Below are 72,089 nucleotides of genomic sequence, written 5' to 3'. Positions count from 1 at the left end.
CGACCCAATTCGCCCATAAATAAAATTGTTCTCCTCTTCTTTTAGCACACCCCTGCTGGGGCCCCTTGGTTACTAAAGTCACCCTATAAGTCATAAGGTCCATAGGTCACGGGTTAAATTCCCGCTTAGGTTATTTTACGTCTTTATTTACTTTTGCTACTTCCGCTACTCTAAAAATTTCATAAAAATATCCTAAAATTCTAGAAAAATAATAGAATATTTCTAAAATTAATTTGAGAATTCTCGGGCGTTACATCCTCCTTTGACTTTGGTTGTTTTCTTCCCCTTTGGGCATTGGCTTCGATAATGTCCATTTTGGTTGCACAAGAAACACACAATGTGTTCTTTGCTCTTCTTTGTTATGGGGATTGTCTCCTTGGGCTTCTCCTTGTCCTTGGGTACTACTTGGCTCTTCTTCTTAGCCAATTTGAGACACTTGCTCTTATAGTGCCCGTGCTCCCTACACTCAAAGCAAATGATATGGTTTTTGTTATTTACAATTGAAGTTTCTATACCTTTGCTTGTAGGGATGATACTTGATTCTCTATTTGATTTATCTTGCATTGTGGAGGTTGCATCATCTTTTTCTTCTTCTCCCCTTGAGGAGGTGGGTGCTTCCACCTCTTCAACTCTTAAGGATGTGGATACTTCCACCTCTTCCTCTCTTGAAGATGTAGAAGATCTCTTATCTTCTTCTTTCTCCTCCTCTTCCTTCTTCTCCTCGAATGTTGACCTTATGTCAACATCAGATTGATCCTTCTCTTCTTGGACAAATGAGCTCTTCTCCTTAGGCTCCTTTACTCCTTGGAATTGTGATGGGTCTTCATGATAGGTAATGATCTTTTTCTAAAGATCACATGCACTTGTGCATTCACCTACACTCAAAATTATGTTAGAGGGTAATAGATTTAACAAAATTTTTGTTACCTCCTTATCCGCCTCCGCTTGCTCCCTTTGTTCCTCGGTCCAATGTCGATGTCGGAGGCGCTTACCCTTCTTGTCCGTTGGAGTTTCAAATGGGTCCTCATAAATAACCCATTGGTTCCAATCCATTTGGAGCCATGTCTCCAACCGAGTTCTCCAAAAATTGAAGTCCTCTTTGTCATACGGTGGTGGAATCCGGATGTCCCATCCGAGCGGTCCTTCGGACTCCATCTTCTTCTTCCTCTAGCTTCTTGCTCTTTTGGCGGTTAGTCCGTAGAAGAGTGACCTCACTCTGATACTAATTGTTGGGACCGATGTGCCCGCTAGAGGGGGGTGAATAGCGTCTCGTCGTGCACTCGTTAGTTGCGTCTTGATAATGATATGCAGCGGAAGTAAAATACAAGACTCACACAACGCTAACAGGTAGATTTACTTGGTATCCACCTCAAGAAGAAGTGACTAATCCAAGGACCCACACACGACACGCTTCTCCACTATGAAAACCCTCCTTCTCGATCGCAGCCGAAGGTGGAGAAGCCTTGTACAAATCCTCACACACACAAACAACTCACACAAGAAGAAGAAATACAAATATAAGTAAAAACACTCTCTTCTTGCTTACTTGTTGCTTGTTGTTGCCTCTTGAACTTTGAGAGAACACTCTCAAGAGCCTTCAAGAACTGGCGTGAATGCTGGAAAAATCATCGTGAGGATAGGAGAAAAATCGCAGGAAAAAGCTCGCAAAGAACTGGCGAAGAAAACGCTCCACCCAGGCTTTAAACAGTGCTCCCAATTGATCAAATTCATCCCCAATCGATTGTCACGTCAGCACCGCTCCATCGCAGCCGTCCATCACCTGCATCCTGCGCAATGGTCACTTCCCAATCGATCGACCGATCGATGGGGACTGCCTGAATCGATCGCCTGATCGATTCAGCGCCTTTCTGTGCTCTCGCGTCCGCGTAAGAGCTTCTGCTGCCCAATCGATTGACCGATCGATTGGCAGCTCCCAATCGATCGCCCGATCGATTGGGAAAGTCTATGTGCTCGCGATTTCATATCCCAATCGATCAGTCGATCGATTGGACCTTCCCACAATCGTAGCACAGTCCAAATCGATCGACTGATCGATTTGGACCCTGTTCAATCGATTGCCCGATCGATTGAACACTCTGAACTTGAATCAAACTCAAGTCCAAAGTCCCAAACCCAACTTCCGGTCAATCGTGACATGTTGGGTCTCCATGCCTAGCATTTGGCCATACCCGACCAACCTCGAACTAGCTTTCTAGCCTCCTCCATCAGCCTTGCATCCCTCGGATATCTCCCCATCTTTCACGTCTTGCCTTCAGGAGCTTCCTTCGGCCTCATCCTAGTTGTCGGGTCTTCCTTGCCAAGTCATACCAGGACTTACCTTGCCAAGACCAAATGCTTGGACTTTCTAATTGCCTGGCTCCTCACCAGGATTTCTCCTTTGCCAAGATCACACTTGGACTTTCCAACTGTCTGGCTCCTCACCAGGACTTTCTCCTGCCTAGCTCCTCACTAGGACTTTCCCGTTGCCTGGCTCCGCCTGGCTCCTCACTAGGACTTTCCAAATGTCTAACATCCAGTTAGGACTTTCCCAGTCAAGTCTCCTGTCAACCTTGACCTACTTGACTTGTATTCTCATCAACCTGGTCAACCCTTTGACCATCTCCATAATCGGACGATTGCTCTAGTAATCTCCTTATATTGTCAAACATCAAAACTCAAATCCTGACTCAAGCTTGACTCAACTCAAGTTTAGTCAAACTAGTCAAACTTGACATAGGGAAATTGCCCCAACTTTGGTCTGGGCACCCGAACCATGAAAATTATCCAGATCACATCAAACGCGATCCATTACGATGGGGATAAAATTTTATCCCCCTCCAGGTGCTTGGATCCCTTCCAAACGCCTCGATTATGGCTATAAATACAACTCTAGTCCCAGAAGCTTAGACAGAACACTTGTAAATAATTTCCTTTGTCTAGCTTTGCATTTTGAGTACTGTAACTGCTATAAGAGGTTTCTCTGCCTAAAGGAGACTTTGATAATGAGCTTCAACTTTCTTGGATTAACAACTTCCTCGGTTGCAACTAAGTAAACCTCGTTGTGCCTCTTCTTTCTAGTTCTTATTTAATTTATGCAAGTGTTAGTTTAATTAAGCTATAACATTCAAGGAAGGTTTGTGTTATTTTGTAGGACTATTCACCCCTTCTAGTCGGTCGCCAAGGGTCTTATAATTGGTATCAGAGTGAGGTTCACTTCAGGAGGACTAACCACCAAACAAAGCACATGAGGTAGCTGGACCGAGTATCAACCCACCGAAGTTCGAGGGGAAATTATCGAGTTGGAAGAAAAAGGTAGAGATATTTTTTTAAAACAAATTTTGAATTATTAATAATTATGAAATATGATTTAATAACCCCGAAAGACAAAGAAAAATATCAGTGGATGAAAAAGGAGTAAGTCGATTTCATGGCAAACCACAAAGCAGAGTTTCATCTGCTTAGCATTTTACCACCTCAAGAAGTCAACCATATCGGAGCCTACGAGTTAGCCAAGGAGCTCTGAGAGAAATTTCTAGAACTACATGAAGGGACCTCAGAGGCAAAACTAGCGAGACGAGACCTGCTCCGGAACCAGATCAGCAAGCTCCGGTTAGAAGAAGGCGAAGCCGTCATACACCTCCACTCAAGAATCAAGGAACTCATCACCGAACTCACGAATCTCGGAGAAAAGATAAGCAACCGAGATTCGCTAAGGTACACGCTTAACGTATTTCCTAGAATTACTGAATAGACATCATTAGTGTTGGTGCGGTTAGCACTAACGGTCTAACTCAGGTTTTGATGAATGACAAATTAGGTTAAGTTAGGTTTGTCGTTATCTAACACTCTGACCGAGTGTGCAGGCGAAGTCCAAACAGGTCTACGGGCTGACCGGATGTCTGGCACGAAGTCCAAGCGGGTCGACGGGCTGATCGGACGCTTGGCATGAAGTCCAAATGGGTCGACGGGCTGACCAGACATTTGGCACGAAGTCCAAGCGGGGTGACGGGCTGACCGGACGCTTGGCACGAAGTCCAGCTAGGTCGATAGGCTGACCGGATAGCTGGCGAGAAGTCCAGACGGGTCGAAGGGCTGACTGGACGTCTGACAGGTGAGTAAAGGTAAGTCACTGGAAGGGAGTGACTGTGAGGACGTGTTCCCGGGAAGGGAACATTAGGCGTCGATCCGGCTTAGATCCATTTCGGATATCTAAGTTGAGATCGTGACTAGATTCCGGTCTCGGAAAGACGGAATCTAAGTCATACTCTTTATGTTGAACTTATAAACTATGCTAACACTTTATTTTGCAGGTTATACATTATATGTTTGCCTCGGGCTAACCTTGTCTTGCAGGAGAAGGACTTTCTGGAGAAAGGAGGTCCAAGCGCCCGAAAGGGATCCGGGCGCCCGGAGGCAAATATTATCCAGGACGCGACGTCGACACGTGGAGCTCACTGGTTGGGACTACCACGTCACACCAGGGCGCCCAGAAGGGATCTGGGGCGCCCCAAGCCTCCTATATAAGGAGGGTCAAAGGCGGAGCTCAATACAACAACTCTAAATTGACGATCTGCTCTCCTACGCTCCTGTGACGTTGCGACGTTACTCCGACAAAGCTCAGTTCCTTTCTTATTATTTCATAATTGTCGGTATTTCTTTTACTAATATTTCCTGTACTTTCATTGTAACTCTGATTTCGAATAATTAGTAATTGCCCAACGAAAGCACCCTTGTGTGCGGGCCTTGGAGTAGGAGTCGACACAGGCTCTGAACCAAGTAAATTGACTGTGTTAGCTGTGTCCTGTTGGATTGAGACGCGCTAGAGGGGGGGGGGTGAATAGCGCTCGTGGCTAAATTTTACGTTTATCGGAATCGTGAAAATATCGGAGTTAAAACACGCAGCGGAAAGTAAACAAACACACAAAGAGACAAGCTTTTTACTTCGTTCGGAGCCTAATGCGACTCCTACTCGAAGGCCCGCGATCCTTGATCGCTTCCGGTGGGCAACAACTATAATCACGATAGAAATTACAAATTACACTGAAAGAATTGAAGTAAACTTGTACCGACAACTTAAGAAAGAAGAAGATTGAAGCTCCGGGTCGTCGGAATGTCGCAGCAGCACTTCGGAATGACTTTGTTAGCACGTTGAAGAAGGAAAGCTCAGAACTTAATTGCTTGAGATGCTGGTCGAAACCCCCTTATAAAGGGTGTTCAAGGCGCCTTGAAGGCTGTTCAAGGCGCCTCCATGCTGCCTAGTCTTCCGCGTGGATCAGATCTGAACTGGTCGAACTTCATCCCTTGGAGGCACCTTATACCCTGCTCAAGGCGCCTTCCAAGGCGCCTTATACTCCCTTCAAGGCGCCTTCGATGAACTTTCGCAGCCAGCTCAGCTTTTGCACCCGAGGCACCTCCAAGCTCCATGGAGGCGCCTCGGACACTGTTCATCCGAGGCTTTAGGTTGCTCCTTTGCACCTACAAGATACGTTAGTCCCAAATCATATCCTGCAACACAAAGTTAGCACAATAAACATGATAAATGAAGTACAGACAGTCTCCGGACTGTCCGAGTCTGACTTCGGGTTTCCCACCGGAAACCCTAGGTCGACCCGACGCCTACTGTTCCCTCTACGGGGAACGCGTCCTCACCTACTCCACTCAGGAGATTTACCTGTTGCCAGTCGATCCTCCAGATCGACTGGACTTTTGCTCAGCACTCGATGCTTCCGGACTTTCCGCTGGACATCCGCTTTCCCGGCTAGTCCAGTCTTTCACCTGTTTCGCGACACCAGGACTTTCCACCTAGGGTTACCACCCCCTAGGACTTTTTCCTGAAGACATCGACCTACCAAGACTTTCCGCATAGGGTTACCACCCCCTATGACCTAGGGTTACCACTCCTTAGGGTTTTACCTTTTGCTTAACCGCAGCTAGGACTTTCCTGAAATTCTTAAGTAGACTTGTTAGACTACAAAACATCTTAACTTTGAATTCTTTGCCATTATCAAAACACGAGTTCGATCGTCGGATGTTTCCCGCACCAACATGTCCTCTTTTCTTATTCTTTTTCCGCTGCGTTTACTCGATGAATTTTCATAATCGATATTCACCCCCCCTCTATCGAACGATCACGATCCAACAATTAGTAGATGTTTATTATATATCTAAGGATCTAGAATCAAGTACTTTAGAATAAATATTTTCAACTTTTGAAGTCCATGAAACGAGATGTGCAGATCTGAAGAAGGAGCCAAAGCACAATATTGCCTTAAAGACAAAGATGGGCGAACGAGATTCTGAATCTTCTCTCGAGGACGATGAAATGACATTCATGGTAAGTAGATTTAAAAAATTATTTAAATCTAAAAGATTTAATCAAGTGCAGGGTATAAAAAGGAAAAGAAAGGTAAAGTGCTACCACTACAATGAAGAAAGGCACGTGAAAGATAACTGTCCAAAATTGAAAAACAATGACAAGGACAACAAAAAGAACAAGAAGGTAGCCCAGAACAAGTATAAAACTCTAAAGGCAACATGGGACGAAATGTAGTCCGAATCAGAGATCAAAGTAATCGCTAGACTTTTGCTAGTTGAAGGGGGAGCGACATCGGAAGTAAGCAACACTTCAAGGGGGAACTTTAGATTGTGGGATCGACAAAGCAAGTTAGGTACAGTCTCTTCCTCCTGACAAGTCATTTCAGTTTATAAAACACTTATCGAAAAATTACTGTAAATTAAAAAAAAAAGAAAATAAAGAGTTAAAATCAACCTTAGTTATATCTTGTCGATTAGAAGATCTCGATAAGATTAAAACTGAAAATGAAAAATTTTAAATTGAGAATGAAAATTTAAAGGATCAAATAAAAAACTTAAAAAATTCTGCATGTTTAAATTTGTCTGCTTCAACTTTCAGGAACTATAAAGGATTAAATTGACAATTTAGATATTACAAGAGAAAAATTAGAAAATTATCTAGAAAATATATTTCTCAGAAATTTTTAATTAACCCGGTAAGAAGGAATCTATATTGGGTCCAAAAACATACTTAAGTTAATTATTTTTTGGGGCTTTTAGAAAGAAAATTAAATATTTAATTTCTTTAAAAGGCTTTATCTAGAAAGTGATTGTTACCCCAATATCTAAGAAGATCTAATACCTCACCACAGTTTAGAAGTTAATTACTAAATAAAATGTTTAATTGACTAATTGTGAAACATTTAATCAATTTAACTTATCTTTAAATAGTTTATCAAAATTTCTGTTAGAAAAATTCTACTCGTTACAATTTATTTAACACAAATCGTATTTGTTAGAATTATTTTAGCAATTTTTTTTACTTTATCCAAACAATCCATTAGAAAATTTTCTATGAATTAGTTATCCAAATACAAAACTTTTAAAAATCTGTTTTAAATTCAACTTTTTGTGAAAATTTTTCTGATTTGTTTCCTTAGATTTTAAGTTTAGATCTTCCAAAGTTATCTTAAAAGTACCCTATTTAATGTGATCAAAGGAGGAGAAGGAAATGTTAAGTCTAGGGGAGGGTAAATTTATTTTTTTGCACACTATTGAGTTATAAATTTATTACCTTATTATTATTTCTTTATTTTTGTTTACCCTAACTTAACTTGAGTTGTTCACATCAAAAATGGGAAGATTGTTAGCACCCCAAGGTTGTTTTGGTATGATCAACCAAGTCAGGTTAGGTCCTGTTGGTTTTTAATCCCTGTGTCTAAGTGTGCAGGAATTTAGGAGCACAGGAAGTCGAGCGAAAGACGTAGCTAGCCAGAAGGACGACACGGGAGAGAGCCGACGGGCTTAGTGCGTCTGAGGGACGAGATGTTGCGAAAGAATATGCTAGCGAACGAGAAGGAGGCGTGCGACGTTTTTCGAGGAACGAGAAGCCGGAGCGGAAGACTGCTCGAAGGCCAGAAATAGGTTTGGGTGAGCCCTATTCCAGATGATCGAAATCACCCAAGCAAGTGAAATCGAAGCTGGAGCGGAAGACTCAGTTGTAACCAAGTAAACCTCGTTATGCCTCTTCTTTCTAGTTTCTTATTTAATTTATGCAAGTATTAGTTTAATTAAGTTACAACGTTCGAGGAAGGTTTGTGTTATTTTTGCAAGGCTATTCACCCCCCTCTAGCTTGCCGCTAAGGATCCTATAATATGTATGTTCTTGCATGTAGTGAGGCTACATTCATGCTTTAGTACGCATATGTAAGCTAAATACTTTACTATGAATAAAGATTTAGTTAAGTTAGGATTCCCCACTAGGACACATGGATATAGGAACTAATTAATGCATAGTATGATTTTGAATGTGCTACGTTTCTTGACTCAACTATTTCAGGTAATGAGACGAATGAGACAGGAGGCATTGATGGTTGAGCAAGCTCGGGACAATGACAGTATAACCTGAAAACCTTTCAATTTAGTTTCCACATTAGTTAAATATTTCTCTTTGAAGAATAAATTCTAAAACTGTATGACTAGTACCCAAGGTTGCTAGTAGTTAATGTTTTAAGAGTTATTTATGTACCTTAGTTAAATTGAGAATTTGTTATGGATGTATGTGCAATTGAGATCCGGGGTGTGTGTATATATTATATGTGGTGGTGTCGGGGAAAAGAAGCAATCATTGGAGAGCAGGGGCGGTCCTGAGAAAAACTAGGCACGGGGCAAAATTATAGATTTGGCCATTTGGGCCCTATCTCTTGCATTAACTTGAAAAATCAAATATATATTAAAAAAATTAATTATATATCATAATCAAAGTAAGCTCAAATATGTAATTGAAGAAATTATATATTAGAGAACATTTTACATGATTTCTCAAAATAATTTATTCAACCATCAATATTATTTAAAATGTACTATTCTTGTGTTTTTTGAAGCAAAGTCATCAATTATATTGTGATATGAGATATTGTCCAATCAGTAAAATTTGATAAGCAACCATGACCATAGGGAAAATATCCATTTTCAATGCAAACTCTAAAATTTTAATGGTTGTCTAAGATTTATTTGTGTCATATGCTTCCAGAGTAGCATCTCTTGCAACATTCGTAATTCTAAAAGTAGATCATATGTATTAATATCAGATAGATCATCCTTTTTTAAAGTAGATTCAAGATTCACACAACATTTTCTCAAATCATCTTCATCTAATGCCATTAACGGTTCTCCATCAAATAAGAATCCAAACATCTCTTCAAAAGTATTCAATTGTTCAAACCTACTCCTCAACTCCATAAGAGCAATATCTACCACAACAAGAAAATAATTAGTCCTAAAGCATTCTTCAACTTTTTATGGTTCTCTTTTAGTATTAGAAATTTCATCAAATTATCTTTTTCTAGAAGTTTGCCATCGCTCAGGAAATACAGGATCAACTCTTATATTGGAAGCAATTTTTTTAGCAAAATTTATGGCTAATGCAAATCCTTTTTCCTTATAATTCTCAAAAAAAGAAACAAGCCCTTTCAATTGTTTCACCGCAACATTAATTTATATCATTTCAGAATGTAAGGATTTACTGACTGAGTATATGTTGTAGAGAACATCATACCAAATTACCAAGCTTAACAAAAATTCAAAACTGCTAAGTTCATGTGTTGCTAACAATCTAGCATTCCTTATAATCTTACATCATTAGTTAAATCAGCTACCTTAAGTAAAGCTTCTCTAATTTGCCCAACTTGTGATTTAATAGCTTTGACACTTTTGATATGACTTTCCCACCTCGTGGTGCACAATGACTTATGTGTCAAATTATCCAAACAATCAAGTAAAATACTCCAACGTTTTGTAGAATTGGAGAGCATTGTATACATGCATTGACATGCTCCAAAAAAAAATTTTGCTTTAACACAAGATTTTTCCATATCACAATCACCAAATTAAGACAATGACTACCACATGGCATGTAAAAGGCTCTCAGATTTATATCAAACATCTTTTCTGAACGCTTTGGTATTTTCCTTTCATATTAGAGTCATTATCATAACCTTGTCCTATAATATTATCAATATCAAGGCCAAGAGAGTGTAATGCATCACACAATTCATTGAAAAGACTCAATCCACTCGTGTTTCCAACATTCAAAAATTTTATAAAGTATTCCTCAATTTTTACAAGAATACATGACACATCAACACACCATAATATTAAAGGCATTTGTTCCTTGTGGTTTGCATCAGAAGTACAATCAAATATCACTGAATAATACTTTACTTTCTTGACCTTTTCAATGATTACACTTTTCACTTTTAATGATATGTTTGTTATCAACTCATTTTGAATTTTATGACTGACGTGATGATGATGAATTTCTTTTCCTTTAATGAGCCGAAGATGTTCTTGCATTATAGGATCAAACTCGGCAATCATCTCAATCAAGCTCAAGAAATTACCTTTTGAATCATCTTCTAAGTTTTCATTCTTTCCACGGAATGTCAGGATATTTTTAGCCAAACATTTTACCACTACTACAATTCTTGTCAAAACCCCTCTCCAACGGTATGTTTCATTTTTAATATGTTCCTGCAGTTCTTTGTCAATTGTTTTATTTTTCCTCAATCTCATCTGTAACTCCACCATGGATCTTAAATTAGCAAGATGTTCACAACATTGTTCGTGTTCTCTAAGTTTCTCACTTAGATGTTTCCAATCTCTAGATCCCTCTTTTGCGAATTGACTTCGTGATTGCAGTGTTTTGAAAGCTTACAATAGAAACAAAATACGTTATCCAACTCTTTTGAATAAACTAGTCATTTTCTTCCATGATTTGTTTTGTTTGAAAGCACTCTATTATAATGCTCTGAGAAAAAATGTCTACCAAATTCATTATAAGGGTATTCAAAATTAACCTCTCTAATTGGGCCTTTTTCAACGAGTAAATCCCTCATTTTTTTTTATCAAGGTCATCTCAAACTCTTGGATTAATTAAATATATTTAGAGAATGATCTATGTTTCCATTTTCCTCATTATTATTTTTATCTTGTGTATCTTCTATTTGTTTTTCAGAATGATTTTCTTGTGTGCTCTGATTATTTAAATCGTCAATCAAATTTTCTTGCTCTGTTTTTATTTCCTTCAAAATAAATTTATCCATAGAACCTTTCATTGATTGAGTCATCTTCTCTTATGTTGCTTTTTTTCCTTTTAGCACTTCCGAAGGAGTATTTTCTAGGTATTATTTTTCTTTAAGTTCTGCTACACCAAGTACAAACACAATTAGATAAAAATGATAATTTAATTTTCGATATAACACAGAAATAAAAAATTAAAACAAATCATGTTTTGCTAAGGAATTTTAACACAGATAAAACTTAAAAGCAAGAATAATCATGCAATTTCTAAAAATAACTAACAAAAAAACATGAACGAAGCTATAATATAGATCATTATTCATAGAGAATTGAAATTTGCAACACAAACAATACAATCCGATCGAAAATAATAGGATGGTGTTATCTGTCAATATAACACAGATTTAAAACAACAAAAAAAATAATAGTAACCGTGCAACATATATTGATGATAACAAACAGAAAGGCTATTAGAGATGAAGGATAAGACAACAAAATCTACTATACCTTGTTACATATCCCTTGACAATTTCAATCCAGTTGTTCTTTTTCGACCAAGATGATCCTATCCTAAATACTTTTAGGTCGAATTTTACCTAAACCAATAGCCAAATCAAATAAACAGGAAATGACGATGATCAAAGCAAGCAATACAACTTCAAAGATTGCAACTTCCCTAATCACTTCAGATAGTTCGGTCACAACAACTAAATTTTCAACAAATAAGCAACACTCACCTTGAGATTTGTAAGGGAGATACCCTCCGAAGGCACGACTAAAAAGAAGTTAATTTCCGGTGATCCTTCCACTGCATACAGCTTGCCCTCTTCGGTAAGGAGATAATTGTCCTTCTTAAAAATTAATCTGACAGGAAAACACAGTAAGAAATTGCTCCTAACAAAATTTATTGGATGCCACTAACAAAAGGGATCAGACGTTAGAAGACCTGCGCGGCGAGGGTCGAAGTGATGACTTCACGTGTCGCGGCGAGGGAGGCATGGGGAAACTCTAGCTTTGACACTTCGTTCCTTTGTCGTTGCAAGTGAGAGGATGAAGAGCGACTCGAGGGAGGGCGGCATGGCGAGGGACTACGTCATCGCGGGGAGCAATAGAGTTCGGGCGTGATGAGGGAGGGCTGACAAGAGGGAGGGCGAGAGAGGGCTCGGGTGAGAGAGGGAGGGCGAGAGAGGGCTAGGGCAGTAGGGCTTCGACTTCGCTTCGACGAGGAGGATTGAGGAATCGAGAAAAACTAATGTGTATATTATTTTTATACTATATTAAAATAAATTAATTGGGGCCCACCCAAAGTGGGGCCCTGGGTAGGTGCCCTGCCCGCCCACCCCAAGGGCCACCCCTGTTGGAGAGAAGAAAGATTTATTGGAGACAAGGAAGATTCGCCAAAATTGTCTGAGGAGAAGTGGAAGAGAAGAAGTGTGCGGTGGCGTCAGGGAAAAGGAAATGTAGGGTTTTATTTTTGACGAATGTTAGCGACAAATTTAGAAAATTCGTCACTAACGTGACCATTAGCCATGAATTTTACAAATTCGTTGCTAATATACATAATTATTAGTGGGGAATTTGTAACATTCGTCGCTATTACTAAACTTTAGCGATGATATGATATTTCACCACTAATAATGTTATTTAGCCATGAAATTATATTCCGTCGCTAATAATTTGTTGCTATTTTACTTATTTCTTGCAATGAACTAATTCGAGTCCCAGTTGAGATGTGTACCTTTGAGTTCATTTCTGATAAACACACTAAAAATTACCAAAATAGTAAAAAAAAAATATTAAGAGCCTTTGAAAAGATCTTAAGTAATATTTTTTGGATATGAAACTTGCCCGATTATGAGTTTCATCTTATAACAAATATAAATATTTGAAAAAACTTTGATTAAAAAAAATAATGTATTGTTCTAAAATTCGAATAAAAAATTATGACTTTCAAAAATTTACTATATCACTTTTATGTCATTAACAAACCTCTCTTAGTTGTAGTAATTATATGATATTTCAATTGTAGCAGTTAAGCTATGATATCTTTATCTATTAAAACTTTGGAGCATGTCAATTTAAATAGCAATAAAAAATTAGAAGAGAGATAATAATAAAAATAAATGATTATAAATGCATCATTTTATGATGAGTGTGGCACTCTCTTCATACTAAATTAACATAAGACATCCCATTCAAAAAGGGCCCATTTAATTGTTTTTCCAATAATTTTTAATTTAATAGTTTATAAGATGGACAAAATCAATATATATTTTATTTATTTATTTATTTATTATTTTAATATAATAATGTGTTTAAATATAATAAATTTCTGGATTGGATTGTTGGGTTGTGTGGCTACGTGGAAGTGGCTCGCTCGTGGAGCCGAACGAGACACGTGTCATTCAGAGTCGTCCACGCAACCAGTTGAGTCTTAACCTAAACGGCTTCTCTTTCTAATTTGGAAGCCCGCATTCGATTCCGATTCCCCCTTTTGCCTCCAATCAAGTCCACGAGAAGGGAGAAATCTCATAATTTTCATGGCGGATGTTCCCTTGAACACTTCCACTCTTTCTGATGCAGTGGCAGTGCGGCTCCTTTGAAGTTGGGACTGCGTCAGTCTGTTTGTATGCTTGGTGCTTCGTAGTGAATCGAACGGCCTTTTCGTGGTCGCGCTTTTTGATTTCATTGCTCCTCTTGCAGGCTTGAGATTTATATCTGAAAGATTGAATTTTGATGGGTTTCTGCTCGCCGGAGATCTCGATTTCTTCGTGTGCGTCGCGCCACTTCTTGCCGGGATGGGGCGGCCACGTCTCCAGCTGCAACGGCGTTGTCGTGCCGCTCAGGAAGAGGAAGAGCCGACGGGCGCGGTTCCCCATTTCAGCTGCTGCAGCGACGTCGTCCTCACCTGCGAAGATTGTCCCGTTACGGCGGAGGAACGAGCGAGCCGAGAAGATGACCAGCGCCATGGAGCAGCTCGACATCGAGCGCGGCGTCTGCATCCCCTTCCGGAAATACACACCTGATACAGTACGAACCCTCGACAACTAGACGTTTTCCCCCCCCAATGTATGGGTTATTAAAGTTTTCGCCTTGATGGAGATAATAGAAATGATGTGTTAGGTCAGGAACAAGGTTCTGGAATCCAGAGGTTCCACTCTGTCGCTTCTCGCCCGCGGCGTGGAAATCGTCTGGAACTTGGGATTGTATTGGTCTGCCCTCACGTACGACTGCTTAGTTGGACGGGATGAGGAAGTCGTCCCTTACCGTGCTCGACAGCTTCGCAATCTTCTCTGTGATCTTGGCCCATCTTTTATCAAAGCTGGCCAGGTCAATGTCGCATCCATGTTCTTGTAGCCTTTGCTGGCGATGTATGATTTAAGTGGAAGGTAACTGATACTCGATGCAATGGTTGTTTAGGTTCTTGCAAATCGACCTGATATAATTCGAGAAGATTACATGAATGAGCTTTGCATTCTGCAGGATGATGTTCCCCCTTTCCCCAATCAGGTAGATTTTCAAATATTAATGCAATGCCATTTGGTTGTTCTTCATTTGCCAGGACCGCTGATGGTTTTGATTGGCGGACTAAATTGCAGGTGGCTTTTGCTATCATTGAAGAGGAGCTTGGTCAACCTCTTGAACAGGTATTCAGCAAAATATCATCACAAACAATTGCAGCTGCCAGCTTAGGCCAAGTCTATCGTGCCACTCTGCGCGAAACAGGAGAGGATGTTGCAATAAAGGTTTATAGATCATCAAGCTAAACTTTTTTATTGGCCATAATAAATCACTGCTCATTGCTACTCTTTCTCTTTTTCATTTTTTTTCTTGAGATGATAATTTATCTTGTTTCAATGGGAACTTAAACTCTTTTGGTTGGGTTGGTGACAGTGATGGTGAGGCTGCTCCACATCATCTGCATTGCCAATTAGTGATGGATGAACAATCTGAAAGTGATATTCATGAGGTCATAAGGATGTCATGACTTGCTTAAATGAGAGTCGTGACTCATTCACTAAGGACTGTTCACTAATCCAAAATGCTTAAATTCAATTAAAAATAGCTCACTCATCTAAGCTTGCTAATCTTTTTGATTAATTCATAACTCGCCAAGCGGGATAAAAGTAGGCTGTGACAATCTCCCTCAATTAAGACTGCATGTATCCATTAAGACCCGAGGTGTAACTCATAGACATGCAAAGCCAAATGGTGGCTCCTTCATCACACAAACAATCCTTTTCAATACTTTACCATGCCTAGGATCAGTAACACTTTTATATCAATTGTCATTACTTGCTTAAATGAGATCACTGCCAAACTATTGTTCAAGGTTCAAAATTTTGAGTCGTGCCGAAGTTTCGATTTTTGATTGGAATGACATTGTTTCGATATCATGGCTATGTTTCAATGCATGGTGTCGATAATGGATTGGAGTTGAAGAAGGAAGGAGATGAAACATAGTTGTGCCAAACACGTTTTAAATCTTGTACAATGTCTGGCGACAGTGGAAATATATCATTTCAATAAATTACCAAAATTCAATATCACTCAGCACATGTTTTTACTTCATCTCCTTTCTCCTTCAACCTCTAATATATCACTTGCACCATGCATTGGAGCGTTGACACAATACTGAAATAGTATTTATCCAGTCAAATACTAAAACTGCGATACGACTCGAGATTTTAAATTTGGTGCTGAGTGGTATCGAGTTGCGGTGATTTATCGGAATGATATGTTTCGACCGTTTCACCTGACACGATACGAGATTTCAAACCATGCTATCATTTCAAAATGCTCAAGAGTTATCTATATTAACCCAAACCCCCTGTGTGGAATTAAATTGGGTGGCAAAACTCTGAGAATTTATGCTAGCCTTACCTCATTTAACCCACTTGCCTCACATGATTAGTTAAACAAAAATTTATTTTTAATATATTTGTCATTAGTAATCCAATATTCTCACCTAATTACCCATCACTTCCCATTGTGATTTGCATTGTCAGGACGGGAAAAGAACCATACCTTGCCTTCCCACCCATAAAGCTGATGCAAAGATTGGAATTGGATTATGTCTTGCTTAGTGCCATTGCTATTTCTATTTTTATTTGTTTTCACCAATAGTAATAATATGAATATGTACTTAATATAACTTGTTGAAAATAGAAGGGGAGCCTTAGCGCAATGGTAAAGTTGTTACCATGTGACGTTGAGGTCATGAGTCCGAGTCTTAGGAACAACCTCTTGCAAAGTACAAGATAATAAGGTTGCGTACAATAGACTCAATGTGATCCGATCCTTCCGCGAGACCCACATTGGCGGGAGCTTCATGCACTGGATTGCCCTTTTTTTATAAATTGTTGAAAATAGAGGGCATCTCATTGGTTCGTTTTAAGGAAAAGGCATGCCAGAAACCTATTGAATAATTTAATATTGAGAAAAGTGGAAGCACAATGAAAGTATATGCAGGGAGTAGATAACAGGAAAATTTTATGAAGAGAGTGTGCAATGGGAAGAATGTCAAAGTATTTAATCAACCATTGGTAAACATCAAGTTTGTGTTGGGGATTGCCTAATGAATAAAGGGTACTTTTATTCAATGCAAATGACCCATAACATTGCAATGCAACACCAACAAAATTTTGTGCTTGTTTGCATGTATTGATGTTCACATGGTGTGTAGTGTTAGATAAAGTAGTTTTTAAATTGAGTTTTTTGTATAAGTGGGTGAATGAATCAAGCTTCTTCCAATCAAATGTCACAAATTGACACTATAATCGAGTATGGCTAGTTGTTTCCTATGGCTAATTGCAAAAGGTTCATCTTTGGTCTACATTTTCCCAAGCTTACGGAGATAATCATCTGTAGTGGCTAGGGATCTTAACTTTTGCGATGGTCCAAGCATGTGTCGTATTTTTTTGGGCACCTAGATGTCCTAGAATGTGATATATCAAGGTGTAAAGCTTTATTCTCAGATAGAGTATAATCATCTAATGGAATAAAATCACACATGGTATTGGTGGTATCAATGAGGAGGAAGAGGAGGCTTATCTCATTGAATCTATTGCACAGGAGATAAAAGTCATAAAACCCTTGTATGACATGTGACTTGCCTCTTGCTTCTGTGTTGATCTCCCATCATGGCTCATGACTTACTGTGGCTGTCTCAAGTTAGAACCCTCACATGATACATGAATTGTATATGGTTTCCGCCTTCGCCTCCTACTTTGCCTCTCGCCTCCCTTTGCGACTTGTGTAAGCCTCATGACCTTGCCCTTGCCCTTGCCCTTGCCCTTGCCCTATGTGTATTTAGTGTTGGTCATGCTTTGCATGTTAGTTGGTGGGCCAATGACAAATTTCACTTGTGCCAATTGCTGCAAAACAACTTTTTAAACCATGTGATCTACAGTGAAACCACCTTATTGGATTCAATCACAAAATATGGATGTATAGGGTCATTTCAAGTGAAATCCTTAGTGGTTCAAGTTTTAAGATTGCTATGCAAGTCCTATGGATATTGAGTGAGAATCTTCTTATGGGTTTGGGGCTATACGGGCCATTTTGTCAATGCTAAAAGCAAGGTTTAAATTTTTGAGTCGTGCCAAAATTTCAATTTATGACTAGAATGATACACTTTCAGTACTGTATCGTACTGTAATGATATGATTTTGATAATTTTTAAAATATAAATATATTAATTAAAAAAAATTATTAATATTTGATCGGCATAGATGTTTGTCATTGAGTTATGTTTGAGAGGTTGAATATTGACGTCAAGTTTTGATATTATCTTATGAAATATTTGATGCTTATTGAGTAAACAATTTAGGATTAGTTGAAGTCTTCCAAGTAGACATGGCAGGATAAAGTTCGTTTAAATTGTATTTAATTTCATCAATTTAAAATTAAATTAAATTTGTATATACAATAATTTTATTTATAGTAGTATATTTTCTAAGGTTAGAAATTATATTTTATTTATTTATTTATTCTAATAATTTGTTTCCTCCATCTTAAAGAGGTTTATTTTTCTCTATTTATCTCGTGGACAGATAAAGAAGGGAAAAAATTTGACCATCTTAAAGTCTTTTTACCTATTTATCTCGTGGATGGATGGAGAGAAAAATTAAATAAAGAATTTTTTTCCTCTCTATTTATCCTCGTAAACGCATGAAGGAGGGAAAAAAATTAATGATGAAGGAAAATAATTCACAGATCAAGGAGGAAAAAAATTAAAAGAGGGAAAGGAATTTGAATTAATTGTCTAAAAAATAAAATAAAATAAATAAATAGAGGATGCCATGAGATTGCGGTGGCCTCACTGCTTCGAACCTGTACCGGTGTTGGTCGGTAGGCAAAATGATAAATTCAGTTTGTGTTGGTCTATGTTGACCAGCATGGCATCGTATTTTATACCATGGCTAAAAGACTATAAATTGTACTTTGGGCCAAAACTAGGAAGGTTATTTGATTTATGGGATGCATGTTGTGGAACTATCTGGCTATTAAAAAACAACGAATCCAACACACTTTAATGAAAGGATTATAGAAGAGATAATAGTTTCCAAACTAATTTTTAGTAACTATGAAATCACTATTTGGAATGAAATAGAAGAGCAACATAGGGTAGAAATTTTCACCTTTTAGTCTAAAATATAATTCTACTTCGTTGGTCCTAATTATGTTCTCATGTCCCTTTGTACAACCAGTTTATATAGTTTTTCCATTATCATCTAATCTTATCTTGGTTAATGGTAATCAGCAGCTTAATTTATAGTATTTCAAGTGTTTTGCTTATGAAGTGACTCATTTGGTCTTCAGGTGCAAAGGCCAGAGATAGAGCCCATAATTTACCGTGACCTTTTCCTGTTTCGTACTTTGGCTTCATTCTTGAATGGTATCAGTCTGCAGAAACTAGGCTGCAATGCAGAGCTTATTGTTGATGAATTTGGTGAGAAACTATTGGAAGAACTTGACTATACTCTTGTAAGTCTGCTCTCCATTGATACAACTCTTTGAATTGATTTTCTTACACAATAGCTTCATTACACCTCTGACTAAAGAAGTATACCATCCTCCTTTTGAAAATTTCTTCTAAAAGGAAAATCCTAGATAACTACTACAATAATGCAGAGTTCATTCAAGTAAAGCTGTCACAAAAACACATAAAGCAGGTGTTGTTGTTGTTTTAATCTTTATTTTCATACAGGAAGCTCGAAACATTGAGGACTTCATCGAAAACTTCAAAGATGATCCAACTGTCAAGATCCCACGAGTTTATAAGCAATTCTCAGGTTCACGTGTGTTAGTAATGGAATGGATTGACGGAATTCGGTGTACTAATCCTCAGGTTAATGTGCAAATAGAAAACTATTTCTATAATTGCATTTGACTTATTTCATTTTAATTTTCTGAAACTTGTACATCTTAATAGTTAAGTGAAAGGAGGAAAAAAAGATTTAGTAATTGTACATATTAGTTAACTTTGTTCTATTTTTGTTTGTAATCATCAGGCCATTAAAGAAGCAGGGATTGACATAAATGGATTCTTGACAATTGGTGTTAGTGCTGCTCTGAGACAATTGTTGGAATTTGGGTTATTCCATGGAGATCCACATCCTGGAAATATTTTTGCCATGCGCGATGGACGTATTGCTTATGTTGACTTTGGAAATGTAGCTGTCCTTAGTCAAGTGAGTTAGAAATAGCTTTCAGGTTATCTTGTACATAAATGTTGTTTTCTTTGTTATTCAATTACAGAGTAATTCTTTTGCTGATATAAGTTGCATAACATACTTCATTCCTTTTTATATTTGTTGGTTTTGGACTTTCGGTTGGGTGTTGGAAATCTGGTTCTTCAGTAAGATAGCATGCAAGAAAAGCCTTTCTTTATTATCCTAAACTGAATAGGAAGAAAGAATTATCTTTGTCATCTATATGTTTACGCATACAACTGAAGCAATAATGTGTCATCAAAGATTTTGTCTGTGTTTTCACCTGGACTGAAACATATTAGTCGAGAAAGAAAGATAGGGCTTGGTAGAGAACAAGTAAACATCCTACTACTTGCTCCTTGAACTTCTGTTGACTAAAGCATTATTCATGACTGAGCACTTGGTGATGACGCATCTGATGGGAATGGTTGGAATGAAGGCCCACTATGCATAGTTATTTTTCTAGAGAGTTTAACACTGTTTCTAATGTGCTCCACAGTTCTAGTGGGTAGTTCTCTATAATTTACTACGAACAAGCTGATGAGCATTCATAATTTTCTACAAACTTGGCCCACCTTAAGAAAATTATTTCTTTCTTTTGAAAATGATTGAAATATGGAAATAGAAGTAAGAGCAGTGATAGAAGAAATGCCTATGATTTCCAACTTCATTTGGATGGTATATCCTCATGTTTGGTAATGCACAACAAGCGAAGTGCTCTTTGGTAATACATTGGTTCAAATTCAAAAAAGTCATAGACATGGTTTCTATGATATAGTTCTCTTCTTCATATTGCTTGCTGGCAATAAAGTCAATGGTGGTAGGGTTCAACTTTGTAGTCTTCATTTGGGGTAAAACGAGGCATGTGGCCATGACCAATCTTAAAGGAGAGAAGTGATTGTTTTTCTTCAAGAGTTAATGATTATTTTTGGAGATTTGCCTCTCAAAATACATTTTGAAGAAAGTAATGGAGGAATTCCGGTTGCTGTCTTTATAATTGAGAAAAGAAGTCCATGCATTAAAGTTGTAGAAGAGAATAGATTTCATCTACCGACAGTGCGCAAGGCTAAAGTTGATCATTTTTTTGGTGTCCATATACAGTTTGCTCCACCACAAAAGTAACTGACCTTAATCTATGCCTACCTTGTAGAATGTGAGCATTATCCAATTCTAGCTCTCTGCTTCTAATAATTAATTTATGAACTAAATGGTTGGAAATTCCAAGAGAAGTGCGTTTAATTATTTGGAATTTGGAGCATAGGACATGTTTCAATATCCTTGTTTCTTAATTTTCACAGTTTTAGAACTAGCCTTTTGATTTGTTCTGACACACGACTCATTTTCCTTTTGTTGAATCTCTCCATCATTTGGTTTCAGCTAAATAAGCAAATCTTGATTGATGCTGTTGTACATGCTGTCAATGAGGATTATGCTGAGATGGCAAATGACTTTACAAGGCTTGGCTTTCTCGCTAAAGACACAGATGTCTCTCCCATTATTCCAGCCCTAGAGGCTATCTGGCAAAATTCAGTTGGCAAAGGATTGTCTGACTTCAATTTTCGAATTGTCACCGGTACAAATTCTTGCCTACATTTTTGTTCAAACCTTGCATTCCAGCTTGCCTACATTTTTGTTCAAACCTTGCATTCCAGCTTTTTCATATTAGTATTTATTCTCAATTTTATGTCTGCAATTTTCCTTGGGTTTTCAATGCATTTTCAAGTAATCTTAAATGCAATGTTTCATGATTGAGTATACAATTTCACGAGAATCTGTATATCTATGAGTTGAAGAAGCATTTGCAACATTGATTTCAGTTGTTAGAAGTATCTTGTATAAGAGCATCCACATCAACTACCCTATCCAATGATTTTATCCTAAATTTTGGATAGGGTAGCTAAAAAACTTTTACATCAGCTACCCTATCTATTCCCTAAATTTAGATTTGATGAATAATGATTCTCTAAATATAGGGATTGAAACTTTTACCCTAAAAGTAAAATAATATTTCTTTTCAATCTCTCTCCTTCCCCTCATTCTTTTCAATCTCTCTCCTTCCACTCATTTCATAAATATAATAATAAGAAAATAGAAGAAAGAGAAGAAAATGATAAAAAGAATTGAAGATAATAGAAATTTTAGGGTAGTTGATGTAGTGTGTAGTGAAAAGTGATTGTCTAAATTTAATAAAGTGAGTTATTTATCCTAAATTTTAGATATAGTGATAGGAAAACTGATATGGGTGCTCTAATCATCACTGGTATCGAACTCGTGTGGAATAATAAAGAAACATCTTTTGATATTTTCGGAACCTCATCCATACTATGGGCACTTCAGCTTTAGATGGTTGAAGCGTTGGACTTTTCCCTAGCCTGATGTGGAATGTAGAAAGAGCAAATATTCTGAATAAGTTTGTGTAATTTAATGTGAATTTGCAAATGCTTGTGGAAAGAAACTAAACATTTTGTGCACAAAGAAATTTTTAACATCTACTATGTATGAGTTCTCTTTAATTTGTTCCTTTTTTATTATTTATTTATAATTATTTACAAGAAAACAACCAATGCCCTCTGATGGTTGCGGGATGTTACCCATATTTTGGTTTTGCAATTCCTTCAAATCTCACATAGAAAAATTTCACAACTATTTTCCATAAGATAAAAAAAACACTAGCACTAGTAACAAAAACCAAGTTTCCAAATGTTCTTGTGTTATTTATGACATATTTGGGGTCCCTTCTCATGATCAATATTTGTTATCTATTGTGGCCAATGTAGTGCCAAGTATGATGGGTGATTCTAAGGAATCTTCTTCAGACTCAATGACCTATATTTTATTTGTATTACATTCAATTAAGTTAATGGGATGTTAACCGTTGTCCGTGTACAGTTTAAATTTGTTGAGAATCAACAGAAGACATTGAATCTGTTTAACTGAATTTGCTTCGAATGATTGGAAGCTCTTATTTGATTGGTGCATATTCTGAGGTCTAACTGTAGAGATTATGCTTGTATTTGTAACAAAGTTTGATTGTGACACTTTTAAAATAATGTTTAATAAGATTTTATTGATCCATAAAATCTTGAAAGTTGTTTTTTACAGTAAAATAAATGTTTCTTTCAGGGAAGTTCAATCAGCTTGTGTACAATTATCCAATCCGTATTCCAGAGAGATTTTCTTTGGTTATTCGTTCCCTCTTGACTCAAGAAGGAATTTGCTTCACACTTAAGCCAGATTTTAAATTTCTCGAGGTAAATTAAGATGCTATATTGCAAGTATTTGGCCAAAGAGCTGTTCTTTATTATACATATACTTTTTCGTAACTTATGTATGCAAATATGTAAATGTAGAGATGTGTTGATTATTGGTAACATTTTCAGTAATTGTTATCTTATATATACATGTATCGGTTACTTACATAATTGGTGTTTTTCTTAATTGAAAATTCTGTCTATCTAGGTTGCTTATCCATATATAGCAAAGCGTCTTTTGACAGATCCAAACCCTACTCTCCGGGAACGTCTCATTCAGGTTTATTGCTATGCAACATAGAATTCTTTCTTGTAAGCTTGAATACCATATATGTTTATGTATGCATGTGCTTTATGTTTGCTATCTATCCAACTCAAAAAGATTCAGATAAAAGCAGTACCATTTTAGTCATCGTCTAATTTACTCGGTGTCAAATTGAGACAATTATCGATCTCGAGCATCATTTAGAACATAAGATCAGAATAATTGAACTAAGAATGGCCATTGTTTTGAAAAATGGCTGCATACAGACTTGTACAATGAGGGATCACATTGGCAGCAAAAGGTGAAACCGTCACCTTGGCGGCCCCTCCAAGGTGGCCCAGTGGAGGTGGCCCTCCACTGTCGGGAAGGGATGTAAATCACGGGGAGCTTTGCCCAGCAACATCAACGCATGCTAGGAGGGGTTGAAGCAACCAACGGGGCATTCCACACCCGTTGTGATCACATAAGATTATACACACTAAACTGGTGTCTAATTTGTTAAAATTCAAGTCAATATTGTTTTGATTAGAGCAGTTTTAGTCATATAAACTGACCAAATTTGTTCAACTGATCCATCACTAATTAGGTCAACATGAAAAGATTGCTTAGGCTAGTGACAGTGAACATGGATAGATGTAATTTTCTTATTTTATACAGTTTATGACTGTGATGTTCTCCATTACTGTCAACATTTTAATGTTAACTCTTGTTAAACATCGGTCACATATGCATTGCAAAGTGCTCCCAGATTACATGATATACCGGTGACTAGTATTTGGGAATGAGATCGCTGAACGTTCTTCTATCTAATATATTCACACTCAAAGTTTGGCACACAAAAAAGGAATCAGTAAAATAAAATGAAACTAAACGATGGACTTATCATACAGCGTGGGTTATGTTTGATAAATTAAGATTATCTTCTAGTAGTTTCTGGTAAATTGAACAAACTTGAATCTAAAGGATACTGCACGATATATTTACTCGCTTTTATGTCTTTGTAGGTTTTGTTTAAAGATGGAGTGTTCCAGTGGAAAAGACTTGAAAATCTCATTGTTCTTGCAAAGGAAAATGTGGCCAAGATGAGCAACAATCCTGCATTACAACATAACAACATGTCTCTAACATATGCCGTTAAACATGTTTATCGTTTCGTTTATTTTTGATATTTCTTGACCCTTTTTTTTTTATGTCTATTCAGTCGTAGTTCGAGGAGCTTGCAAGTTGCGAAGAAATTGGATCTCACAGAAACCATAAAGGATGGAGCGCGAATGTTCCTCATTGATTCAGGGATTCGGCGTCAAATGATCATGGCTTTGACTGAAGATTCCAAGCTTCACATTCAAGAGGTCGATAATATATTTCTGAATGTAGAACCTTGTTCTTTCCACCCGCACTAGTTTACTGAAATTTGCTTGGTTTCCCTTTGCAGCTCGTAGATGTATATAGGTTGGTCGAGGATCAGATTGATATTCCCTCTGTTGCTTTGGAGGTTCTGCAAGGTGGAGTATTCGCCGCTCTTATTGTTTACCTTGGCACATTAGAAACTCCTCTTGAATGCCAAATTAAGACATACGTATCGATCGTTTGCAGACTTGCCGAATGTGACACGCGATTTTATGCTTGCATGGACCGATACCATCCTATCCGACCGGTGAGTTTGTCATGGTTTCATCATTGTCGTCAGAGTGGGATCTCGATATGCCCCTGAAGTTTTGGAGTTCTCCCCGTGGCTGAATTACCGACACCCCTTTCACTTGTTTTTTTACACAATCTAATTGTTGTAACTCTATTGCATTACAAAATCAGTCGATTCGATCGGCTTTCTTCCTTCGAGGTGTAAATCTCTTCATAATGCTGTTAGTAAAGTTCAACTGATTCAAATATAAATATAGGCCTTGTACAAATTCTTTCTCCTCCATTGGAAACTTTTTAAGAAAACTTTGATAAGGTGCTCTTTATGATGTGTGTAAAAAATCAAAACGGTGTTTTTTTTTTTTGTTATCGTCGAAAAGAACGCTCAAGTTATTAAAAAAAAAAATTAAAACAAAGTTGTATCTCATTTTCCATCTCGAACATACTAAAAATCAAATGGGACATTTTTTTTTTTAATCGAAAGTGTTAGGATCCGTGTGACGTAGAGGGGTGACTAATTTTGATCGTTTTATTTTTTTTTTGCGGGGTTGTCATTTGAATGCATAATGAAATATTTAAATTATATTTGACGTCATGACATCTTAATTTTATTTAGTATCCGTCTCTTAAAATGATTAATCTCAGACTTAGTACTAGTGTCTATATTTTCATTAAATCTTCACTTTCTCAGAAACTTATCAAAGATTGAAAAAATCTACTCCAATATGTTTGAGAGCAATACAACAACAATATAAGATATAAAAATAGATACAATAATGTAAACAATTTTATAAGAATCTCATTGTTGATTGTTTGATAATGTCTCTTGTTGGTATGGAAATATAGCAACACTGCGTACTCAAACCTCTAAGAACTAGTTGTGAAAAATCTCCTCGAAATCTCCCTTTTAAAGTCCTTAAGTTGAGAATAATTTCTATCTATTAGTCGACTGATCTTATTCATTAGTCGATTGATATGGTCTTTGACATTGCTCCTATCGTTGAACGACTTCTGAACCTTTTGAAATCTGTCAAATTTTGTCGATTATTTGAACATTAGGCGACTAATTTATCAGATCAATCGGCTGATAGAAATTAGTTGAATCTCACAATATAATCGATATTTTTTTGTTCAACTCATGATTGGCATCAGTCGACTAATATCAACCATCAGTTGCTTCATGTCATCAGTTGAGTCTAACAGTTAAATTGACTTGCTTCTATTTAATTTCTAAAACCATCAATTGATTATGGTAGCAATTTACTATAAGAAATACTTCCATGATTACTGTAGCAATAATGTAGTAATACTGTATGTATGTAACAATCATTTTTTTGAGTTTTTGGGGCCTTTGCGTCTATTAGTAGATCGATACACCCTATTTGTCGAATCGATACACACGTGAGAGAGGGGGGAGGGGGTGATTCATGTGATTTTTTTAAAAAACTCGTTTTGTCGGTTTTAAAATCACAAGTATACGCAGCGGAAAATACGTATGAAATCAAAATTAAAAATACACGAGAAAGCAACAAGCGGTTTACTTGGTTTAGAGCTTTCAGCAACTCTTACTCGAAGACCCAGGTCACGCGGACCTATCGATGGGTAGTCCACTAAAGGCCACTTCAGGTACTTCCGGAAGAGGAAATCGAGTACAAAGAAATTTCGAACAAGTGCGAACACTGCATTTGTCCTTTTTCAGTAATCAAGTACACAAATGAAATGTTACCGACACTTTTAGAAATAGAAGTAGGAGCACTCGTGTGTCGGTGTCGTTCTACCGACCGCGATTGAAAGTTCTCGGAGCAATTGTCGGGCGCAGCAGCTTCGCAGCAGAGTTGTAGCAGAAGCCTAGGGCAATCGAAAGCTCAAATGGATGCGTGGTAGCTCGTATGTCAGTGTTTTGTCAAAACTTTCTCGAGACTGCCTTATATAAGGCATGGAAGACGCCTTCCATAGCTGTTGTTTTGTACCAGCCCAGCACTTATCCACGACGAAGTCAAAATTTCATCCTATGGAAGGCGTCTTCTATAAACAGTATGAAGACGCTTTCACTGCTTGAAGACGCCTTCGGACACTGTTCATTTGAAGGTAATTTGCTCCTTTTGTCTTGCAAAACAATGTTAGTCCAAATAACCTGTGAAACAAGTATTAGAACAATAATAATTAATAATAAAGAGTAGTAATTAGTTCATGTCCTCTCAGGACCAAGAACTAACCAAGGTCTCAGTTTAGGGATCCCAAATGAACCTAAATTGGACCGACGCCTACTGTCCCTTAATTGGGACACATCCTTACAAGGTCACTCTCCTTCAGTGACTTATCTTAACTTACCAATTTGTCAGACATTCGGTCAACCCGTCGACCTTTCTGGACTCCCTCAGACCTGTCAACTCCTGCACACTGGGTTAGTACAATAGATAAATTAGTAAAGTAAAATAGTGTCAACATATTTCAGGATTCGCTAGTCCGGTCGACCATGAGCGGTCGACCAAAAACTAGTCAGTCACACATTACCTAGGATTATCTCCCTAGGGTTGTATAGCTTCACTCAATAGGACTTTCATTATCTGGCTTCACTCACCAGGACTCCCTCCACCTAACTTCACTCACTAGGACCCGGCTTCACTCACTAGGACTTTCACCGTCTAGTTTCACTCACTAGGGCATGACTTCACTCACCAGGACTTCCCACCACCTAGCTTCACTCACTAGAACCCGACTTCACTCACCAGAACTTCCACTTGCCTAACCTCTTGTTAGAACTTCTCACTTGTCTATCCTTCGGTTAGGACTTACCCTTGCCAGTCAATCTAGTCCTGACTATACTACTCTCTTCCAAACACCAAGTCATATTTGGATTAACCTTTGGTCAAACTGACCAGACTTAAGTGCATTGTCAAACATCGAAACCCTAGAGGTCAATTGCACCAACACTATTAATTGACTAATACTTATGTTTATAAGAATCTCGTTGTTGATTGTTTGAGAATGTCTCTTGTTGGTATGGAAATGTAGCAACACTGCGTCCTCAAACCTCTAAGAGCTAGTTGTGAAAAATCTCCTTGAAATCTCTCTTTTAAAGTCCTTAGGTTGAGAATAATTTCTATCTATTAGTCGACTGATCTTATCCATTAGTCGATTGATATGATCTTTAACATTGCTCCTACCGTTGAACGACTTCTAAACCTTTTGAAATCTGTCAAATTTTGTCGATTATTTGAACATTAGGCGACTAATTTATTAAATCAATTGACTGATAGAAATTAGTTGAATCTTACAATAGAATTGACCTTTTTTTTTTCAACTCATGATTGACATCAGTCGACTAATATCAACCATCAATTATTTCATGTCATCAGTTGAGTCGAACAGTCAAATCGACTTACTTCTATTCAATTTCTAAAACCATCAATTGACTATGGTAGCAATTTACTATAGGAAATACTTCCATGATTAATATAGCAATACTGTAGGTATGTAACAATCATTTTTTTTTTTAGTTTTTTTGGGCTTTTGTGTCTATTAGCCGATCGATACACCATATTTGTTGGATCGATACATATATGAGGGGGGGGGGGGGGGGAAATCACGTGATTTTTTTTTAAAAAACTCATTTTGTCAATTTTAAAATCACAAGTATGCGCAACGGAAAGTACGTATGAAATAGAAATTAAAAAGACATGAGAAAGACACAAGAGGTTTTACTTGGTTCGGAGCCTTCGGCGACTCCTACTCCAAGACCTAGGTCTCGTAGACCTATCAATGATCCATTAAAGGTCTCTTCCAGTACCTTCGGAAGAGGAAATCGAATACAAAGAAAGTTCGAACAAGTGCAACACACTGCACTTGTCCTTTTTCAGTAATCAAGTACACAAATGAAATGTTACCGACACTTTTAGAAATAGAAGTTGGAGCACTTGTGTGTCGGTGTCGTTCTACCGGCCGCGATCGAAAGTTCTCGAAGCAGTTGTCGGGCGTAGCAGCTTCGCAGCAGAGTTGTAGCAGATGCCTGGGGTAGTCGGAAGCTCAAATGGATGCGCGGTAGCTCGTATGTTAGTGTTCTATCAAAGCTTTCTCGAGACTGCCTTATATAAGGCATGGAAGGCGCCTTCCATAGCTGTTGAAGGCGCCTTCAACCTGAAAAATTCTATCTCGACCAACCCGACACATATCCGCGGCGAAGTCAAAATTTCATCCTACGGAATGCACCTTCTATAGCCATGAAAGACGCCTTCTATGAATAGTACGAAGACGCCTTCACTGCTTGAAGATGCCTTCAGACACTGATCATCCGAAGGTAAATTTACTCTTTTTGTCCTGCAAAACAATGTTAGTCCAAATAACCTGCAAAATAAGTATTAGGACAATAATAATTAATAATAAAGAGTAGTAATTAGTTCATGTCCTCTCATGACCAAGAACTAGTAAAGGTCTCAGTTTAGGGATCCCAAATGGACTTAAACTGGACCGACGCCTATTGTCACTCAACCGAGATGCGTCCTCACAAGGTCACTCTCCTCCAGTGACTTGCCTTAACTTACCATTTTGTCAGACATCCAGTCAACCCGTCGACCTATCTAGACTCTCTCAGATCTGTCAACTCCTGCACACTGGGTTAGTACAATAGATAAAATATTAAAGTAAAATAGTGTCAACATATTTTAGGATTCGCTGGTCCGATCGACCGGAAACTAGTCGGTTACACATTACCTAGGGTTACCTCTCTAGGGTTTCCTAGCTTCACTCACTAGGACTTCCATTGCCTGACTTCACTCACCAACACTTGCTCCACCTAGCTTCACTCACTAGGGTCCGGTTTTACTCACCAGGACTTTTACCGCCTAGTTTCACTCACTAGGGTCTGACTTCACTCACTAGGACTTCCACCACCTAGTTTCACTCACTAGGGCCCGACTTCATTCACTAGGACTTCCACCATCTAGTTTCACTCACTAGGGCCCGACTTCACTCACTAGAACTTCCACTTGCCTAACCTCTAGTTAGGACTTCTCACTTGCCTATCCTTCGGTTAGGGCTTACCCTTGCTAGTCATCTAGTCCTGACTAGACTACTCTCTTCCAAACACCAAGTCCTGTTTGGATTAACTTTTGGTCAAACTGACCAGACTTAGGTGCATTGTCAAATATCGAAACTCTAGAGGTCAATTGCACCAACACTATTAATTGACTAATACTTATGTTTTGGCCTTGTCAAAACTGAATTATTGTCTTGCCTGGTATCCAGTTGACCTCAACCTACGAGGACTTCTTTTTCTCGACATTCGGTTAATCTTGACCTGTTGAGACTTCCCATTACCTAGCATATGGTTAATCTTGATTTGTTGGGACTTTCTCGTTGCATAATATTCAGTCAACCATGACTTGTCAGACTTCTTCGTTACCTAGCATCTAGTCAACCTTAACTTGTCAGGACTTCCTTGTTGTGTAACATCCGGTTAACCTTGACCTCCCAACACGGGCGGAGCTAGGCATGAGCTTACACGGGTTGTAGCCCGGGGTCCAGTTGCTGCTAATGTTAATTTTACCTATTCATCCCATTGATTTTGAATTTCCAAATCAAAAGAAAGGGCTTTTAGCCCAGGGATCCATTCGGAGGCCATTTTTAGCCCGGGTGGGCTACACTTTTTTATCTCCGCCATTGTCTGCTAAGACTTCACGCCTCATGCCAACTCTTTATTGGACTTCCAACCACCAAATGTCCGTCAATCGTGATCCATTTGGACTTTCTTCGTGTACCAACTACATGTTAGACTTCCGATTACTAAGTGTACGCTCAACCATGACCCACTTAGACTTTCCATCTCGCCAAGTATTTAATTATCCTTAACCTACTTGATTTTTACACAATCAATTAACATATTGTTCGACTGTCAAGTATCTAGTTAACATTGACCTACTTGAATTCTCGACCAATTAACATATTAATCAAACATTAAAACTCTAACTCGAGTTTGTTCAACTTGTTCAATCTTGACTAGGAGTCGATTGCACCAATAAAATGAACATTCGCGAATATTTTTTTATTCCAACATTGTTATAGCAGCTATCAAAATTAACTATTACTTAGCAATGGTTAAATATTAGCTTCCACAATACTACAACATTACCGTAGTCATAGCCGTGACCCTACCGTCGCTACCTTCCTCCCTGACCATCACAACAACATCTTCATTGTTATCCCCATTGATAATTTTGTTATCGTTGTATTCCCTGCCACAAGTGATGTCGACTCTGCCCTGTCATCATGACTTGACCACAATCATCATTCCAAAACACCAATGTCGACAATCAATTCCAGATAATTTTAAATCTTGACTATGCTACTAATTAAAAGTATGAAACAATATTATAACAGTTTATAGAATAGTTACTATATATTATAACAGAAGGTTATAGATTCTATAGCAATGGTGAAAGTAAGAATATTTTTAGGATAAAATATTAGGCGGAGTGACCTTTTGAAATTTTTTTTAAAATACCATTTGACGATTTAATTTGTATAATTTAGGATGTACTTTCAATTTTTACCCAAATACCTTTATTCTAATATTTCTGTAGCAGATTTGGCTAAAGTTATTATAATCTAAAATAAAATTATTTCTATTTTATTAAAATTATTATGAGTATTGTTATATTAAATTTTTTAAATAATCAAAATTATTCTAAGTTGATGAAATTCACTTCAATGTTGCAACGTGTAGCAACTTTGGTCAATGCCGCTATATGCAGTTTTGTTATTATTATTATTTTTGGTAATTTAAATATCAATTTCCAAAAAAAAAAAAAGAGATAATTTCTTGATTTGTGCGTGTCATCCTTGCGCAGGGCTTATGCTAATATTCGTTCCAATTTTATCGGATGTCTACAAAGAGACAAACATAAATCTATTGAATCTATTTTGACTCTGCATAAGTCATGCACTTGAGAAATATCTCCTCATATATACATTCAAAAATATAAAGGTGTTAAATTAGTTTTAATTTGTGATTGTAATACTGAAATAAAGGCATTTTTTAAATTAAAAAAATGATGATGGAGTGTTTATCTTGGTTTTTTTAAAAAAATAAGGTGTTCTTTTTACAAAAAAAGCTTTTTAATTTTTTTTCCATGAATATTTGTCTGGTGATTGATTAATGAGCCTCTAATTTAATTAGATTATTATTTAATCAAATACAGTATTAACTATATAAGATACATTTTAATTAATATGATATACATCACATAATCATGGTTCAAGTTATTTTTCTTAGGTTTGATATAGAAACTCAAAATCTCCGGGCAGTGTCAAAGTACAAATTTTCAAATATCTAAAAATCATCTTAAATTTTTTTTTTTTTAAAAAAAAAAACTTAGTGAATTCAGTTGTTTTGATTGACATTTGTAGAGTTACTTAGCTTGTTCAAGTTTACTTTAATTTTTTTTAATGAGTTTAAGTTTGATTTAAATTTTCGTAAGCTTAATTATATTTATCGTGCTCTTAATTTGAGATGTACTAATTACTTAAAATATTTATATTTTAAAATCTATTTAGATTAGTGAATTTGCTATTATTTTATTATTTATTCATTCCAAGAGCTTTTTATTTATCTACAAATTTGATAAGTGAGATATTAATGCATATGATTGATAAGTTTTGTTTAGGGAGATTGTTTAGAATTAGTTATTTCTGTTTTAAATTATTCATTTAATTTAATAAATTATTGAGACTTATGCATTTAATTGACTTTATATATATTAAATAAATTATTTAGACATCTAATATTTGAATCTAATTAGGACGTATTCCAAGAATTTTCTTCTAATGAGACGATAAATCTAAAAAAATCGACATATTAGCCGGTGGGAATGAACATTTTAAAAACTAATTGATCGTCAAGCTAGCTCGATAAGATGCGAGAACTAAATGATCGTCAAGCTAGCTCAAAAGCCTAGTTGAAAAAATAAATTGATGAATGAACTTGATAAAGTATAGGGTTATAAATAAATCAAATGATTATCAGTAAATTAGATCTTCAACTTATTAAGAATTTGTTTACATATAAAATCAACTAAATGAACAAATTGAATAACTTATATATATATATATATATATATTTTGTTTAAATTGAGAGTTTGATAATATTAAACAAATCATGTTTAAACTCATAAAAAAAAATTAATCAAATTTGAATTATCATTTCGATTCATTTTAAACTTGAATATTATAAAATTTAACTCAGCTTAATTTGTTAACGAAGTGAAGGGTTCGAAGGTGAAGAAGAGTTTCTTACTCAACCAATTGGAATGATTTGGCAAAAGATGCAAAAGATGCTGACATGACGTCCTATATAGGTGACCTCATAAGGGCATCCACAATGGTTAGAACTCATTGTGAGCTCCTTCGTTGTCACGTCTGCACCACATTAAAAGTTAAAAACCTCTTTCCACTATCAAAAAATCTCTCAACAACTCCCTCATGGGCCCCACACTTTTCATTATATATAATTCTCATCCCTCCTTCATATTTTACATTATACACCATTAATTTTTAATAAAATTTAAATTTATAAATTGCTAACATGAAACAACATTAATAATTAAAAAAATACATAAATATTACAGTACATCAAATAAAAAGACATAAATTATAATAATATATAAAAATAAATGTAAACTCATCTACACCAAGCAATGTCTCTATTTAATTTTTTCCACCGTTTTTTCATGTAAATAAAGTTGTCCTAGTGTTATCACACTGGTATCCTTCATAAGAATTTCATAATCCTTATGAAAGATCTCGGCTTCCCGCAAAGCCATTTTTTGGATTTGATATTCTTTAATATCTTGTCATTCTTTGTCGATGCTATGTTCCATTGTGTCGCCCTCTCTGGCTTTAGATTTGCCCTTTCTCTTCGTCCTATAGGACGAATGCGGACTTCAGAGTCATCTAAATCAACATTTGTATCTGAATTTGATGTTTAAGTGTTTCCCCCTGATTCGGATGTTCTTGTCTTCTTGTTAGAGTAATGAGCAACTGATTGTGGAGTATATTTCTCATATTCTTTGAGAACCCTCCACACATGCATATACTTAAAATCTTTGCCTTTGTTGTTGGCTTTCCACATATTCAATGCATTCTCTAACATATTCTCGTCACTCCAACCGCTTTGCCGATGAATATAAAAATTATTATAAGTTGCAGAAAATTCATTTACCATTGGTGCAAACCTATAATAATGTGATTTCAGCCGCTGATAACTTCTCGTCATAGATCCAGTGGGGTGATGTTTGTTGTAGTAATCAGTTATACATTTCCAAAAAGCTTGATCCTTCTGGTCATTACTAATGATTGCATCAGTGCTTATAGTTGCCCATGATTTCACAAGGACCACATCTTTATAGAGAGACCAAAATCTTCGTTTCGATTCATTTTCCTCCAGCTCAACTTCACGCTCCTCTTGTGATGAGTGTGGTGGCAACTGAATTGCAGGAACAGATGATGGTGTTAGAGATTCTTTGTCGCTGATAGATGGATCAATAGTTGCCCTTCTTGATTCATTCAAATGTATGACAGGTGGTTGAGTAGGAGAAAATATGTAAGGATAAGACATCCCAAGTTGGCTACCCATTGCTGACCAATCTTGGGATGGATACATACCAAATGGAGCTGGGGCGGCGTTACTTGGATTCCACGTCTACAAAAAATTTTGAGAACTTTGGGAATTTGGAAATTTGGAGAATATTGTGGAACATATGAAATATTTTGAACATTTGGAGGATATTGTGGGTGAGAGAAAATATGAGAATATTGGATATTTGGAGGAGTGCGAGTATTTTGAGAAGATGTATTTCCTTCCATATTTGAAGAATTCAAAAGATTCGTAAAGGAAGTATTGAGATTTTCATCCATCTCGAATACAAATAGGGAATGCAAGGAAGAAATGAGTTGAGAGCAAAGATAGCAATGAAATGAATGAAATAGATATCATATTTATGTTGTTTCCGGTAAATTCCGGAGTATGCAAACTGATCGTCGAGGCTAGTGTTCGACGCTATCTCCGTAAACGATATTGCTCCGCTACGGTGCTTAACGGATTGTTGCAATTCGTTCCCAAGATACAACGACGACAATCGTCTCGGAATCGAAGCACTCCGACTTCCGAGACCAGCGAACCTTCTCGTAGGCTTCTTGGACTCTTGAATGCACAAGATGAGTGAGTGAATACTTGAGGAAGAGAAGATTAAGTTGAGTGATTTGATTCCAATCTGGAGGGTTCTATTTATACAGAAGGAAGAGGCTTTAGGGAGGGGTGTGACCTTTGGGTGGATTAATCTGGGCCGTCCGGACTGAAGAGTTATAACCCTTCACATAGCCCCTTTAATCTCATCCATCAGATCTAAGAGTTGTGACCCTCAGATCTATCAGCCATCGGATCTGGATCCATTGATCCGATGCTTCAGATCATGTCTCATCCCAAGCCGTCAGATCGTGACTCATTGTGATCCAACGCTCTAGATCGCATCACAAGCGATCCACCATACTTCTTTGATCAACGTTGATCAACGGCTGCCATCCGTTCGCCCAACCAACTGTCCAGTCATCTCCCTTTGCCCACGAGGATGCCACATAGGCACTGCCATGTCAGGTACTAGCCTGACACGTCACCCGAGTGCCATGTAGGCACTGCAATGTCACCTGGAGCATAAATTTAAGCTCCTCGCGACGATGCGAAGTGCAAAGTGCGCCTACAAAGCGCCCAAAGCGCCCATTGCGCACGTGGCGGGCTCACAGGTGCGAGCACCTGCTCGCCCCTGAGCAGAGAGTACCTGGTACTTTTCTGAGTTAACTCCAATAACTCAACATCATTAATAAGTAAGGAATGCACATCGGAAATTTCCGATGTGGGACTATTCTCCCTTGCATTTCCTTAATGAATAACCAATGTTATTTTGGGCCGACTTTGAACATTAATTTCTCATTCACCCTTAATCGGTTTTGAGCAAATTAATAGTCTAAATCTATCTACGCGAAACGTAGATTTCAATTTTGAAGTCAATTACGACTTTCAACAATTGATGGCTTCCGATTTTTCCTCCTCAAAATCGTATTGGTCCATTTAGGCCCCAATATCCAACAATCCCCCACATGAATGAAAATTAATGTAATGCGTGTATGCATGCTGATACTTTACAAGAGTCCAATCGATAAGTCACTGCATCGGGAGAGGTAGCTTGTGGCTTTGAACCTTCCGTAGTGGAATGCTATCGAGTATACTAGGCTGCGCAGTGAACGTGATGCCTTGAACTGCTCAGCTGTTTGTGTATACTAAGACAATAACACCCACACAGAGACCTATCTCACCTACTTTAGGTTCTCATGGTTGGTTCCGTTTTGGCCATGGACACCATCTTGGATTCATGAGTGTTTCATTGAAGTGGCCTGTCTTCACACTCACATAGGTGACACTTCTATCAAGAGTATCCTACCATACTTCACCTTATAAGGTATAGAAGTCACTAAAAGCATAAGCTTAACCTCACTACATGAGGTAGGACAGCACAAATTCATCCTAGGATTGGGATAGAGATAAACTATCTCCTGTGCTGAACCACAACTTCTGAAACTTTGTTGTCCCATTGAACCAAGATCTTGGGATCTCCAAACAACAAGGTTGGGTTTCCACTACAGTTGTTTTAGTTGTAGATTTTTTAATCTCATTCCTCTTGATGAGCAGTATACTTGATCTCGACTCAACCCTTTCGTAAGAGGATCTGCCAAATTATCTTTGGACTTAACATAGTCGATTGCAATCACTCCATTCGAGATAAACTGCCTAATGGTATTATGTCTACGACGTATATGTCTTGACTTCCCATTATACATACTACTCTGTGCCCTTCCAATCGTCGATTGACTATCACAATGGATAAGACGGCAGGCAGGTTTTCCAACTCGAAATATCTTCCAAGAAGTTCCGCAGCCATTCAGCTTCCTCACCGCTTTGTCTAGTGCTATAAACTCGGATTCCATAGTTGACCGAGCAATGCACGTCCGCTTAGTGGATTTCCAAGATACTGCTCCCCACCGATCGTGAATACATATCCACTAGTGGATTTGGAGTCTTTGTATCGATATCCAATTAGCATCACAATATCCCTCCAACACACGGGATATTTTCCATAATGTAATCCATAGTTCATAGTATATTTCAAATATCTAAGAACTCGCATCAATGCCTTCCAATGGGCGTCGTTTGGATTACTGGTGAAACGACTCAGCTTGTTGACCGTACAGGCAATATCCGGACGTGTGCAGTTTGTAAGATACATCAAACTGCCTATTATCCGAGAGTATTCCAACTGCGATATGGTCTCACCATGGTTTTTCGCTAAGTGTTGACTTAGATCCATAAGTGTTTTTACAGTAGAAAGATCGTACGCATTGAATCTTTTCAATACTGATTCTACATAATGGGATTGTGTTAGAACTATCCCCTCTGATGTCCTGAGAATTTTAATTCCCAATATAACATCTGCTTGACCCATATCTTTCATATCGAAATTTTTTGTCAACATTTTCTTTGTAGTCATAATTACATCATGATTACTGCCCATTATTAGCATGCCGTCTACGTACAGACAGACGATTATATAGCCTTTGGGTGTGTCTTTGACATAAATGCATTTGTCACATTCATTTATTCTGAATTCGTTTGACAGCATTACTTTGTCAAATTTTTCGTGCCATTGTTTAGGCGCTTGCTTAAGTCCGTATAACGACCTAACAAGTCGACACACCTTTTTCTCATTTTTTGGAGCTATGAACCCTTCGGGTTGCTCCATATAAATTTCTTCTTCCAACTCACCATTTAAGAACGCAGTCTTAACATCCATTTGATGTATTTCAAGGTCATACAGTGCTGCAATGGCTATTAGCACTCGTATGGACGTAATCCTTGTCACCGGTGAGTAGGTGTCGAAGTAATTAAGGCCTTCCTCTTGCTTGTACCCTTTGGCTACAAGTCTGGCCTTATACTTGTCAATTGATCCATCAGCTTTATACTTGCGTTTTAGTATCCACTTACAACCTAATGGTTTATTACCAGAAGGAAGGTCTACTAATTCCCAAGTATGATTATTCATGATAGACTCAATCTCACTATTGACAGCTTCTTTCCACATTGGAGCATCGGGACTAGAGAGAGCCTCACTTAATGTTCTTGGTTCCATTTCTGACATGAAAGTCATGTAATCTGGCCCGAATGATTTCTCAACTCTAGCCCGTTTGCTACGACGTGGCTCTTTGTTTTGATCGTCAATAGTTCTTTTATAACAGCTAAGTTCGGTAACGACATTCTCGTTTGAACTTCCGTTGTTATCATTTTCAACATTTCCCTTCTTATTTGGGAATATGTTTTCAAAGAATATTGCATTCCGAGATTCTATGGTTGTTCCCACATGAATATCAGGAATGTCTGATTTGTGAACTAGGAAACGATATGCACTACTATTATGGGCATATCCGACAAATACCGCATCGAACGTTTTAGGTCCGATCTTTACTTGCTTTGGTTTAGGTACTTCGACCTTTGCCAAGCACCCCCACACTTTCAGGTATTTGTACGATGGCTCGCGGCCTTTCCATAGTTCACAAGGAGTTTTATCACTTTTCTTATGAGGGATTTTGTTGAGAATGTGATTTGCCGATAATATTGCTTCCCCCCACAAGTTTTGAGGTAAGCCTGAATTTATCAACAAGGCATTCATCATCTCTTTTAGTGTCCGATTTTTACGTTCGGCAACACCGTTCGATTGAGGTGAGTAAGGTGCCGTTGTTTGATGAATAATGCCAGATTCTGAACAAAATTCATTAAACGGTGCACCATATTCTCCACCTCTATCGCTACGAATTATTTTAATTCGTTTGTCAAGTTGATTTTCAACTTCTGTTTTATAAGTTCTAAATGCCTCTAGGGCTTCGTCTTTACTTCTTAAAAGAAAGACATAACAGAACTTTGTGCAGTCATCGATAAAAGTAATAAAATACTTTTTACCTCCTCTAGTTTGCACAAATTTCAAGTCGCATAGATCACTATGTATTAACTCTAGAGGAGTCATTGACCTTTCCACCGAATGAAAAGGTAGTTTCGTCATTTTTGCTTCCACGCACACTTCACATTTGTGTGTTCCGTCAACATTGACGTTTGGTAATAATTTAATTTGACGAGACGTTTAAGAGTATTATTATGCACATGTCCGAGTCGATCATGCCACAAATTAAAACACTCAACAACATAGCTGGAAGCATTTATTTTATTACCATCAATATTTCGGAGTACAGGCATTACAACCATTTTGAATAGACCCTTTTCTAGGTACCCCTTTCCTACGAAGATATTATTCTTCGTAAGTACAAAGTTGTCTAACTGGAACACTAGCCTAAATCCGGCCTTAACTAGTGCCGCTCCAGAAACTAGGTTCTTACTGATGTCGGGAACATGGAGTACATCAATGAGTGTTAGCTCCTTCCGGACGTCATCTTCGAACAACCTTTCCGAGTCCAACAATTGGCGACGTCGTGGAATTACCCATATAGAGCTTCCCGCCATTTATCGGAGTATACTTGGAGAACATCGCCTTATCGGAACAGATATGACGAGTTGCTCCAGATCAATGACCATCGCTTCGGGTTGGTATCCACCAAGTTGGCTTCAAATACAACCGCAGTGAGATCCAAGTCCTCAAGAGAGGTTGACGTGGGGTTGCAAGGTTGCCCTTCGTCCCTTCTTGGCGTCTGCAGTCCTTGGACAGGTGTCCCGCCTTTCCACAGTTGTAGCAGGATCCCTTGAACTTCTTTGCTTGTGCCTTCTTCTTGAACTGTTTCGGCTTTTTAGCGTTCGGCTCGACCAGGTTGGACATATCGTCTATAGTCCGCTTGGTTCCTCTGCAATCGGATAACTTTCGATTATCCTCCTCTATTCGTAGCCTCAGGATCAGGTCTTGCAGCCCTATCTCCTTTTGCTTGTGCTTTAGGTAATTCTTGAAATCCTTCCATGACGGAGGGAGCTTCTCAATTACCGCAGCAACTGCGAATGACTCGTTCAGCTTCATTCCTTCGGCGTCCAGATCATGCAGTATTAATTGCATATCTTGGACTTAAGATGAGACGCTCTTTGAGTCCACCATCTTGAAATCCAGAAACCGGCCGACGATGAATTTCTTCAGTCCGGCATTTTCGGTCTTGTATTTCTTCTCAAGCGATTCCCACAAAGATTTCGCTGTCTCCAATGAACAATACACGTTATACAACGTGTTGTCCAAGGCGTTGAGAATGTAGTTGCGACACAGAAAATCTCCGTGTGTCCACGTATCGCAAGCAGCCTTGCTATCGTCCGTAGCGACTGGCGGGTCTTCACGCAAAAACTGTACAAGGTTTAGCGTTGTTAAGTAGAACAGCATCTTCTGCTGCCATCTTTTGAAGTCGGCTCCGGTGAATTTCTCCGGCTTTTCTCCGTGCGGAATGGATGTCGGAACGGCGGTCGGAACGGCGGTCGGAACGTCGTTGGTAGCCATATCAGTTTGTACGGAATATCGTTTACGACTGTTGTTTCCGGTAAATTCCGGAGTATGCAAACTGATCGTCGAGGCTAGTGTTCGACACTATCTCCGTAAACGATATTGCTCCGCTACGGTGCTTAACGGATTGTTGCAATTCGTTCCCAAGATACAACGACGACAATCGTCTCGGAATCGTAGCACTCCGAGACCAGCGAACCTTCTCGTAGGCTTCTTGGACTCTTGAATGCACAAGATGAGTGAGTGAATACTTGAGGAAGAGAAGATTAAGTTGAGTGATTTGATTCCAATCTGGAGGGTTCTATTTATACAGAAGGAAGAGGCTTTAGGGAGGGGTGTGACCTTTGGGTGGATTAATCTGGGCCGTCCGGACTGAAGAGTTATAACCCTTCACATAGCCCCTTTAATCTCATCCATCAGATCTAAGAGTTGTGACCCTCAGATCTATCAGCCATCGGTCCATTGATCCGATGCTTCAGATCATGTCTCATCCCAAGCCGTCAGATCGTGACTCATTGTGATCCAACGCTCTAGATCGCATCACAAGCGATCCACCATACTTCTTTGATCAATGTTGATCAACGGCTGCCATCCGTTCGCCCAACCAACTGTCCAGTCATCTCCCTTTGCCCACGAGGATGCCACATAGGCACTGCCATGTCAGGTACTAGCCTGACACGTCACCCGAGTGCCATGTAGGCACTGCAATGTCACCTGGAGCATAAATTTAAGCTCCTCGCGACGATGCGAAGTGCGCCTACAAAGCGCCCATTGCGCACGTGGCGGGTGGCGGGCTCACAGGTGCGAGCACCTGCTCGCCCCTGAGTAGAGAGTACCTGGTACTTTTCTGAGTTAACTCCAATAACTCAACATCATTAATAAGTAAGGAATGCACATCGGAAATTTCCGATGTGGGACTATTCTCCCTTGCATTTCCTTAATGAATAACCAATGTTATTTTGGGCCGACTTTGAACATTAATTTCTCATTCACCCTTAATCGGTTTTGAGCAAATTAATAGTCTAAATCTATCTACGCGAAACGTAGATTTCAATTTTGAAGTCAATTACGACTTTCAACAATTGATGGCTTCCGATTTTTCCTCCTCAAAATCGTATTGGTCCATTTAGACCCCAATATCCAACAATTTATAGATTTTTTTATATATTAAATAATTAAATTAAAACGTTGAACAATGGCTAAAAATTAGCGGTTGTTCAACGGCATGCAACCTGTAAATTAGCCGTTGCTCTCTTGTCTTTTTTTTAATTATTAAAAAAAATAAAATATAAAAAAAAAAAAAAACCACGAAGAAGCGGCTCTATGTAGAATCAATCGGGGAGGCCTGAGAGGTGATGGTTTACCCTATGATGGATGTCAACGGTTCGAGTCCGCTTATCTCCAGCCCGTGAACTTAGTTGATATATGTAACCACAGAGCCACTTCTTCATATAAATGAAAAATCTCCCTCGGAGTCCCTCCCACTATAAGAGGGAGGTTTCTCATTTATGCAAGTCACAGTGGGAGCTCCTTGAAGGTATTACTCTTAACTTCATCGAAAATTGACCTTTGCTTGATTTGTCAATTCAATTCGACAAATTGGAATGAGCTCTGGAAAAGGGGAACCTACCGTCAAATATTTCATATTCTCACTAGGGGTATTTTAGTGAAAACCTAGGATTTGAGGAGGTAAATGAAAGTTGCTACTTTGTTTTGATAATTAGGGAGCCCTTTGATTTTTATTTTATTTTTTAATATTTCTGAAATTCTGGGAAAGATCCCAGTGAAATTTCCTACGAGTCGATTCCTCGATTCCAATTCCCATTCAATCTTCTCGTAATTTTGGATCCCGTTTTAGACGCCGGTGTCGACCTCCTCGTCACAGGGATCGCTCGTCGCCGTGACCGGCGAGTCTGAGGGATCGTCGTTATTCTAGTCGCGTCAATCGTCGATCTCCCCATGTTTTCAGTTTGTTTAATGTTTTCGCGCTTATTTCTTGTGTTTATTTGAGGTAACGTCGGAGATCCCTCTTTTTTTCTTCTTTACCTTGATTTCTGTTGGGTTCCCCTTCATATTGCTCTAAATCTTGTAGCAAAATCATTTTTTTTTTTTTTGCTTCTTCTATACTCTCCTGATCGGCAGATGTCTTTCGAGGTTAATTGAAGCTTTCTTGATTGCTTGCCGAATGCGATTATGAACAATCAGTCATTTGGATCAGGAAATCCCTTTCATGCTTACACCCGAGGTGACTTCGATTTGGAGTCAGGAAACTCCAGGAAGAGCTTTCGTAAGCCTAAGAATTCTAAATTTATCGCTCCCATCAGGATGATACATTCTATCTCAAACCGCATTCATTACTTCTACAAGCTTCACCCAGTTGCAGTCTTTCTCACCTCTTTGTCCTTTGGTATCGCCATCCTGGTAGTGCTTTCTTTGTACGAAAGGAAGCTTCAAATGATGGATTTCCGGAGAAGTGGTGACTTGGGTCTGAGCTCAGACTTGTATCCATTGCCAAATCTTCGCAATCTTGTGATGGTTGCTGGACATTCAATTTACACGAGCACCAACTGCGGTAAGTTTGACAATGAGGATTCATGGTTCCTAGAACCCTATCAGAAGAACCCGGGGCAGGCAGCTACATTCTTGGCACACATCCAAGTAGGAGTGGAGAGTGCAGCGAAGGATGAGGGAGCACTTCTTCTATTTAGTGGTGGGGAAACCCGAAAGGATGGCGGTCCTCGCAGTGAAGCACAAAGTTACTGGTTTGTTGCAGAGTCTAAAGGCTGGTTTGGTATGATCACTTATTCCTTTATTTGTAAAGCAACCTTCTTCCATACTTTCGTGTCAATTGACACCGGGGGTTTGTATAGAAATTCATCATTTGCTCTCTGCTATAATAAGAAGAGGATAAATATTCAATAGTACGAACTAGGTTTGAGCAAACACATTTTTCATTTCTTTCTCAATTTGTATTGTTGCTGATTTTCAATTAGCACAACCCGAATTTAACTCTTTTTGAACTTGTAAAAGTCAAGTGAAATTTCCTTTTTTAAGGCTCTTTGGCTGCCTTAAAATTCATCATCTTCATTGTGCATGATCATGTGTGAAAGCTAAAAGAAAACCTAGAATTGTAATTTTAAAATGCTAGGTTTTGGAGTTTTTATTTATTTACATTTACCATGACTGGTACGTTTCAAGACTGCCATGTCACAATGTGTATACGATCCTTTGATAAATCATTAGGAAGAGTTTTGTTGAATCCTGCAAAGGCAAAAAAGTGTTGTGTCTTAGTTGTATTTCTTAATTGCAAATGTGTTATCCAAGGAATTGATTATCGAGGCATGGAGAAAATCAATTCTACAACTATACTTTTATCATCTAATTGAAAATGCACACTCTGAAACATTGAAATGATTTTGTAGCTGATTCACACCGTCTGTCATATCTTCCAGCTCTAGCTTTCCCCAATTTTAATAAATGGGCTTTTCATCATTTCCTAAAATTTTACTTAATTCAACCAAAATCATGACATGAAGGGAGCCTTGGTGCAACGGTAAAGTTGTTGCCATGTGACCAAAAGGTCACGGGTTCGAATCCTGGAAATAGCCTCTTGCAAAAAGCAGGGTAAGGCTGCGTACAATGGATCCTTCCCCGGGACCCCGCATGGCAGGAGCTTCGTGCACCGGGCTGCCCTTGTTTTTTCAACCAAAATCATGACATTTTACTATTATTTTTGTATGTTTTGTAGTGAATCTTTCTGTCTCGATCAACTTTTATATCCTTTGTTAGCCTATGAGTTTCTGTTTTTAGTTATCTTCAAGCTAAATAGATGTACTAAAGTCTGATAGTAAGGCTCTCAGATTTTGTGGTTGATGTGAAAAAGTCCTTTTAATGGTCAATCTTGCATGGTTAAGCAACACGGTTTAGCATAACAGCACCATCCTTATTAATTGATATTCAGCCTTTTTTCTGTTTTTGAGGTGTCCTATACATTTATGGTGAATTAAACTTAAGGGAAAGGATGCATCCATGTCTTTCTTGCTAGAAGTCTATTTGTCAGGGATTGGAAAGAAAGATGTTACGAGTATGAGGAAGATATTTCTATTTAATTGCAAGACAGTAAGATATAATAAAATTAAGAAATTTACAAGTACTGTTCTATTTCTTGTGAACCTCTTGATTTAGTCTTAGATTCAGAAAAGAAAATTTATTGAGTTTATATTCACGGAACCCAACCCAGCTGCATTCTCCAAGTACTTTGTTCCCCTTTTCTCTCTCTATCATCATGTAAATACTGATTTTATGTATATGTTATACATGTTTTTTTTAGTATTCTGATTGTTTTTGTTTTTTGGCATATATCTGTACTAGTTTGGCTGCATAGCACTTTTATTATATCTTAATGATATAGGTTTTGTTCCTTAGTATTATTAAATCCATCCTACAATTTGAATGGTCAAATTGTGTTCTTTGTTTGCTCTTTCAACATTAGATTACTCCTTTGTTTTTTTTTTCTGTCTGGGTGATTAGATATTACAATATTTTTACCTCCTCCATGATTAATATTGGAAATGAAATAGGAAATTGATAGATGTAGCACACATGTATATTCTTTTTAGTTGAAGTATTATTTATTATCACGCAAAGAAATATTCTCAAAGTTTTGGATATATCAGATGCCCAATTTGACTTGCATAGTTTTGATATTTGCAAGGCCTTTTCCAAAAGGATTACATCATCAATTGTTGTCTGCCCAGTCTTTTGATCTACCATTATTTTGTTTCAGCACTATGCTTGCTCTTTCCATTGAGTTTTTTTTTTTAATCTTCCTTTACAGGACACAAAGATAGTGTCAGGGATAGAGCACTCACAGAGGAACATGCACGGGATAGCTTTGAGAACCTTCTTTTTAGCGTTTGTCGTTTTCGTGAACTGACAGGCTCTTACCCTCAGAATATTACTGTGAGCTTCACTTTCCTATCATTATTTCCTTTGTTGAACTGTTAGCTCATACCTTTTCTAAATTTGAATTTCTTAATTTAAAATCCAATTTAAAATTAGGATTGTATTAGAATGTATATAGTGCACTGAGTTGATGCTAGTTCAATGTTTGCTAATTAATAAGCTTGTAATAGAATTAGTTGCCATAATATGCTATTTCATTTCATCTTCCTTTGCATAATAAATCATGACAACGCAAAGACTTTATTGATTAAACTTCTTGTTAACGACAAACATCACCAAAGGCAATAAAGGATTGGCCTGAACCCTTTATTCCAAAGATAATAAATACACATGTAGAGAATTTGGGATTGTAAGGAGCACTTCTTCAAGTTAACAAACAACTTTTAAGTTCGAAGTGTCTCGAGGACTAGATGGATTCCTTCTAGGTGGGTGTCATGCCCTTTGCTATAGATAAGGATGCCATTAAAGTAAACTACTAAAAAATTTCTTATACAAGATTTTAGGACTTGATTCGTGATTCTAATGAATATGATTGAAGTTAGCTATATGGGAATGAAGTTTATTGCATGTTTACTCATGCACAAAGGTAGCAATTCCTCATGTCTTGCTACTCATCTAAGACAACCTTAAGGTCTCAGCTACTAGGGCAATTATGTCTTTCCCTTCTTTTTCAAATTCAAAATTGTGTAAGAAGGTGAAGAGACTACCTTGAAGTACCATGAAGGTTGGGCAAACCTGGGTCTTGGTTTAACTAGGTTAGGCTAGGACGGTAACAACTCGGTATTTTGCCCATTGTGTTTAAAGATGTTGGTGTTTTCTCTCTCATGGTGAGTTAAAGAGAGCTCAAAAAATCAGGCTCTACTGAGAATGATATGAGCTATGTTCATGGGGAGGACATCACCAAATTTTATTAGTGTATGGGCTCATCTCATTTTGCATAATCGAAAGGGAAGTTTGATTAACCCATGCTACTTTGTAAGAGTTTGAGTGAGGTTCTAGTATGATTGGATTTTAGAAAGGCTTTGTGAGAAAATTAGGTTCATACAACGTCCACTATCTTCACTTCCTATAATAATCTTACATGTTCTATTTCCATACTTCGCATAAGTATACAAAAAAATTTGTGTTTTCATGTGACATCCATTGTGGGTGTGCACAAGATGAACTTCAATACTTGCAGTTCTATTGTTTCTCCCCCACCTCTTTCAGCTTCTAGGATATCGTCTGTGGATTCAATGTTGTCATTGTTGGTTGCTACTCGGAATATCGTACCGGTTCCCCTGTACAAAAATTTTGTACAAGTCCTGAACCATTCCTAACAACCTATTGTGTTCTTTAGAAATTAAATTTGGAATCGCAAACAGAACTTAACATTATTGATTCCAAATTCAACTTATCTGTTCTTAGTGGTTAAGACTTTGATTGCAAACGATGCTTAACATTATTGATCCAAATCCACCCATGTTACAAATTCAATTAAATATTAATTTCAGAGATCGGCTTCCAGGTTAAACATGGCGAGGCACTAGGCCTTCTTGGGTATGGGAGCATCTACCACTTCCTAGACAAAGCCTTTCAACGAAATTCAATATTTAATTTCCTTATAGTAACCCTAGGTTTAACCAAAAAGAACAATCGAATCACAAGTTCGAAAAACAAAAGAAACACAAAATCGAAAACATAAATTCGATAACCTAGATTCATTAGCCTCTTGTGTTTGGTATTTCAAGATCTAAATAAAAGGATGAACTAGTTATGATGCGGAAACTAATAACTAGTTATACCTTTTATATTATAGACCTCACGATCTTCTGCCGTATTCCTCTTCTTTTCTCAGACGTCGTGTGGGCGACGATCTACCGAGACGAGAATCCACCCAAACCTCCTTCTCCTTGCAAGTTTCGGCCACCAAGAAACTTCTTGAGATGAAGAACTTTGGCCACCAACCAAGCTCCAAGGTATGCAAAGAAACAAAGCCTCCTTTCTCTACTTCTTGTCCAAGCAAAATCCGGCCACCAAGGACTCCCCAAGAGTTGATGCCGCCGGCCACCAAATAAGAAGAAAAGGAGATGAAGAAGGATGAGGGCCGACCACCACCAAGGAGGAGAGGAATAATAGAAGTATTGTTGTGAGGTGAGACACCTCTACCATCTCTTTTATATTCCTTGGTCTTGGAAAATAAGGAAAGTTTTAATAAAAACTTCCTTATTTTCTTTGCCATAGAAAGGAAAATTTAATTGATAAAAAAAAAATTTCCTTTTCTTCTATTAATGTGGCCGACCCCTACATGTCCTCCATATAAGGAAAGTTTTAAACACAAAATTAAAACTTCCTAATTTGTTTCCGGAAATTTTTAAAATAAAAATTTCTCTTTAAAAAATTCCCTTCATGGTTGGTTATAAAAGGAAACTTTTATAAATTAAAATCTCTCTATTAAAACATGTGGATGATTACAAAAAGGAAAGTTTTCTCCAAAATTTAAATATTCCTTTTAACTACAAATAAGGAAAGATATCAAATCTTTCTCTTAATCTTTTGTAGAAAGCTATAAAAGGAAAGATTTAAATTTTAAAACTCTCTTTTAAAATCATGAGGATGGTTACAAAAAAGGAAAGTTTTATCAAAAATTAAAATCTTCCTTTTAACTACAAATAAGAAAAGATATCAAACCTTTCTCTTAATATTTTGTAGAAATCTATAAAAGGAAAAATTTAAATTTTAAACTTTCTTTTAAAACCATGGTTTCCACATAAGGAAAGATTTTAAAAATTAAAATCCCTTTTAATTTAATTATGGTTGGCCACCTAAGCTTGGGTTCAAGCTAGGGCCGACCACCTACTTGACCCATCTAACCTTGGTTTGGCCGACCCTAGCTTGGGCTCCAAGCTAATCTTGGCCGACCACCTTAAGATGGGTAAGATGGTGGGTATGGGTGAGTATAACACTTTATAATTAAGATGCTATGATAGGGACCGAGAGGAGGAATTAGTTTTTGTCTCCCGATGAACTTGAGCTTCCCGTGTTCGCCCCGAACACCCAACTCGAGTTCATCAATAATAACTCATACCACTAAAGAGTTATTATTGAACTACCGCACCAATCTCATATTACTATATGGGCTCCTTCTTATCATGAGTATGTTAATCTCCCTGTGTTTAAGATATCGAATGTCCACTAATTAAATGAGTTACTGACAACTCACTTAATTAATATCTAGCTCCAAGAGTAGTACCACTCAACCTTATCGTCACGTCGGACTAAGTCCACCTGCAGGGTTTACATGACAACCTTTATGAGCTCCTCTTGGGGACATTATCAGCCTAGATTACTAGGACACAGTTTCATTCTATAATCAACGACACACCATATAAATAATATTATTTTCCAACTTATCGGGTCTATTGATTTATCGAACTAAATCGCACCCTTTGATAAATTAAAGAAATGAATATTGAGTATATGTGCTTGTTATTATATCATGATTAAGAGCACACACTTCCATAATAACAAATGTCTTGTTCTTTTATGTAGTCAGTATAAAAAGAACTTACCTTAAATAGTCCTGCTCAATACACTCAGAGTATACTAGTGTAATTTTATAGTCAAGATAAACTAATACCAAATTACACTACGACTATTCCAATGGTTTGTTCCTATCCATCTTAGTCGTGAGCTACTGTTTATAATTTATAAGGAGCCGATAACATGATCTTCTGTGTGTGACACCACACACCATGTTATCTACAATATAAATTAATTGAACAACCACACTTAGCATATAAATGTAGACATTTGACCAATGTGATTTTTATTTCTAAATAAATGTTTATACAAAAAGTTAGGATTTTAGTATACATTCTAATTACTTCCCAAGGTTGGAGAGTATGTGATTTCATGTTTAGGGGAGTGCTCTAGTTCTACAAACAACACTCTATGTGGTTATTTTGATGATACATGACTTCTACTATGATAGTTCTAATATTGCACATTTTTTTTAGTTAGGGTTAGGTCTCTCTATCCTTTGACTTTGTGAGTTGGCCTTTGCTTGTTGGATGATAGTTCTGCAATTAATTAAGTTAATCGTTTTTTTTATTTTGTTTAAGATGACTTATAAGATGATGGGGTTTTGGTAGGAGAGCTATGATGCAATGTGGAGACTCTGACAAGTCTGTCAATGAAGTAAATAAGGATAATTCTAGGATCTTCTTTAGCTTCACTGCGTATGTGGAGTCCCTCAAATTTATTTAAGTACTCCATTATCCAAAATTTCTTATGAGCTCTAGTGAGCTTCATTTTGGCAAATCAAATTCGTACAAGAGGGGTCATATCATACCAACCAATGCAATCCTCGATATTTGCTAATCAATTGAAGAATGCATTTGGGCTCTAGTCTATGCATGGTCAAGCAGTGTGGAATGATGTGGCTCTTGCAGCTTGTGGGAAGGTCGCCACTCATTCTAGTGCTGTGGCCTTCGCAGTGGCACGAGGAGAGCGAACGTAGGGGTGTGCTTTGGTTGCAGTGTGAAAGCAGTTGTTTCCTTACCGAAGAGGGATTGCACTAGCTCGTCGTGATGAAGATGATCATTCGGTGATAGACCAATTCAAGAACAAAGTCGACGCCAAGTTGAGTTAAAAGTAGATAGATACAAAATGAAGTTACCCGATCCATCTGTTGCTTAAACTGTAATTCGCCCCTTGCTTTTTGATATTTTGAATATGCATACTCGTATGTTCGACAAAATATTTTCTACCTAGATCTGAATGTTGTGATATGCAAAATGTTTTCGCCGACTGAATTCTTACATTCTTGCTTGCCGTTTGTTATTTTTGCCTTCGTATCATGTGTATCGTTCATCATGGATTACAAATGATTTTGTTCAGTTCAACTTTGGTGTCAGATCATAAGCTATGATTTCAAGAGAGAGAGATTTGCACAGCTGCACCGTCCGGCGATAGGATTTCCAGAAGGGAGTTTCTTCTATGTGGGTACACCTACTGCCCCAGGAGCACAGGAGGCTGCAGAGAAAGGTGAAGCTCTTGCTCGGGCTCAGTTTCAAGAAGACCCATATGGTTGTTTCGGTACACTTCACCGGAAGAGACTAACCAGAGATCCATTTCACCGGTTTGTCCCTTACCCCGACGGTTGCCCTGAGCTAAAAGGCTTGTTCAGCTACTGCGGTCCAGTTCCATTTCCCGGGTCACTTCCTTGGACCAAGTAGTCTCATTTTCGTCGGAGATAAACGAAACAAATCCTAAGTTCCAGTGTGTACAATGAAACATAAAATCATCCTTTCAGATTCATAAATGTACTGAAGACGAGATTAGTGTTGTTACAACTCGAAGATCAAGGTTTGCGTCGAAAGGAAAGGCTTCTTAGGATATTTGTTCAACAATGTGTGCATGTATCATTATATATAACACCGATTGTTCTTAGTTTCTTCTACTTTGATAGCTAAAAAGGTTTTTGTTTTTTTGTTTGTAACTTTTAATTAGATAGATGATTTTGTCACTTTAATTAAATATTTTATTCGTTGGCTTCTAATTAGTTTTCATCCTTCATTAAGCTAGTTTTATCTTAAGTTAATTGATGGATTAACTTATTTAAATCAACTAGGGTTCTAAAAATTAAAGATTTTTTTATTTTTTATATCAATTTGCGTTTGTCATTTACTAGAGTGGCATATCAAGATTTCTGACACCAGTAGAGAAGCACATTAAGTTTTTTTATTAAGAAAATTATTTTAATTAAAAAATCATTGTAAATTTATTTTTACAACAATTTATGATATATTCAATCGTGTTCAATATATATAACAATTGTGTTATATTCATTGAATTGGGTATCTGAATTTAAAAAAAAATTATTTCATTATATGAAGTTGACTATATGAAATTGTCAATTTATTAAGTTTTATTCTTTATTATATTATTATTTATATTTAAATAAATTTTATCTTATTTTTATTTTTATTATTATTAATTAAGATTCTTTTTCTTCATTTGATTTATATATTTATAATAATTTCATATCACTTAACTAGAATATTTATTAATTATTTATATATATATTCATATCATTTTAAATATATCTTTCAAAATTTTCTCAATAGATATAATTCTAACTTTTTATATGTAAATTGTCATAAGTAAAAAACAAAAGTCAAAAAACCATTATCAAAGTTTTATTTCGAGAATATTATTATTTTCAATGATATTATAAGCTATTACAATATTATTCTTTATTTATCCTATTATTTTATGCATTATAATTAGTTATTATAACATTATTCTTACTTTTAAATACTACGTAGCAGTTGCCCCTGTAGGTTGCCCCTAGAGGATGATTTATAACACTGGATCAAAGATTAATTTTTGATAGATATATATCTTCAAAATAAAATTTACTTTCATCTTTTAATCATTTCACGACTAACTATAAATTAATTTCATAATTTATTTTTCTTTATATAATTTTTGATGATAAATATATTTATAAAAATAAATAAGGGTGGGAAAGTAGATTTATATAAATAGACGAGGATTGATTTTTGACGAAACTCTCCTGCGTTGCCACTTGTCCAGTTTTTTAATTTATCTACAGATATTTACAAGGCCAGTTGTGTGGAGCGCCGGTGAATATATGACTTTTTACCAGAAAATATAAGGTGTTATAAGTATTTTATAAGTGTTATATCATAGTTAATATAATATTATTGTAGTATTTTAGTAGTTATTTCATACTTTTTATAATTATTTTAAAATAATTTTAATCAACCTAAAATAATTTTCATGAATTATTTCGTCTCGCAGGAATGGAAGCTTAACCCTTTTAAATCACACTCATTTGTCTTCGCCGCCGGAAAGGGTTTAGTTTTGAGGGTTTCGTCCACGCCGTCGCCTCGCAGGCGAAGTAACAGCAACAGCGGACGACGATTGCAGAAGGAGGATGTGGTTTCTCTGCGTCTTCTACCACAGGCTGTTGGACTACCGGAGGCCGGAGGTCGAGTCTCTGGCCGAACTCTTTGGAGCCTTCGGAGGGGGCGTCGGGGAGGAGTCCTCGTCGACGCGCTCGCTGGAATGGAAGCTTCCGGATAGCCACCACTTGGACTCCCCCTTCCACTTCGTCTCCTTTCCCTCCGAGGAGATTGCTAGAAACGTCGCTAACCGAAGTAAAGCTCCTGCCTTTATCTTATTTCCGCTGTTTTTCCCCCTCCACATAGAAACCCCTAGAACCTGTGATGCTCTGGGACCTTGGGACTGTATCATGGTTGTTTACCTGTGATCAGATTAAGTGTTCCACCAATGGCTCTAGGTAGAGCTTCACAAGCGAGTGCATTTGTTCAAAATGTTGTTTAGTGATAATTGGATCCCTGAGAAGGCAGTTCGTTTCACAATAGAGATGAAATTTGTATAAGGATTGTTTTATCTATTGGAGATGTGGTATTCTGTTATTTGATAACGAACGAGCAATGATTTTAGAAGTTAGAATTGGAGAAGTTCTTTTTTCTCTTAGTTGAACTAGTTAACGGTGAAATTTCTTATTGTAGCATAAAATTGAATATTTTTCTTGTTCTTCCGAAGTGTGTTGTGGGGAAAAACAATCTTGCAGTTTGAAATTGAATTAGTGGGGTAAATTGCGAATGCAACAAGGTGGTTAAGTTCCATGTAAATGCATGTTAATAGTGGCTGAAATATGAGGAACGTACCCTTATTATATACTTACTCCCTTTCTGAAAGACAAACAATAACTTTTATCAGCTTGGAACACTTTGGACTAATGCAATTATGATGATAAAGTACTTAACATGTCTGTTTGAGTGCTGCTTAAATAAGGTTTGTTAGTTTCAATCGAATCTTCTGTTCCAATGTTATCACTAGATCTGTAATACTCTACTAGTTGGAGCACCTGCTAAGAAATTTTTTTCTTCATTTCAAGTATATGAAAATTCTCTCTAAAAATATTGATCAAAGTACAACCAGCATTCCTAATGTCACAAACATTGCATATTGAAAACTTACAGGTATACTGGTCAAGGGACTCTATGAACTATGGGGACAAGGAAGTAGCTATGAGGAACTGGAAAAGGCCATTAAGGAGTTTCCAGATGAACGTAAATTGCCATATTTGTTATCAGAAAGCTCATTCCGGATAACTGTTGACAGTTTTGGCAAAGTGATAAGCTTCAAGGAACAAAATGAACGGATTCAAGGACTTAGTTATATTCCATTCAAGGTTAGCGCTGACTGCTGCTGACTGCTGTGGCCTATAATCTGGTTAGATGTAGCCGATGGACTGATTATCTGAGTTCTGTTTTTCAAGGGTGTCCTTGTAACATGTGTTTCCTTGGTTGGAAATACCGAATGGAATGAACCTAGGGAAGAGTTCCTACCTACTTTTCCTTCCTTTTTTAAGACAAACAGAAGGAGGGAAATAAACAGTTGGGTAAACTTTTTCCCAGTTTTGACCAATTTGGCTTTTGTCCAAATTGGAGGGAAAGGTGAAATTACTTTGCAACGCCACCAATTTCAACCTAACAATTGGAAAATGACTGTTTTTGTTTAACTGATTTTTTTTCACAAGATAAATTCTACAAATTTAATTTTCCTTCCTCTTTATTTCCCTACAGAAAACAGAGAGAAATATTTCTCTCATGCCTTCTTTCCTTCTAAGGAAACACGGATAGGTTTAAACTTCCTTATCCTTTTCCATAAATTTATTTCCCTATTCTCATTTCCTCCCTTACAATTTCTGCCCCTTGGACGATACATGTCCTGAAAGAGCTAACTAAGAGAAAACAAATGATTTATTCTGGTGAAAACTTAGTAATTAATGTCTAGATGCATTCAGATGGTTTGCAACCATATTTTTGCAGACAATTGTGGATCCATATTAAATTGGTATAAGATAATAGAGGCAAGTAGTTCTATGCCTTTATAATTAGTCCAGTTGCTCCTTTGCTACTCTCCCAATCTTGTTAGTGCTTGCTCTTGTAGCATGGACTTGCAATGTTGGAACTACATGAACTGGCATGTTGTAGCATCCTTGTCATGTGTGTTCTTGATTTAACTTGATTTTTGTTGCCAGTATAGCTATCTGTATTTTGTACTTACTCTCTTGATGATTTCTTGAGGACATGTGTTTATCCCTTATTATATTTTAACTAGTCTATGATGCCGTAGTGATGGTTGAAGAAGTTCATGGTAGGCTTTTTTTTTTTAATGGAATTTAATAAAATAGTATTATTGCATAGTCTTGCACAATGTGCCATTAATATTTCTAATGGTGGTTTCATGAAAACTATATTTACCTCTTCTTTCATGAACTTGTTCAGACATCTGAGAACACACTTGTAGTTTTAACACAAGGGCAACTATGGAAGTTAGTGCTGGTATTGAACTATTAGAAGACAAATGCATTGATCCTTATTTTTCTTAGTAAAACATAATAATTGTCATCCACTCAGGCTTTTATAACGTCATAAGTTATATTTTTATATTCAATTAAGCATGATGGCATTTAAAATTACAACTTGTGACTTTTGTTCTCATGCTACTTTTCATTTTCTTAACTTTCTTACTTATTCTACATTTGAATTTGGCTCAGGGCCGAGTTGATCTTCGTAAACCTGATCACAAGTTCTGGCTTATAGAAACTGATGATTATGGTTCAACCAATGGCCTTCCTCCAGTTGTTCAGAGGACTGTCTTCTTTGGTCGGGAGGTTGGAGCTGCAGACAGAAAGCTGCTGCCCACTTACCAATTAAAAAGTCGCAAGTACCTAGGTCCAACGGCAATGGATGCTGAAATAGCCTTTCTTATGGCTAATCAAGGCCTTGCACAACCAGGAAAGCTTGTTTATGACCCATTTGTTGGAACTGGGAGTATACTGGTTGCTGCTGCACATTTTGGAGCGTTGACAATGGTCTCTCTTGTTTGAACTAATCCTTATTATTGTTATGTTTAGTAATCTTTCACTGTTAGTCTGACAAAAAATTTCCAGGGTGCAGATATCGATATAAGAGTAGTTCGTGATGGGCGTGGACCCAACTGCAATGTTTGGAGCAACTTTGAGCAGGTATTTGGTCATAGAAATTTGTGTAATTGTAGATATGTTAGCCTTTATATTATACAAGAAAATGTATGGTAAATAGTAGTAATAATTTTAGTGGTCAAGTCTGTTTGACATAATGGAGATAACAAGGACCCAGACCAGATTTTGTCATCCTTGCCTTTGTTTTTTTTTATGAAGGTAAATTGTATTGATATCAATCAAGGACTTACATTTGGACCGTTCAAAACCCGAAAAACATGTGTTTGGACCTTTCTGAACATCATTTCCATGAGTGGCACACTACCTTCATATTGACACATATTTCTAGTTTTGCCATATCAAGTAAAGCATACAAGAGATACCCAAGAGCCGGCTTTTGTTAAGCCGGCTGTCCCTGCAATCCAAAGCTGTCCAGTAACTCTGCCATTGTGCTGTAGGTGCAACTGATGCGGAGGCAGCTAATTGCCATGTCCCATAGAGATTTAACTACGGAACATTTGAAGAAGAGGTGGTCCACGGTCTTGTCTGTCCATTGGCATAACGGACATGTCTTGCAATCTACATATGACAGCTTATCCTTGATCCACACCTTGCTGTTCGCAAGCTGCTGCCAGATGAAGAATTGGTGCTTTGGCATGAGGAACAGCTTCCATATTACTGCTGTTCCCTCCTTGATGCTCCGTGGCTTGAAGAAGTCGTGCGCAACCTTGACACTAACCCGCAACTCAGAATCAAACCAGCTATTCAGTTGGCTTGCGGCAGAACCGGCTGTTTGCAAGATGTCTTGCCGGATCTGATAGAGGTGCTTGATAAGTTAAAAGAATCTCGAGCTAGTTTTAGTAGGGATATAATATTAGTTAACCAAATATGACATAATAAATAATAACTTAAAAGAAACTAAGAGATTAGGATTTTTTTACTTGGTTACAACTTAGGTGGTTATTAATCTAAGGCAGTGCAAAGCTCCACTAAAATTCTTAAAATATTTCTTTTGATGAAGGCGGAGAAGCCTCTTACACTTTTTGAAAAGCTCAGAAAGTTGTTAGGAGATTAATACAGAAGTTGTTGAATATTTCCTAGCTCCAGGGGTCTTTTTATAGTCCCTGAAAAACTCTATCCGAAGCTGGAATGCGCCTTCAATAGGGTTCAAGGCGCCTTTAATTAGAGAAATCTTATCGCCGAAGATAAAACTTTATCTTTGGCTAACGACACTGGAAGGCGCCTTCTACACTATTTATGGAAGGCGCCTTCCATGAACAGTGTCGAAGGCGCCTTCTACACTATTTATGGAAGGCGCCTTCGACACTGTTCATGGAAGGCGCCTTTCATGAGGCAGATCAACTCCTTAGCTAATCAGAATGGAGCTCACTCGAACCCAACTCCGACCTTCTCCTCGAGCAGGCTTCCTTCTCGGCTTTTTGTCCACCAGTGTACTCTTCCGCAGCACCTCGTCCCTCGGATGCACCGAGCCCGTCAGCTCTTTTCTCGTGTCATCCTTCTCGCTAGCTGCGTTTTCTGCTCGACTTCTTATGTTCCTAAGCTCCTGCACACTTAGACACAAGAATCAAATACAAACAAGACCTTACTTGACTCAGTTGATCACATCAAAATCAACATGGAGTACTTACGATATCCGCCTTTTTGATGTGCATCAACTCGAGTTAAGTTAGGGTTTAAACAAACATGAATTAAATTATAACAATCAAAATTGCAATGATATCATCAAAATTAATGCAAGTAGAAATGTACTAAAATTAATGAAATTTAAAAGCAATAAAACCTCCCCTAAACTTAACATCTATGTATTCTCCCCTTTTGATCACATATAAAAAAAAATAACTAGGGAAAATAACAAAAAATATAAATAAATCGAAATTTTTTTGCTAGGTGTTTTAAAACAACATTCCATGAAATTTGTATTTTCATCGAACTTATTTTATTAAGAAATTAATTTTTAAGAATTAAGTTTCAGATTTCTCGAAATTAATTTTTAAAAGTACTGTAACTTTTTGAAATATAATGAAAATTCTTGTCAATGTCAAAGATAAGGTTTCAGATTAGTACAAAAATTTTCATAAGCAAATGATTTTGTTTTATTTTCAAGATTAATATTTTGAGTCAGAAGTATAATTTTTGAAAATATAACGATTACAAATGGTTTAATACGTTGAAAAATCATATTAATTTTTCTGAGCATGTAAAATATGATGTTTATCTTCAGAAAAATTAAATTTTTACAAAAATAAAGACTTAATAATTTTTTAATAATAAAAACATTGTTTTCTTTAAAAAATTAATAATAATTTAGATAATGTTCAAAAAATTTCGAAAAATTTCTTGTGATAGGGAACATCATGTTTTATCACAAAAATAAATTTTTCCAAAAATAGATCTGTGAAACATTTTTTAATTTTGACAATACAAATTTTGTTAAAAAATTCAAAACAAATAATATAACAGTAAAATATTTTTAAATAATTTTTTGTTAGTGGATTAAATCATCAAATATCATGGTAAAAATTTTCAACTTGAAATACGAATTGTAGGCATGCTAAATAATTAATTTGTTTAAACAATGTGAAAAATAAAACACATTAAATTTTAACTCTGGCATGAAATTAATTTAAATTATACTAAGCATAATTTGATAATCCAATACAATTTTTTACCTACTACATTTATCAAATAATTTTTAGGAATATAATTTCTAGCTATTTTTGTAATTTGGCCCTTGTGAAATTGTAAATACCAGTTAAGCCCACTATTATATCTAACATTTGAGTATTGAGAAATATTTGATTATGCGGGATTTTATTTGAGTGATTTAACTTTTTCTCTTAATTTTTCATTTTCATTTTTGATTTTGTCAAGCAATTCTAGTGACATGCATTAGCTAATTTTCTTTTCAAATAAACATTTTCATTTTTTAATTTATTATTCTTAAATTTTAGTATACATAAGGATTTAGACATTGATATTATTCCAGAATAAAGTTGATTAGGAGGTAGAAGACAGACCTCACTTACTGTATCGTGTTCGAAGTTGGATGCTCCCCCTTCGCTGTTGCTTTCCTTAGATGTAGCTTCTCCTTCATTGATGCTCTCATTTTGGTGACTCGCCATGAGTGTTAATCCGGCATACTCTTCCAGTTCGGACTCCGATGATGGCTCGTCTCACTTTGCCTTCAGATTTTTTGTGCTTTGGTTTGCTTGACCCTTTGTTTTTCTCCTTCTTTTTCAGTTTCGGACAATCATCATTGATGTGCCATTCTTCTTGACAATTATAGCATCTTACTTTCCGTTTTCCCGGAATAAGCTTCTTGCCTGCGACTTGTTAAATTTGTTAGATTTAAAATACTTAGAGAATTTTCTTACCATGAAGGCTGTTTCGTCTTCGTCAATCGGTGAGTCTGAATCCTGTCCGCTCTTCTGGGCTTGTAGTGCTAGGTTCTGATTTAACCCCTTTGTCTTGCACACTGAGACTTATGTAATTCGAAAGTAGAAAAAAGATTTTTTAGTATACTTACCTAGAGGTCTTTGGAGATATAGCAGGAGTATACTATAGATGTCCATTCCGGTGTTCTAGGGAACACATTTAAAGTTTACCTTTGTGAATCCCGATTAGTTATTGTTTTTCTGAGGTTCGTTAATCTGGTGATTAGCTCCTTGATTCTTCTATGTTGATGAGCAACCGTTTCGCCTTCTTCCATCCGAAGGTTGTTGATTTGGTTCTAGAGCAGGTCTCGTCTCGCGAGCTTTTCTTCGAACATTCCTTCGTGTAGCTCCAAGACCTTCTTCCAAAATTCTTTTGTTGATTCGTAAGATCCGATTTGACTGACTTCCTAGGGTGTGGAACTCGGCTCGTCCGTTCGCTACGAAGTCGACTTATTCTTTTTTAGTCCGTTGATATTCCTCTTTTTCAGCTCCTTGTTGGTACTTGGGAGCTGCAAAACCATATTTAATTATTAAAAGCAAATCAAAATCTGTTTTGAAAAATACCTCCATACGCTTCTTTCATATTGCGACTCCCCCTCGAATTTAGGCGGGTAGATGTTGGGTCCGACCATCGTCTTCGTGCTTCAGTCAACGGTTAGTCCTTCTAAGACGGTTGAACTTTGATACCAAATGTTGGGTAGGTAGGCCGATAAAAGGGGGGTGAATTGCCCTGAAGATAAGTTAGAAGAATCTCGAGCTAGTTTTATCTGGGATATAATATTAGTTAACCAAATATGACATAATAAATAACAACTTAAAAAGAACTAAGTAAGAGACTAGGATTTTTACTTGGTTACAACGTAGGTGATTGTTAATCCAAGGCGGTTGCAAAACTCTACTAAAAATATCTCCTTTGATGAAGGCGGAGAAGCCTCTTACACTATTGTAAAAGCTCAGAAAGTTACTAGGAGAATAATACAAAAGTTGTTAAATATTTTCTAGCTCCAGGGGTCTTTTTATAACGAAAACTCTATCCGAAGCTGAAAGGCACCTTCAATAGGGTTCAAGGTACCTTCAATCAGAGAAATCTTATCGTCGAAGATAAAACTTTATCTTTAGCTAACGGGCACCAGAAGACATCTTCTATAGGCTGGAAGGCAACTTCGACACTGTTTGTTGAAGGCGCCTTCCAAGCCATGGAAGACACTTTCCATGAGGCAGATTAGCTCCTTAGCTGATCTCTTCGCGTGGGTGATGCTTCGGTTTACTTAGTTCACCCGAATCCAACTCCGACCTTCTCCTCAAGCAGACTTTCTTCCCGGCTTCTCGTCCCTAGAACGTCGCGCACGTCCTTCTCGTCCACCGATGTACTCTTCTGCAGCACCTCGTCTCTCGGATGCACCGAGTCCGTCAGCTCCTTTCCCGTGTCATCCTTCTCGGTAGCTGTGTCTTCCACTCGACTTCTTGTGTTCCTAAGCTCCTGCAAACCTAGACACAAGAATCAAATACAAACTTGATTCGGTTGATCACATCAAAACCAATCTGGGGTATTTACAAAAGCTCCTGGTGTGGAGCTGAGTTGTTCTAATTCCTCCACATCAGCAACCCCATTGTCAAGTTGGACAGCCTTATCAGCCTTTGGAGATGCATCCGCAGCTTCGTCGGCCTCCAAACTTCTTTGTTTTGCCCCATCAGCGACCTTGTCAGCCTCAGGACAGTCTCTTTCCGCTCTGTCAGCAGCTCCATCAATATGTTTGTCTTGCTGGCACTCAAACTGTGGCCTCATCTTCTGGTGGGGACGCCACTTGGTCAGCTTAGAGTGGTTCCAAGTGGCTCTCCACTTGGTCAGCCTCAGGCAGTGTGTGCAGTGGAGTCATCTTTGCCTTTGTTGCATACAAGACGTGTGGAATGCTGTCAGTTCGGACCAAAATCCTGGTATTATGTTTCCATCTTGATAAGTTTTCTTCCGTACTAAGTTTCAGGTCAATTGTACTTCCTCTGTTCTGCAAAATCGAACAAATAAATCCAGTTGAGCAAAATTTGAACTTATACAAATTGATAGAAAATTGTTGCTAGCCTATCAACATATTCTGTGCTTTATTCTTTCAAGCAGCTCCAAAAGAGAGTTAGTGATGGATATAAGAGTGGAATATAGATATCATAGTGAGAACAGAGATTTGGTTGCGTTCCCTAGCATGAGCTATCAGGATCTATTTACCTTCTCACTTGTGTCCTCTCTTGTTTCTGAGGAAAGTTGGGTAAAAATGTAAGGAGTATGACAAACTCTTATTTTTAAGCAACTGAGGACGCTTGTGCTAAAAGAAATTGGAGATTCATACGATAACTGGTAAATTAATTTCACAAACCCTATAAATCCCCTTTAAAACAGCACTCTGGAACAGGTAAATTACTAGTACAACTCAGAAAAGAAGATAGGCTATCCTATCTATTCCACGTAATAGATGTTTGAGGCCTACTGAAGTTTTTGAAGATGGAACTTTGGAGGCTTTCCAAAATTTATCTTGAACGTAAATTCCACATAATACATGAAAACTCGTAATCAAAGAAAAAACATATCCTTTTGAGAGAAAATAACCTAAACTTGTTTTTGCTTCTGTATTATTGCATGTCCAGGTGAACAGATTTTCATGTCTCTGCAGTTATCCTTATAAGATTGTCTTTGTTAGCACATGACTGCCACTTCAACTTCAAGCTAATCAACCCTGCTAGCGGTCACTTAATGGATGGGACTTCTGCAGTCCAATATGATATTCGAATAATAATTGTGCTTTGTTCAAAATTAAACCTTGTATTTTTCCAATGGTGTCATTACTAACATTCATGAAGTTGTTTGAAATCTCTAGTTATAGTTAAATCTCTATTTTTTTCATTTATTTCTCCAGTATAATCTTCCAATGCCAATTTCCTTGTTGAGAGCAGACAATAACATGCCTCCTTGGCGCCCAGGACTGACAGAGGTACTTATTTTGCTTTATTTGTTCAATAATTTAACAATTTGTCTTTATCCATATTAAATACCAAGAATGATTATGCACTATATATTGTAGCCCTCTATTTATAATGGACATTTTTGTTTAATCATTTTTCTTTTGAATGAAGGTATGCATGATAACATCTAGATATGCACTGTTCTCAATTTATATCATGTTGGAATGGATATTGAATCACTCTCTCTCTATATAAATATAAACAAAGACGATATCATGAAATTTGCCCAGTGCTATCATACATCTGTAACATCAAGATAAAAATGGCTTAAAATTATGTGTTAATATTCATTAGCATAACTACTAGTTTAATGACCAACAATGTACTGTAAATATTTGAAGCACTCAGTAAAATTTTGAAGAAACATAAAATAGTACAGAAGAAAATGCATGAACATGACATATAAAACGTACAATTATTACACCAATAACAGGATTTATAGATGATAGATCCATGATTTATCATAAAATAGAATACACTAATTTATGATGAGTACCAATAATTTCGAGAAAAAGATTAAAAAACATTTTATATTTATCTTAAACAAAACATCAAATGATTAAAAATGAGGGGAAAATCATAAATTTCTCTAATGAACATATATGGCTAATATCTCTTTTATGCTTGCAATAATTCATGCCTTGAACATGATCAAACATTAATTAAAAGATGGTTTGTCCTAAAGCAGCAAGTGTAAGAATGAATCACCATAACTTATTTTCTTTTCAACTAATTGTTCCAACATATTTGCTTTAAAAATTAATCGTCACCACAGACTTGCATCAGAGTTAGCCATGTTGAGATCTTAGGGCATACATCTCAAGGTTTGTACTTGTACTTTCATATTCATCTTTACTTGTGACTGCATCTCCTCTTTGAATCCGTATTCTCTTGGGTTATACAAATATCTAGAATTATAAAGAATAATTCCTACTTTATTTGAAGAGGAGCCTTGTCGCAACGGTAAAGTTGTTGCCATGTGACCAAAAGGTCACGGGTTCGAATCCTGGAAACGGCCTCTTGCAAAAAACAGGGTAAGGCTGCGTACAATGGATCCTTCCCCGAGATCCCGCATGACGGGAGCTTCGTGCATCGGGATGTTCTTTTAATTCCTACTTTATCTAATTTCAAGATTCTTAAGTATGGATTCTATCAATGAGGAATTATGTTTGATCTTGGTTCCATATTAGTGTCTACAAATGTGTTTTTGCACCATTTTGCTTACCACATTCTGATATTTGAAATCCAAGTATTGTTTGTTCAAAACTGAATTTCAAATTCTTTATTAACTTTATTGACAATTACTCTTGAATGCCATTGATTTTTTTTAATTAAATAATGTCTTGGAATCTATTCTATCTTTTGTGCTGCTAAGAAAATAACCAAATTAGATGTGTCTATTAAAATGTTCACCGATATTGGATAATTTTCTCATGCTTTGCTGTCTATTCTATCTAATAGCTGTATTTTTCATCAATCATCCTAGCTTCATAGGAGCCAACACTATAATGCTACTAAAAGGAAGGATAGCTCTACTAAAAGGAAGAATTGATACTTGGTTGAGTCAATTTGTACATTACTATATATTTAAATTCCTCTGGGATGATACAGTCACTCAATAATCCTGTACTACTTTTTGTGCGCAGCTGTAGATTAATTTGTCAATCTGATTTGCATTACTTCAGTATCAGATTTACACAAAGTAGGCATATGTAGTAAATCTCTAAAAATCATTAGCAAATGTCAGAAATTGATCAATTTCGATAGTCATCTCTTTATCAGATTGATGAAGTTGAAAGAGACTTTCAATGACCTCATAAGCACCAGAGATATCACTAGTGTGCAAATCTCATTCCTGTGTCCATGTTTTGTAGCAAGAGAGAGTATTGAAAGATGCTCATGAGGCATGGAATCAATGACTTGCCAACAATCCTCTCCCATGCAATTGTCTGGCTTATAAGTATTGGTAGTTGTTGTTGTCAAATCCTACAATCCCTTGACCCATGTACCAAACTTTGATTGCTGCAGCCCAAGATTTAAGCTCTTCCTGTTAAATCTCTCAGTGAAAAGACAGATCCGAATTGGGCTATGAAGAGAGTGGTAGTTGGAGAATGAGACATCTTAGGCTACTATTTTGGACAATTTCTCATAGAATAAAATACAGGCAAGCCTACAAGAATATCAAAGATGCAGAAATATTCTGGAAAACCTGGAAATCCAGATGAAAACGAAACTGATGCTTGAGAAAACCAGACAGAATGGAATCCGTATAGAAACTGTCCAAGATCCAGAAAAAAAAAATTGAAATCAAGGAGCCAGAAACACATAAGATGATGCCCAGAATTCTCACACTTGGAAGAAATGCGGAGATAACAAACAACATCTCAATGTACAGAGTTGAGGATGATGCACACTGCAGAGGAGAGCTTGACAAACAACATCAAGGCGTCTTCTTGCTTGGGATTTCTGGAGAAGGAAGAACTGGACGCCGAGAAGAAATCTTGGCATACTGCAGAGGAGAGCTTGACATGTTTAGTGAACAAATAAGTGGAAATGCATGGTTGCTCACAGATAAGATATGTGGATGAGTCATTTGGTGTGGAAACTGGCAATGGTAGCTATTAATATCGCGTTAAACTTAGAAAACTATTATAAGGGCTATCCTTAAGCAGTCCGCTCTATCTCTATATATTATCTTATAATTATTTTATGTATACACCTCTGTGATTCTTTAGTTCACAACTACCTCACTATTTATAATTGAGTCCTTAACGATTTGTTATGTACAGTTGGAGTTGTTACTCCAATGAACGCTTGTGTCATTTTCTCAAGTCATCTGGTTTTGTAAGGATCATAATATCATTATAACAAGCTCTTTCTTTCACCATGAAGATATCTAGATCTATGAGGATCATAATATCATTATAATCAAGTGCTTTCTCTCGCCATATTTGGCATATTTCACAGCTTAAAAGACTGGAACACCATTTAGAATTGTTCCCAGTGTTTTAAACTTTACAGAATGGTTAGTGAATAAATTGATCAGCAAGGCACAATGTGTGTCTGATTTATTGTTTGTAAAGAGGCGTAGTTTAAGTTCCAGTGAACAACTAATCCTACTAGTTAGAGATTTCCAATAACTTTCTGATTGTTAGTTATGTAGTGCATATATTCATGCTCAGCAAGGCATTTCTTCTTATTACTTTAATAATTTTCTTTAAGGTGTTCGATGCTATCATATGTGACCCACCTTATGGTGTTCGTGCTGGAGGTCGAAAATCTGGAGGCCGGAAATTGTTGAAAGGCCTAGTTGCTCCATATTCTGTTCCACAGGAGAAAAGGGTTGATCATATACCATCAACTGCTCCATACAGCTTAGCAGAATGCGTACACGATCTTTTTGACCTCTCTGCAAAGATGTTAATGATTGGTGGTCGGCTCGTCTTTTTCTACCCAGTTGTTAGAGACGAAAATTCGATCAATGTCCAGTTTCCTGAACATCCTTGCTTCACTCTGATTGCTTCTTGTGAGCAGATACTTAGCCTACGTTATAGCCGATATTTGCTGACAATGGTGAAGACAGGGGTTTATACTGAAGAAATCAAAGAGTCAGCCATGAAAATGCACTTGGATTTCAAAGAAAACCATCTCAAGTGGTTAGAAGATGGTAACCTTCACTCTGCGGTGTTCAGTCCAGCAGACTCTCAGGAAGTTCCAGATGGCAAGCCCAAGTTTGACAGAGATTCAAAACCAAAATATCGAGGCAAGTACGTGTAGAACAGATACCTTGAGATTCCTGTTCCTTCCATAGTTTTGACAGGTACAACGTTCAGATTCAAGCCTCATTTAAGATACAGTTTTCAAAGAACAGGCAGAAATCAAATGCTCACGCTTTCTAATATCTGTATTATGTGTAGAGCTCATTATTGATCCGATCTCATTACTTCGAGGATGCTTTGGCATTCAAAGTTAATTCAGCTCAAGGTATGTTGCATTTACTCCGTTGTACTCTGTTTATCTAGATTTGTCGAAACTTGTAACTTTGTGAAAAAAAATGATTTTGTTAGTGTAATGTCTTGAATTTTTTCCTTTCTATTTCGTAGTAAAGGTGTTGATTGTGTTAAATTATTGGATTGTTTCTTAGTAAAGCCCACTGCTATGTGACCAATCTTCTTGCTGTTTCTTCAGTCCTTAATAGCTTCATATTCGATTATACAAGTTTGTCAATTATGTTAAATTGGATAGATTTTACTTTGTTGACTGTAGCTAAATGAGTACAAATAGTAGTGATTTAGGTCTTGGTCAATTGAAACTCTTTCTTGTTGCTTGAAGCCTTGTAGTGGATTGTCGATTGGTTTGAGTTTGTTTCGAAGTGGATATAGAGAATCGGGGTGAATGTGTTGTTCTTTGGTGAGGATTGACTTGCTCATGGTCAACGGGGTTTATTTGAGGTGAGAAAGGTTGGGGTTGTAGGCCGTGTTTACAAAATTGGCATTCTAGATCTGAAGATCCCATAATCCTATGATTTGGAACACCAAATCAACCTTGGATCGTGCAGGATTGGTGGTGGGATCAATGGAATCGTAACAGTATCAGAATAGGATCGGTAGAAACTTTGAGAAGTCATAATTTTATTTAGATTTAACCACGAGACCAATAATATATTAAATTAAAGCTTGTTTAGAGATCTATAGTTGATTATCAAGTGAAATCCATAATCGTCCTGTTTTAGATCTAAAAAATGTTGTTTAAAGTTTTTTCGGAGACTCAGAAGATTTTTAATCTTTTTAATTACTTATTAGATTATTTTATAATTTCGATTATTTTCATATTTTACTGAGCTAGGGTTAGGGTTTTGAAACAATTTAAATATGTATTTAGTTGTGTTTAAGTTAATTTTTTTATCAATAATATTCTGTCGTTTCTTTTCCTAAAACGTTGAGTTTTTGGATGCTTGTTGTAAGATTGTTTTTAGTATTCATGGTTGAATCAAATGTTTTAATAGTTTTCACTACGTTTTGTTAGTTTTTAAACTAAGTCATCTTGTGAACTAAGAAAATATTTTTGAGGTTGAATGTGATTATTGTTATTGTGTTAGTAGAAATTTTATATTCTTTCATATAAATATTATTGAGTGTTATTATGCTAGAATGATAGTTGAATTATTAGTTAATTTAAATTTGTACATGTAATAATGTTTATATGTGATATCAAGTGTCGACGATTACATATATATATATGTAAAATCAAATGATTTTTTAAGATTTTTTTCTCATAAAATTTAAAATATTTTTGATAGAATCATACGATCTGATCCCGTGTAAGATCACGATTCTGTAAATTATAATTGTAGGGGTTAATTCAACTTGCAAGGGGTCTTGTAAAGGCTGAAAAAGTCTACTAGTAGTGAGCTAGCAATATTATTGTTCATCACTTGCACTTGCCTCTAGCAGAAGAAGAGCTTGGCCACCGACACCTCGAGGCATCAAACGACAAGAGGATGGCCCAAGTCAAGGAGAGGGTGTATACTGTGGTGGCTCCTTCGATCCCAATTTTCTTCTATTTGAAAGTAAATTGACTTTACGAAAACTATAATTCGATGAGATCGTCGTCTCTTTAGCCAACTCTAATGAAACTAGTAGACTTGCTATCTTTAAATCTTCAAGAGAATCTAAGCAGCCCAAACAAACTAACCGAACTATCTAGTCTAATTCTATGAACCAATCGGTAGAGTAATGAACAATTATTGTTATGAATTAAAAATAATTATTTTATGGGATAATTTTTTTAAGTCATTTTTTTTGTTTATTTTATCGAAATTGAACAAAATAGCTATTCCTATAACTCGAGCTCACCATTATTTGTGTCGATTGTATTTAGTATTGAAATTGTAGCTGTAGTAGTGATGTTCATCAAATAGTTTGATTCCTTTTGATTTTGTCTCTTGTAGCTTTTGAGTAATCTTGAAGTTGGTTAGGTTATTTAATTGACTATTTCGTTAGGCCCGTTGGTATCGATGACGTCACTAAAGGGGTGAACAACGATTTGCTTTGTTACGTCCTTCAATCGTGTACTCGTCTACAAGATTTAATGTGTAGTGGAAAATATAAAATAAACATAGAAATAAAACACAAGTATAAGACCTTGATTTTATGTGGTTCAAAATCCTCAGTTCTTATTCTATGGCTTAGCTTTTTAGTGATAGCACCACTATCTTTTCTCCTTCTCAGATGTCTTCTAGAAGTAGAGAAATTTTTTACAAATTTATTTTTACAAATTAACACAAAATAAAAATAAAGATTTAAATAAAAATAAATACACATAAAATAATAAAGTCAGCTGTTGCCACATTAGTTGAGTGCAGCAGTTAGGCCCGACCTTAGGTTGAGTCTGAATCAGACTTGGCTTGGACCTAAACAAGGTCAACGGGTCAGTATTTGTTGATCCAATTCTGATTCAAAAATCGTAACCAGTCTGGTCGGGTGCTGGGTCGGTTATGGTTCGAATCCTCTAAAAATCGCCAATTCAAACTAACGGTTCAATTGTTTTAAGCGCTAGATCATTAGAACCGACGATTCTAACCGTTGGAACCGATGATTCTAGCCATTAGGATGGAAAAAAGAGGGGATTTTTGTATTTTTTTCAATGGTTGAGATTATTTGACCGTTTTCTAATCAATAGCTATGATTTAATGCTTGCTATTCTCCAAACTCTATAAATAGAGTGCTCATTTCATTATTTTCACTCACATCTTCTCTACTCATAATTTTCTCAATGTCGCAAGCTCTACACGCTTTCGACTCTAATTCTACACACTCTCGACTTCCTCTTTCGAGTTCCGACTACAATGGAAGGAGGATGAGGGCGGGAATGTTCATCATCATCTCGATCTCGAAGAGGTAAGGAAATAGCAAATCCAAACATTCAATCCATCAAAGATGAGACCGAGCAACTTACGAATCCGATTGCAACACTTCAAACACAAGGAAATGTCGATGCAATTATTTCTAAGGTTTGGAAAGTTCCTTCTTTAAAATCTTCTATTTTACTAAATATTTGATAAAGTTACTCTTCCGTTGGGAGAATTACATGTAAAATATAAGCACTGCAATACTTCCTACAAATTTCAAGTCAACGGCGGCTATGGGTCGTTGAAATGACGCGTAAAAGTAAAGCACCCGACGAAATTTGAAATTGATTGTGTTCAAGTACAATTATCTAAATTTTCCACTAGCAGAAGTAATGATTCTAGTTTAATTTTTATATTCTGATACTCAATTAAGAGAAATATTAGCTAGATTTATTTCTATAGAAAAATCTTTTATTTAGTTTTAGATTTAAATGCACTCTTGAAGATTTTTATAAAGAATCTCTTAACTCATCTACTAAACATGTTTCTAGAACTACACTTACTTGCACAATTAAAAAATTAATAAAATAAGAAAAAACATTTAATTAAAGAATTTAATAAAGTTGTTACTTTATTAAAGTTGGCGCAACACTAAAGTTGTTGCTTTGTGACCTAAAAGTCACGGGTTCAAATCTTGGAAACAACCTCTTGTAAAAAGGATAAGGGTGCGTATAATGGATCCTTCCCAGGACCCCACATGGCGGGAGTTTCATGCCCCGAGCTACCCTTTGGAAAAATTTAATAAATTAAATAATAAAGTTCTTTATGTTCCGATATTTGGAGTGATCATTGATAAATACATTCGTATATGTGTAACTTGTCATTGGATCGATAACTCCTGAAATATCCAAAAAAGATTATTAGCTTATAGAGTTTTTAATGAATGTCATACTGCCCACGACATCTAACAATTATTATGTTTAATTTTAGAAAATATGGATTAACTCATAAAATATTTCAATTTCATTTGATAATGCTAATTCTAATACTATTAGTATTACAGAACTTAAATTTATATGTCAACCCATTATTGGCAATTGATTTTTTTCATATTCATTGTGTTTGTCATATTTTAAATTTATGTGTTCAAGATAGATTAAGAATTTTAGTAAATCATATTAAACCAATTAGACATGTTATTTCATATTTATAGTCACATCTAACTATAATGAAATGATAGGGTAAATTTTGTAAAGTTAATGGAATGAGATATAATTTTTTTTTACTTAATATGCCAACACATTGGAATTAAACATATGAATTATTACAAGATTCATTTAAATATAGAGAATTATTATATTCATTTTTTGCAATAAAATACTAAAAATACTAATATATATTTATTTTCACAACAATGAAATATTTGTAGTGGTATATGTAAAATTTTAAAAATATTTAATATAAGATCGAAAGCACTAAGGGAGTGAATAACGCTCGTGGTTTTCACGTTCGAAAGCAATACTAACAATCCAAGATTTATTTGGTTCGGAGCATGTGGCGACTCCTACTCCAAGACTTGAGATCGTCGATTGCTTTCATTGGGCAATTACTATCAATTTGAATAAGTACAGATATAGATTTACAATGTTTAAAGAACTGTAATAATGTAAATGTATTGACAACTACAGATTTGAAGAATCGTCCCTTCGATCATCGGTGCAGCGTTTGGGTATCGTAGAAACTTTTTCTGAGCAGCGTGAAAGAGAGAAACTTCTTTGAAATGATGTGTCGAAGCTGCTGTTCGAAGCCTCCTCTTATAGCCCTGTCCAGGTGCCTAGACTGTGATGACATGGCGAGCTCTCATGAAAACTTCATCCTCGAAGTTTATACATGTCCGAGCGCCCGAACCCTCTCCGGGCGCTTGGACCGGTGACGTGGGTCGGCTAGTCGTCGCATTCCAGCTTAGCATGTCGATGAAATTTTGGTCGTCTGGGTGCCCGGACCGCTCGAGTGCCTGGCCAGGCACTGGCCTGGGGTTGCTGCTTCACCGAAGTATTCTCGGGTGCCCGGATCCCTTTCAAGTGCCCGGACCACCTTTTTCCAGCACTTGTCTTTCTACAAAAAAAAAAAAGAGTTAATCAAGACAATAAACAATATATATATATAAAGTATGATTTTGATAGCCTCTGGACTGTCTGATCCTGACTTTAAGTTTTGCTGAAATTCTAGGTCGGACTGACGTCTACTGTTCCCTCTTTGGGGAACACTTCCTCACTTACTCCTCGTAGGAGAGATTACCTTTTGCCAGACTGGTCCTCCAAATCATTTGAACTTTTGCTCAGCGTCCGAGACATCAAGACTTCATGCTAGACATCTGATCTCCGACCTGTCCAATCATCCACCTTTTGTCCGCGACCTCCAGGATTTTCACCTAGCGTCCTCGATCCGAGAATTTCGCCCAACGTCCTTGACCTGCCAAGACTTTGCCCAATCCCTCGGACCAAGTCTTCGTTGCCTAATCGCAGTTAGAACTTTCCACCTGCCTAATCTCAACTAGGACTTTCCTTTGCCTAGGATCACTTAAGACTTATCTGCACACTCAATTCAACTTGTTAGAACAACAAGAAACCTTAACTTTAAACCCTTTTCCGTAATCAAAACTTAGGTTCGATCATCTAGTGCTTCCTGCACCAACATTTAATGTTAGAACACTTTGAGAGCTAGAGGGGGGGGGGGGGGGGGGGGATTAGCTCCCATCGCTTCGTCGATGATTTGTTACAGCAGAAAACTTGAAGCAATCGTTAATACTAGAATTTACTTGATATTCACCTCCTTGATGTGACTAATCCTAGGATCCACGCAGTGCATATACTCCATTATGAAAAACACTCCTCGGAATTAATCTGGAGGTGGAGAAATCTCGTACAATCTCAAATACAAGAAATACAAATAAGAACCACAATCTAGGTTACAAAGGAATCGAAAACGATTTGTCACATGAGCATTTGCTTAGCTTGCTTTCTTCTTGCTTTGAATAGCCTCTTAGTGGTGGAAAATGCAGTAACACTTATTCTCCCAAACACCCAAGAACCGATGGTGAAGAGTAGTGTGAGTGTTACCTTCAAACCTTCGTGAAAATCCTTTTTTAGGATTCACTCGACGCCTCTAATCGACTAGACTTTTTCGTAATTGATTGTCACGTCAGTCGACCATTCTAACACCTACAGAATGACTCTTTTTCTC

The 72,089-nt window shown here is 37.0% G+C and overlaps 4 protein-coding genes and 1 pseudogene across 6 annotated transcripts; 3 read left to right on the top strand and 2 right to left on the bottom strand.

Moving 5' to 3' along the window:
- The first annotated feature begins 13,560 nt into the window (after positions 1 to 13,560).
- On the top strand, positions 13,561 to 25,234 carry LOC121985414 (protein ACTIVITY OF BC1 COMPLEX KINASE 1, chloroplastic-like). Of its 2 annotated transcripts, none has more exons than XM_042538855.1 (15): positions 13,561 to 13,709; positions 13,798 to 14,124; positions 14,218 to 14,424; positions 14,515 to 14,604; positions 14,694 to 14,840; positions 18,919 to 19,083; positions 19,307 to 19,447; positions 19,611 to 19,790; positions 21,189 to 21,384; positions 22,935 to 23,062; positions 23,271 to 23,342; positions 24,332 to 24,444; positions 24,529 to 24,676; positions 24,760 to 24,829; positions 24,921 to 25,234. In XM_042538855.1, exons 2-15 carry the CDS (start codon positions 13,831 to 13,833, stop codon positions 24,983 to 24,985), a joined length of 2,016 nt encoding a protein of 671 aa, XP_042394789.1. In that variant the 5' UTR covers positions 13,561 to 13,709; positions 13,798 to 13,830; the 3' UTR covers positions 24,986 to 25,234. The 2 variants fall into 2 exon arrangements, with proteins under 2 accessions (XP_042394789.1, XP_042394788.1); XM_042538854.1 differs by having other exon boundaries at positions 13,561 to 13,721.
- A 6,527-nt stretch (positions 25,235 to 31,761) lies between these two features.
- Positions 31,762 to 31,856, bottom strand: LOC121988027 (annotated as a pseudogene).
- A 2,083-nt stretch (positions 31,857 to 33,939) lies between these two features.
- On the bottom strand, positions 33,940 to 34,590 carry LOC121986937 (glutathione S-transferase T3-like). The gene has a single exon (XM_042540861.1). It carries the CDS (start codon positions 34,588 to 34,590, stop codon positions 33,940 to 33,942), a length of 651 nt encoding a protein of 216 aa, XP_042396795.1.
- A 7,694-nt stretch (positions 34,591 to 42,284) lies between these two features.
- Positions 42,285 to 51,044, top strand: LOC121985413 (uncharacterized protein C57A10.07-like). 2 transcript variants are annotated; one of them, XM_042538853.1, is made up of 4 exons: positions 42,285 to 42,548; positions 42,703 to 43,328; positions 45,375 to 45,499; positions 50,401 to 51,044. In XM_042538853.1, exons 2-4 carry the CDS (start codon positions 42,731 to 42,733, stop codon positions 50,719 to 50,721), a joined length of 1,044 nt encoding a protein of 347 aa, XP_042394787.1. In that variant the 5' UTR covers positions 42,285 to 42,548; positions 42,703 to 42,730; the 3' UTR covers positions 50,722 to 51,044. The 2 variants fall into 2 exon arrangements, with proteins under 2 accessions (XP_042394787.1, XP_042394786.1); XM_042538852.1 differs by having other exon boundaries at positions 42,286 to 42,548; positions 42,680 to 43,328.
- Positions 51,045 to 52,304: 1,260 nt separating this feature from the next.
- Positions 52,305 to 66,177, top strand: LOC121985412 (tRNA (guanine(10)-N2)-methyltransferase homolog). Its single transcript, XM_042538850.1, has 7 exons — positions 52,305 to 52,671; positions 53,524 to 53,735; positions 55,107 to 55,424; positions 55,503 to 55,577; positions 61,891 to 61,965; positions 65,219 to 65,816; positions 65,914 to 66,177. Exons 1-6 carry the CDS (start codon positions 52,449 to 52,451, stop codon positions 65,771 to 65,773), a joined length of 1,458 nt encoding a protein of 485 aa, XP_042394784.1. The 5' UTR covers positions 52,305 to 52,448; the 3' UTR covers positions 65,774 to 65,816; positions 65,914 to 66,177.
- Positions 66,178 to 72,089: the final 5,912 nt, after the last annotated feature.

Source organism: Zingiber officinale, chromosome 5B, assembly GCF_018446385.1.
Source record: "Zingiber officinale cultivar Zhangliang chromosome 5B, Zo_v1.1, whole genome shotgun sequence".
NCBI lineage: Eukaryota > Viridiplantae > Streptophyta > Magnoliopsida > Zingiberales > Zingiberaceae > Zingiber > Zingiber officinale.
Note: the sequence above shows the minus strand (reverse complement) of the source record. Positions and strands in the feature narration are given on the sequence as shown.

Excerpts from the sequence above, each read along its gene's own strand:
- LOC121985414 (XM_042538855.1), top strand. The coding sequence starts at position 13,831 with ATGGGTTTCTGCTCGCCGGAGATCTCGATTTCTTCGTGTGCGTCGCGC. Across the intron at positions 14,125-14,217 it reads GGAAATACACACCTGATACA|GTCAGGAACAAGGTTCTGGA; the intron begins GTACGAACCCTC and ends ATGATGTGTTAG. Across the intron at positions 24,677-24,759 it reads CCAAGCTTCACATTCAAGAG|CTCGTAGATGTATATAGGTT; the intron begins GTCGATAATATA and ends TTCCCTTTGCAG.
- LOC121986937 (XM_042540861.1), bottom strand. The coding sequence starts at position 34,590 with ATGGGTAGCCAACTTGGGATGTCTTATCCTTACATATTTTCTCCTACT.
- LOC121985413 (XM_042538853.1), top strand. The coding sequence starts at position 42,731 with ATGAACAATCAGTCATTTGGATCAGGAAATCCCTTTCATGCTTACACC. Across the intron at positions 43,329-45,374 it reads AGAGTCTAAAGGCTGGTTTG|GACACAAAGATAGTGTCAGG; the intron begins GTATGATCACTT and ends CTTCCTTTACAG. Across the intron at positions 45,500-50,400 it reads CTTACCCTCAGAATATTACT|ATCATAAGCTATGATTTCAA; the intron begins GTGAGCTTCACT and ends CTTTGGTGTCAG.
- LOC121985412 (XM_042538850.1), top strand. The coding sequence starts at position 52,449 with ATGTGGTTTCTCTGCGTCTTCTACCACAGGCTGTTGGACTACCGGAGG. Across the intron at positions 53,736-55,106 it reads TTAGTTATATTCCATTCAAG|GGCCGAGTTGATCTTCGTAA; the intron begins GTTAGCGCTGAC and ends AATTTGGCTCAG. Across the intron at positions 55,425-55,502 it reads ATTTTGGAGCGTTGACAATG|GGTGCAGATATCGATATAAG; the intron begins GTCTCTCTTGTT and ends AAAAATTTCCAG.